The following is a 72089-nucleotide window of genomic DNA, read 5'->3' as shown; positions in this document are numbered from 1 at the left end:
AACTTATTCAAAGTTTCAAACTTAAAACTTCTAAACTAGTATTCTCAAAGTTCTTCCCGACAGGTCGTCCCTTGATACCTATAATTTTTACTAAGTTTCAGTTTGGTGTATGTTTTTTCAAATTTTGATTCGTAGAGTTGAATTTCCTTGATTTTATTAAATTGAAACCAAATATATGAATCAAATTGAAATTAAACCTGAATCATAGGGGCGAAATGGTAATTTAACGTGATTTTTTTTTAAAGTACCTGCATGTATTAAATTATATTATCATTGCAGTTAGCTAAAAAGTTGGTGGACAAACCAAATATAAAGTTAGAAGTTTTGCTTAATTAAGGTTTGAATTCATATCATTTAAAATTGTGACATATTTATCCAACATTACGGGTTTGTTAATTCTATCACTTCATAAATCCAAACTTTTGAAATCAATTGTTTATGCTAATTATTGAACAGCAACAAAAATTCAAAGTATAAATATTTAAAATGAACTTTGATGAAGGATGAATCCAGATAAAGGATACATCATCATCGAATTGATAGTTTGATATTGCGCATACCTATTGAGGAGATAGTTCGACAGTAGGCGTATAGAATATGTCGAACAATTATAACCTCAAATAATCTTTGTTGAACAATACTATAGTCCGCAAATGGTAACTACTCAACTGTATACGCTGTCTCTAGTCGCAATTCTTCTCCAAAATCTTGAAAGTAATTGTTGAATAGACATTATCTTCATACGTGATCCCAACTGTCACGTTTTTGAAATAAATACCAAAATATTGAAGAAAAGAAGTACGCTAATTTTTTTAATCGAGAACAATGACTCTCTAGAACTCATTATTGGCAAAATCTTCAGAACTCCAGTTTTGCAGCATCTTATTCTTCAAGTATTTTTAAAGACATTAATGCTTTGGTTAATTTTAGTTAAAACAAACTTAGATATGTAATCTTGTATTTTAATAATCAACCACGTCTACTTAGGCTAATGTTGTTTTGTACATTCGATTTTTGTTACTTTTTATTAATAATATGGATATTTGGTAACTCTTGAATAAAAATTGTAATAATCCAAGGATAAAATTAGCTATTAATAAGATGTCAACATTAATGACTATTTACCAAAAAACCATAAAAAAAAACTCATTAAAAAGTATTTAGATTATCAAAATAAAATATAGTGATATATATATTAATATATTTTTTTTTGATAACTTTACGATATAACAGAAATGTTGATTCGAGTTGAAATAATATTTTTTTGGAATCTGGATTGAAGTTTGGAAGTTAATATTAAGGGAAGTAATAATACTTTTGTAAAATCATTATATTATTTAACATATTAAAAAATATCCTATATTTGTGGGGGCAATTTTCTAATAATTGATTAAATTTTAAATTTTTGTTGATTGAGTGAGGCAAAAAGGAGACAGGCTCCAAGCCACCCTGTGCTTTGGGCCACCTTGGCATGTATTTCTAATGTTTAATATTATTATTCTAGAAATATTTTTTTAGTACATTATTCTAAAATCTTTTTGGAAAAGTAACTACCACTAATATAATAATAAAAAGTATGACCTATGTTATCATTTTTTTTTAAATAAATAAAAAAATTAGGGACTTGAGAATTCCACCTCCATCTTCATTCAATTAATTAATTGGGAGTACATGGACTGTAGTTGGAATTTTTTTTCCCAATTTGTTTATTGCTATTAGTTTGTGGTTAATTGTTTAACTTTGATAACATGATTTTAGATATGTGTGTTGGGTGGTACGAAACGACTTTCTACCTAGCAGAAATATAGAGATTCGAGAGAGTTCGAGGTATAGCATTTCGGACCTGCGGTTCGAGGAATCATGCCTCGAGACTCATTGTGATCTCGACAGCGACGAAGTTCGAGACAAAGTGTTTGTGAGTAAACCGCAGTCAATTACCTCTCTATTATGGCGGAATCTACACCTAGGTTCCACGAGTAGTATTTGATAATCATTTAGTGGGTTTCACCTGTCTGCCCTATAAATAGGGAAGCTAGCTTCATACACAGGAACACAGTCTTATTATTGATTGTTTGTTCGTCTAGAGATCACCTTAGTTTCTACTAACTTGAGCATGATAATTTATTTCTTTTGTATTGCACACGCCTTAGAATCATATTCCAAGTTTCCAACACCCCTTTGGGCATTCAATACAACAACAACGTGCATTAATACTAATGTGGCACGTATTGACTTTAAATATGAAAAACTTCATATGACAACTGTTATTGTTGATTTTTTTAAAGTTTAAGAACCAACCTAAAACATAAATATTTTGAAAGTACAAAAATCAAAAAAATAATTGTTTTTTTTATATTTTTATGATTGTGAGTGTATGTACCAACCTTCTACACACCTCGACTATAACTTTTTTCCATAAAAGTTTATAGACTAAAATAAACATTTTTAAAAGTATAAGAACTAAAATAAAATAAATTTAAAAGTACTTACCAAGATTAAGATGAGATTTAAATAAAAGAGATCGGACTGGGAATTAAATAAATTTCCTATGAAATTTAAAGAACCAATTCAAAAGTTCATATTCCAAATCAATATGTGTAGAGTTTCTGATTCTTTTCTTACAAGTTTAGGTTTGCCAACGAAGAATCTGAATTTGATTACTACACACATGACATTGAAAATCCAACTCAACAATAGGTTATAGAACGTAGATGATGCACTTACTTTTATTTATTTATTTATTTCAAGTATGACAAATGTGAGATGATGAAAATTCGAATCCACAACCTATTAATTGAAACATATGTTATAGAGATATATTCAGGTCGGTGTTGGATGCTCGATTTGTATTCTTTTTTATATTTTATTACATTAGAGTAGGGTGTTGTCCCTCACCCCCTTTCATTTTCCATCCATGCGGAATTTGTGAGAATTGGATTCTCTAGAAATTATTCTTCGTTTATTTATTTTGTTCAGGGACTTCCAATTAAATGGTTAAATTTTTGGGTAGGCTCCCCTTAAAAAGAGAATTATTAGATTTTCTGAACGTTTATTTATTTTGTTTAGGGGAACTTCAATTAAATGGTTAAATTTTTGGATAGCTCCCCTTAAAAAGAGAAAATTATTAAATCTTCTAAAAACATCTCATAATTAATTATTAAATTTTCTGAACGTTAATTTATTTTGTTTAGGGAACTTCCAATTAAATGGTTAAATTTTTGGATAGGCTCCCCTTAAAAAGAGAAAATTATTAAATTTTCTAAAAACATCTCATGATTCTTGAATCAACAAATTTTAAAATCTAGACATGTTTAATAAGCATTTTGATTTTATGTTTTTTTAAAATTAAGTCATGTTCCATTGTTTTGTTATATAGTTTTTTTTTTTAAAAAAATCAAAATATAAAATAAAAATAAATAGTTTTTTGTTTTAAAAATTTTCCTAAGATCCAAATATAGATATAGTTTTCAAGAGAAATGACAAACTAACCAATGAAATTGTATAAATACAAATAAATTTTTTAACAACTAAAAACTAAAAACGAAAATTCACAATTCAAATTATCAATACAAATAATGCTCCAACCGTAAACATTACAGTGATGTTTCATGAATTTCATATACAAATATTTAAATTAAGTTTTTAAATATATATAAATAAATAAAAATAAACAAGGTAGAGACAGGGACAAGGGTGGAGAGAGGAAGGGAACATATTCCCCGTTCTCGTTTAGATCACGAAGAAAAAACTTCCCTGGCCCCACTCACCAGAGTGTAACGGAGGACAAGTTCCACAAGACAAAGTAACATCCCTATCGAAAGGGTCGCTTCCTTGGGTCAACCAAAAAGATTGAAAGGAAAAAAACACCAATGAATCGAATCGATTCGATCAAGCCAGTTTGAACGATGTGTAATATAAAATTTAGTTTTTTTTTTGTTAAAAATTTGGTGTTTGTAGGGCATTGTTCGATTTAAACGTTAGATCGATCGGTCAATCCAACATCAATGTTGGCCTAAAACTATCTCGACCCGACCCAACAGCTGTATAGCCCTACTACATAGAGACATAACTGCAGAAACATTCAGGCATACTAATATTATATTATATCTAAAGTAATTTTCCAAATGGAAAATCAAAATTCAAAAAAGGCTACTCAAAAAGAGATTGGAGAGTCAAATACTCAAAACTTATTTATCAAAAGTAATATGCCATTCCAAAAGGATTAGATCAAGAGACCTTTCATCTTCACAGCTCTTTATATATAAAAAACGAAAAAGCTACAAATTTTCATTTCCTTTCATTAAAAAATGGTTTTCTACATCACATATTGTGTTTTGACCATCAAATTTCCAAACATATCAACAGAGAAAAGTTTCTTACTGCACAAGTTCTAAGTTGACTCCTTGATCAGTCATTGATGAAGTTCCTCCACGCCACATTGCTTTCTATTGGCTTTCTCGAGCTCAGTATGTGCTCGGTCGGGTCATCAGAAGCCATAGGTTTCCTCAGTTGCTCATAATGCTTCCTGCACTGCACATATAAGATTACGGTACCGACACATCATCGCTTCCTTTTTCTGAAATTGTTTGTTTTCCTTGGGAACATCGGCAGAGTTATGAACTTTCGTCAAAAGTCGATATTTTTTTTAATCTATGAACTCTTGTTCGTGTCAGGTGGTGGAGACCCTAACGCTCTTATATCAATGGAGGCCCCATAAACTTGAGAGGATTGAATTACTGCATCATATGTCTTAGAGGAAAGATTGAGACTATCATTCTTAGCCCTCAAGTATAACTCATAAGCAAGCCTCGGTTTTCCTTCCTTTGCAAGGGCCTCGATGAGCAACTCGTAACTCACCTCGTTTGGAGAGATGTTTCGAACTTTCATTCGGTGAAACCACTCGTAAGCTACACTGCTCAAACCATTACGGACACATCCCGTGATTATTGCATTGTAGGTGACGACCGTTGGCTCAATGCCAGATGATACCATATCATTGATAGTGACTTCAACCATGTTGAACTTTCCTTGGCCAGTGAAAACTGAAGCCATAGTTGTATAAGCATAGATGTTTGGCTTTACCCCGACTTTAATCATATGATCCCAGACACTACGTGCTTCATCATAGAGTTTTCCCTTTTCCAGAGCGCTAAGTAGTGCCCCGTAGGAAAGAATGGTGGGTTTTTCGCCTTGTTCGACCATTCTCCTAAAAATTTCTATAGCTGCAGAAGTTTCTGCAGCTTTGGAACAAGCAACAAGAACCGCGTTCCATTCCCGACTTCCGGGTTTAAGACCTTTCTCTTCCATTTTGTTGAGTAACCTCACACCCCATCTCCAAATCCCCCTTTTCTTTGCAGCTGTGAGAAGAACATTAAAGTGCGAGACAATTAGTTCATATGACATGTTATTTGGTTTTGGTCCTTTCTCCAACAAATCTTCATAAATCTCCAAAGCTGCCCACCATTTCTTAGCTTTCCCCATCAGCCAAATCACATGATTACAAACAGATAAACTTATACCACACTGTTTTTCTCTTATCCTGTAGTACAATTCTTTTGCTACATTATGGTGTTCCGCACACGTACAAGCCCAAATAAGTCGTTCCTCTTCGGCACGATCAAGTGACAGTCCGGCCTTATCCATTTCCACGAGAAGTTGCAACACCTTCGTGCTTGCACTGTAGCCCTTCACAAGCCAAATCCTCATTACTTGGTAGCAAACGCGTTTCGTGAAGTTTTCGAGCTTCATGAATTCGTCAGCCCAATCTACATTATCATCTTTTGCCATCTCACCGCTACGATATTTTTCTCTCAACTCGGTCATGAACTTCAAAGCTCCATTCCCATCTTTCATCCTTCGGTATGCTTGTAAGCCCGTAGAGTAGGACACGGGAGACGGAGTTAGGCCTTTCTTCGGCATCTCTTCAAGAATGCCAAGAGCTTTCATTGCTAGTCCTTGTTCCAAGTAAATTGACATAATTGTATTGTATGTAATGACATTTGAAGTGATTCCTTCCTGTGCCATATCAGCCAAGACATCTTCCATTTTCGAAAACACTGTAGATTGCTTAACTGCACCGAGAAGACTATTGTATATGAACAAATTCGGTGCAATACGACCATCGGTTTCAATCTTCTTTCTCTTCAGCCAATCAACAAGAGCCACTGCACACTCCAACCTTCTATCTCTCCCAAAACCCCTAATCATGGATGAGAACACTTGAAGAGGCAATTCACCCACATCCTTGAGAACCTCCTCAACATCATCTGCTGTTCGGGTGAGCTGCAAACGACCTGCTAGGGCACGAACATCGACCCAAACATCTCCCTCTCCCTCCATTCCGTCCTCATCTTTAAAATCCCCTCCTCCATGGCCATTTTCACCATTAACATTGTGATGATCATCCCAATCCAAACCGCCATAGCCCTCCCCCTCACTTCTCTCAGCCAAATCATCTTCAGAATTCGATTCAACCCTAACAATTTCATTACCAACCGTTGGTTGTTCAACAGCCCAAGCAGATAAAAACCAGGCGCCCAGAGAATTCCTCTTCGGCTTCATCAATCGAGCAACTATAAGCTTAGAACATCCATGGCGGAACTCACAACTACAGTCGAATTTCGAATTCTCGTAACAAAACCCACTTCTAAAAACTCTTAAATTGAAGGAAATCAAAGAGAAACCGCCATTTCCACAACAACAATCAGAAAACCCTACGCACTTTAGCCTTTTCCCTGACCGACGAACTACGCAAGAAGAACCTAATTCGACTTTGGAACTACTAGTCGGACACCAATTGCTTAGAGCATGCATTGTATACGGAAATTTACGAGAAAAATAAGATAAACCCAGAATTTGAACGCCGATGAATCTCAGAGTCTTATGTATGATTTTCCGTTTGCAATCCAAATTTGGAAAGAGAAATGAAGAACGAAATTACCTTATAGAGATGAATGTGCTCCACTCTGAACTGGAAAAGAGAGGGTCGAAGAGAGAAATTTAATGGGTTTTTGGATAATATGGATTTTGGAACAGAACGCTTGTGTCTTATCAGTTATCACAGCCACTCGATTGTAGTGAGCGCCAGTGTTACATTTCCAAATCTCACCACCATGGCTTGAATTAAACTTTTGTTAAATTATAAATGTCGACTATAAATGTGTGTTTCTTTTTCACGGATGGTCGAATCTCCGATCCTTTGGTAGAGAATATATGTTTATGCTCAAATTGGCACACGAAAATGAGTTTATTTAATCCTAAATCTCTTCTCTTAATACCATTACTTTATTAGACACGTTGATTTGAGTTAACCCGTAATAGTTTAGCCTGAAGCGGCAACGTGTAACACATGAGAGTAGATTAATTAAATAGATTAGATGTAGAAGATAGTTAGTCCGAATATATATATGTGGATAAGACAAATTAGAATTACAGTAGTAACAATTGCTTACCGCAAGTGTACGGTTTCAAAATATCAAGAATTGAAATAATTCTGTTTGTATTATCTTGAATTCATTATCATTTACAAAGTAATCCATGGGCTATTTATAGGGAAGTGTATTTGTACTAGGCCCATTAACAGAATTAGGAATTAGGCCTATATGTTACAAACAACAAAACTGAAACCCAATTTTAGTGATTGGTTTTAACTCCCCCCGCAAGCCAATGTCTGTCGGTGAGTAGACATTGAGCTTGATTTTCAGAATCTGAAATCGTGCCGATGATAAAGGCTTTGTGAGGGCATCTGCGATTTGCGCAAGAGAGGGGAGATGTTGTACACGAAGTTTGCCAGAAATCACAAGATCCCGAATGGAGTAGATATCAATCTCTACGTGCTTCGTTCATGAATGGAGAACCGGATTGGCACTGAGATGGACTGAGCTAAGATTATCACACCAGAGAATCGGTGGATTAGGGATCAGAATTCTCAACTCCGAGAACAATGTTTTCAACCAGATCAATTCTGAGGCAGCGAGGGCAAGAGAACGATATTCTGCTTCTGTGCTTGAACGTGAAATTATTGCTTGTTTCTTAGATCCCCATGATATAGGATTATTACCTAAGTAAATGCAAAATCCAGATGTTGATTTTCTGTCATCAGGGTCGGAAGCCCAATCTGCGTCTGAGTATCCTTAAAGAGTTAATGTAGTAAGTTTTGTGAGAAGTAACCCATGATCAAATGTCCCTTTAAGGTACCTTAGGATTCGTTTAACTAACTGCCAGTGAATCATGGTAGGTGCATGCATGAACTGACAGGTTTTGTTTACAGCATAAGAGATTTCGGGCCTTGTAAGTATAACATACTGTAGCGCCCCAACAATGCTTCTGTATAGATATGGGTCTGCTAAAGAATCACCTTGTCGGGCAGAAACAATGGAGCCACTGATCATAGGTGTAGCAATGGCATTAGCTTCATGCATCTTAGCTCTTTTTAATAGATCAGTGATATACTTGGCTTGAGACAGAAAAATGCTTGTAGCTGTAGGATAGGACACTTCGATGCCTAAGAAATAGCTGAGTGTACCGAGATCCTTTAAGGCAAACTTGTTGTGTAGTAGATTGATAAGTTGTTGAGTTTCAGTCGAAGAACTACCCGTAATCACTATATCATCCACATATATTAAAATATAGCAACAGTTACCACCTTGAAATCTGTAAAACAGAGAGGGATCAACCTTAGAGCCAACAAAATTAAGCGTTGTGAGAAAAGTACTTAGTCGTTCAAACCAAGCCCTAGGCGCTTGCTTTAATCCATATAAGGCTTTCCGTAGTTTGCACACCATATGTTCTGAACCACCAGCTACAAAACCCGTAGGTTGTTCCATTAAGACAGTCTCATGTAGTAGTCCATGAAGAAATGCATTATTAATGTCTATCTGACGAAGTTCCCAACCGTTTGCTAAAGCAAGAGTGAATAGAACCCGAATAGTTATTGGCTTGACAACCGGACTAAACGTTTCCAAATAGTTTATATCGGCCGTTTGATGGAACCCCTTAGCTACTAGTCTTGCTTTGTACCAAGAGACCGAGCCATCCGTATTTCTTTTGATCTTGAAGACCCATTTGCCGCCTATTACTTTTTGATTTGGTAAAGGTGTAGTAAGTTCCCAGGTTGCATTCTTCATAAGAGCATTGTATTCATCAATCATGGCCTTTCGCCAATGTTCATGTTTAAGAGCTTCTTTAGCTGTTGTCGGTTCTGTTTCTGTGTAGTCTAGAAGATAGACCTTAGGCTTAAAAATGCCATTCTTTGCCCGAGTAGTCATGGGGTGTATATTTTGGTCAGCCAAAGCACTTTGTGAAACCATATTAGAGTTGTCTATAGGTGCAGCTGTAGAAGCAGGTTGTGAATAAATGGGTGGACGAGTATTTTCTGGTGGTTGTGAGTTAGGGACATATTGATTTGATGACGGAGTAATGATAGGTGATGAAGAAGATGGATTTAAGTTGGGTAGATCAGGAGAGTGTAAGTCAGTAGGATCATTTGTATTGGAAGAATTATTAGGACTACAGAGAGGTGGAGGGATAGGTGTAGTCGGTGAGGGTTTTGATATAATAGGAATGGAAGATGAAATTGAGGTTATGGGTGAGATTTTGAGGTTGGTTTGGTTTTGAAACGGAAAGGAGGTTTCATGGAAAAGAACATGACGAGATATGTATAATCGTCCACTAAATGACAAGCATTTATAGCCTTTGTGGATGTTACTATAGCCTAGAAATATGCATGGAGTAGAGCGGGGTATTAGTTTATGATTATTATAGGGTCTAAGATTAGGATAACATAGGCATCCAAAAGTTTTGAGAGAAGAATAGTTTGGGGTGTGATGAAACAATTTTTCCATGGGACTTTTCCATTCAATATTTGGAGATGGAAGTTTATTGATGAGATAGACCGCAGTTGAGAATGCATCATTCCAAAAATTCCAAAGGCATAGAGGATTGAAAGAGTAAAGTTAGGCCGGTGTCAACAACATGTCTATGTTTACGTTCGGCTATCCCATTTTGTTGGGACGTATAGGGACATGAAAAACGATGATGTATACCTTGTGTTTTGAGATAATAAGTAAAAGGTTTGAATTCCCCTCCCCCATCAGATTGAAAAGTAATGATTTTAGTATTTAGAATGTTTTCTACAAGGGCTTTGAATTGAAGAAAGGCTTGAAAAGCTTGCGCTTTAGATTCTAAGAAGTAGATCCAAGTGAATCGTGAATAGGCATCAATAAATGTTATGTAATATTTATATCCATTGCGTGATGTTTTATAGGCGGGACCCCATAGATCAGAAACGGCTAGTTGAAGAGGGGCAGTGAAATTAGTAGTAGAAGTAGGAAAGGGAAGAGAATGATGCTTTCCAATAGCACATGCATGACAAAAAGTAAGATTTTTATTGATTGATAAAGGTGGAGTACATTGTTTAAGAGCTTGATGTATAACTGGGGGATAGGGATGACCTAATCTTCTATGCCATATATCAATTGGAGAGTTACAATTCTCAGAAAGGAAAGCACAAGAGTCTGAGTTAGATGAGAGTAGAGTAGGTTGTGAGATATGGTTAATAGATGATCTGATAGTTGAAGTGCCTGTGAGGGATGTAGATGATGCATTCAACTGGAATCGATATAGCCCATTATGAAGAGTCCCTTAGAGTAATGTTTTACCATTGGTTTGGTCCTTAACAAAACAGAAGGATGAATGAAATTCAAAGTATACATTGTTATCTCTAGCAAACTGACTTACACTTAGGAGATTTTTAGTGACAGTAGGAACATGTAAAAGGTTTCTAAGATGAAAGATATGATTGGAGGGGGATATAATAGATGAATAGCCGATGTGGGTGATAGACAAACCTGCTCCGTTGGCGGTATGTATATGCTGCCCATTGGTTACTTCGTTGCTTTGGCTGAGATTGTTCATATCATAGGTGATATGATTGGTTGCTCCCGAATCAGGATACCAATTAGTATCTTTGTTCAGATCAGGAGACATAACCATTGCTGCCATTTGGGGTTGCTGTGAATAAGAGTTTGATGTTGAGTGAGGTCTACTGGAATGGAATTGTCCAGGGCTCCCATTATTTGATAACCGAAAATAACATTTATCTGCAGTGTGGCCAAATTTATGGCAAATTTGACATTGTACTCTGTTACGTGGATACCAGTGACGACCCCCACCTATGTTATTTCTGTATCTTCCTCTCTGATTTTCTGTATGCTGATTTCTGCTGGTATCACTTTGATTCTGATATGAATTGTGATGTTGCTGATTATTTTGTGAGGTACTTTGATGATGTGCAAGATTCACTGATGGCAATGTTATATCTTTTGATGTTGAAATTGTCGTTTCTTTCTCAATTCGACTTTCATGTGAAAGAAGTAGCGTAGTAACTTCTTGAATAGACACAATTCCTGTCTTGGCAGTAATTACAGATATAGTAGATTCATATTCGGACCCTAGTCCTGAAAGAATATGTAGAATGTGATCCTCATTTGATATTGGTCGTCCTGTCGCCTTTAAAGAATCTGTTAAATTCTTGATTTGCCTCATATATTCTTTTATGCAAGAATTTCCTTTTCTTATGTTTTGTAACTTTGTCTTTAGTTCCATCACTTTAGCAAGATTTCGACTAGTAAACATTTGATGAAGACTCTGCCATATTTCTTTTGATGTTGTGCAGTGAAGCAAATCGGCAAGAATGTCTTCAGTCATGGCGCCAAGAATCCATGACATGATGAGTCGATGTTGTCTCTTCCAGAGAGTATAAGGAGTGTTTACTGACCTTGTTTCTTCCGTATTTCCTGTGTTTCTAATGAACTGTGGTGGGATTTCAGAATCCTCATCAATGAATGCTTTAAGCCCGTTTCCTTCTATTGCAGCCAATATTTGGAATTTCCACAACAAGAAGTTATCATCACTCAACTTCACCGTCGTAATCTTGCTGCCTGGGTTCACTACTTGAGTGCCTTGTGTTGCAGTAATTTCAGAATTTGCCTCCATGGAATCTGTCATTATCTATCTTCCACAATCTGATACCATTTCAAAATATCAAGAATTGGAATGAATTCTGTTTGTATTATCTTGAATTCATTATCATTTACAAAGTAAGCCATGGGCTATTTATAGGAAAGTGTATTTGTACTAGGCCCATTAACAGAATTAGGAATTAGGCCCATATGTTACAAACAACAAAATTGAAACCCAATTTTAGTGATTGGTTTTAACTTACGGGTCATCCACTTGATTGGGTTTCTGGCCACTCAAGTACAGATAAGGTCCAATTTTATCGAGAAACAACAAGGAATTTCTTTTCAACACAAAGAACAAATAAAATAGCAAAGCGATTAATATACTCTAACGAAAACTTTTATGGAGAACGGGTCATACGAAATTGATTTCACCAATCGAACTCACAAGCAGACAAATTAAACATGTCAAGATTGAATTAGCTGCAATTAATCTAAGGCAAGAAATCATGAATCATAACTGTCTCTCCTGAGCACAATTAATTCTCTCACTTATTAAGAAACCAATATCCCTATCTAGTTTTATTAACAAGCAAGACCTTAAAGTCTTATTCTTTTAACAACCTCTAAAGTAATTCTAAATTTCTCGATCTTAAAACTACCTAAGTTATGCATTCAAGTTCCAATCTAAACCACCTCTCCCGAGCATGAGATTTAGATTTAGCATCAACTAATCCGTGATCAAGAGATTAAAAACATTAAGCAAATAAATGCACAAATAGATTAAGAACAAATCAATCAAGGCAATTATTAATAAATCCAACTCATAAATCTAGTGGCTACATTAATCCCTGTAACAAAAAATTTAGCTACTCATGTTCGTAAAAGTACAGCCAAATCCCAATGAGAAGTTCAGCGAAAATAGAAACGCTGAAGGAAATGAGAGAAACAAAATCCGTTGTGTCGAATGATCATCATCGACGCAGTCTCCACGATCCCAAGCCTTGAAAAATAGTCTCCTCGCCATCATCCCTTGGTTTCCCGAACTGCTCCTCTCAATTCTCGAAATCTCCAACAAAAACAATACCAAGGTCCTCCAAAACGACGCCCAAACTCTTTATTTATGTAAGGGCATCGCTACAACGCCATGACACCATTAGTGAATGCCATGACACTGTCCTTAAATTGACGAACGTGCAAAGCTCGTAGGGCCATGACGCTACAAGACAGCGCTGCTGCGCTATCATCACAGGAAAAGACCCAACTTTCGTCTGCAGGCGCCATGGTGTTGTCTGATTCTCTGTCATGTAGGATTTTCCTGATTACTTATGTTTCAATTCTTTCTAATGGATCAATCCTCTAAAAATATAAGTTATATATGTAAATATACCATGAACAATCGAAAATTGCCAAATAATTCTCACCTAAATGTAATGAATGTTGATTATAAAGTACACTATCACCGTCCCTAATGTTGATGATTTCCTCAAAATTGTTGATATAAAAAAAATTACAAAAAAAATCACTCCAAGCATTCTATTTACCATTTTATAAAGACCAATGGTTCAATCTCCTGCCAGCAATGGTTAGAAAGAAAAAAAAAGAGCAGTCTAAAAATTTTAGTTTAAGATGTATTTTGCCTGCTCATCTTGTCAATTTTATTACTCACTCGTGTCATTGCGTAGGCAGTGAATGCTAATGCAATCTCTGTAGAATCTCGTATTTCGAGGAGGAATTGACGAAGCGTTGATTACTTCCCCAAACTGAAGATACCTATAAATCAAGATGGTAAAACCTATTCAAGGTATGTGTAAATCTCTACTACAAGTATATACTCTAAATTGGAGCTTGAGCGTTCGAGTGTTCACCTTCTATCTTGCAGGTTTTACTCTTCATGAAGAGATTCATTTGATCATTTGAACGAATATTCTATACTCAAACGTTTTCCATCTTTTTTTTTTTCTCCATTCGATCCTAGTTAAATTATATACTAAAAGTAAAAATATAGTTTAGAGAGTTTTTTGACCTACCATTTTAATTTGCTTCGAGTTTGTTAGGTTTAAGGTTGGAACTTTTGTATTCATGAAGCTTCATTTGAATTTTACTAAAAGTAATATATATTATATAAACCGGTTTATAAAACCTCAGTTTAGTTGGTGAATCTATTATTTGGTTGGAATAAAGGAGAAATTTGGATGAAAAAGATTAGGGTGCAATCGGAAGGACCACGATTTTGAAAGCAATTTCAGCACGATGCTACATCATATGTTCCCTAGTTGCTCCCCTTAACATACCTTCAAATTCAGACGCTAGAGCCGAATGGAATCGTAGAATATGCTCCGAATTTCTTATGAAAAAAGAGTAGAAAAACTTTTTCATTCCTCTGTTTGAAGTAAATCCCAGGGTATATATAGGATGCAAAAAGAATAAAACTTTTAAAAAATTAATTTATGAAATTAATGTATAACATTAAAACGTTATCAATAATAAAATGTAATTAATTTCATAAACTAATTTAAAAACGTAATTAATAATTTAATATTTGTAAAAGCTGTTTCTCTTTTATCATTCCTAACATTATTTGCAAAAGTTAGACAATAGTATAAAATGTAACTTCATTAAGATTGAGTAATATATGTGACATTGGTTCGTAGAGTTTATGAATTTAACAAATTCATGGTAAGAAATAAGGATTTCTTTTTTTAGGGAGGTGCCCAATTACCGTTGAACTATGTTCACTTTAGCGAAAATTCTCTTGTGGAATACTAACGTTCACAATCATTAATGTTAGTCTTACTTAAAATTGATGTAGGGTATGACAATATAATTATTTATGAAAAAGATTTCATAATATGAGCAAAAAATAAATCTTATTTTTTAGAACTAAGTACGGTTTATTTCAAGAGAATGAATCAAAATCAAAATTATCCTAAAAAGTAGGAATTGAATCAATTGGTGAAACTCATCTCAACTTGGAAATCACTCCCATAAGAGGAGCAATCTCATTCTTCTCTTAAAACGTTGTCAATCTCATTCTTTATTCCGTGAATTCTGCACACATTTTCAATAATTAGTTTACAATTTTTATCTTTTCTCTCTCCTATAAACGAAACCAATTGATTTTTGATAAATTATTTTATAATTTTACTATATTTTAGTTTATTTATACAACTAATAATTTTTCATCTAATAAAAAATTATACAACTTTTAATAGTGGATTTGATTTTATTATAAATATTACAAATTTTATTTAATTTTAATTTGTTATTATTAACTGATATCAATAAAATTGTTAAAAAATTATCATTATGATTATTTAATATTTTATTGATAGTTGATGTAATTTTATTTTAATTATTAATTATTGGTTAATATTAAATAAATTAGCTCTAATAAAAAATATATTTATCAATAAAATATTATAAATATATTATTATTTTAATACAATTAGCACACTTTTTACCTAATATATTTAACAATGAGCTAGAAATGGAAAATGAGTATTCTAATAATTAAACAAAATTTATATGTCAATACATTAATTAATAATATTTTAGAGACAATTAGAATCTAGCTCAATTAGTTTAGGTATCTATCTCTCCAATGATCGTGAGTTCGAATCTTATTAAAAAAAATAATATTTTAAATTGAACTAAAGTTTTGTCTATCTCTTTTGATGGTAACTTATTTTATTTATTAACGAGGATTGCATTCCACACTTTTTTGAATAAAAAAAAATATGAACACAAACGTAAAATTTATTCAGATATTATGCCACGTCATCATGCATGATACACACTCAGCAAAAAGAAAAAGACAATTCAAACTGTTTGGATCTCAATCACCTTCCTCTGTGGCTTCTTCACTTCCCCTTTGGGCACCGTCACCGTTAGCACTCCGTTATCCATCGCTACCGTTACCTCGCTGCCCTTCGCGTTCTCCGGCAGCCGGAACCTCCTGCAGAACTTCCCCCGGCACCGCTCCATGCGCCACCACTTATTTCCACTGCTCTCATCGTTCTCGTCTCCGATACTTGCTCTATCTCCTTCGCTTAGAGTTCGTTCCGGAATATTTTCGTTTAATATTCTTGTTCATATATGTTCCAACTATGTTATGAATTCAAGAATAATAAAACAATATTCTTATTTATCTTTTGAAGTAAAATTATAAAGGAAAACAAGAAACTTATTGTTTCAAAATTTTTATACAATTTTAAAAAGTAGAAATAACAAAGATAAATAATCGTCTTAGATTTCTTAATGAAATTAAAATCGTAAAACGAAAAATCACGCCAAACAAATTCTAAATGTTGGAACCTTGTTATCCCATGTGCTTTCTAATCCCTTATTGAATATTGTGCTATTTTTTTTTGTCTAATAATTAGATAGAAATAAGATAGATTAATTATTGTTATTTTTTAAGTAAAATAAAAATGGTGGTGAATTCAAACTCATGTAACAGATATTAGTAAATCATATTCTACTTATAGTTTAAATTTAATTTCCATGAACATTGTTTCTTTTGATTTCCTCTCCACTATTTACTTAGTTCACAAGCAAGGCCCAAATATTATTAAGAGTGTAAATTGTTTAAATTATAAGTTTTCTCTATCTTCTATAAATTTTTAGAACGATGTCTAATAGGTTTTTAATTGTTAAACACTTTTTAAATAGTTTATCGATAAATATAAGAGTGGATTAGACACCACCATTAAAAGATTAAAAGTTTTGACACCTATTATATATAATTATGAAATTCATGAAATTCATGATCAAATTTATAATTTAACAAAAATTAAATATACTATAATTTATTAGTTTAAACTTTTTGGGTTTGAGTGGAACTTAATCAATTAATATAAAGAACCATTTATTACGCTAGGTACAAAATCGGTAATCCACATAAAATATCGTAATCTATCATATTAAAATTTTGAGTTTGTAGTAATGAACCTGGAGCACGGGTCCGCCACGGTGGTCCGCGAGCGCCACCTTGACCTGGTCCTTGCTGAGACCCGGCAGATCGGCGATTAAAACGTGAGCCGCCGGAGTCTCTTTCCAGTCGGTGGGCGTGTTCAGAACAGGACACTGGTTTATGATAGAGAGGAAGGGGTCCAAGAGCTCGCCGGCGCCGGCGATATTGAGAATCGAAGACATTTTTTCCGGTGAAGGGGACAACAAGAATTGGGGTATTTCTTTTATAGGGGGAAATTAAAGGAGGTCGATTTCTTGAAATTTCTTCGATCTTCGTTTTCTTCATAATTATTTCAGCTTAAAAAAATAATTTTCCTAACTTTAGTTGATTGGTCCATGTATTTTATTTTTAAATTGATTATTTTAGTGTATATTTACAAAATTTAAACCAAAACAATCATAGCTCAACCCCATATTTCTCTAGAAAATAAAATTAAGATATTAAAATGAACACTTATTTTGAATGGAAACGAATTGTCTTGGTGGTCAATAAGTACCAAGATAAATAGCAAAGATCTTAGAGGGAATAAGGTTTAAATTTTGTGGTAATCTCCTAGGATTTAATACCCTACGAATTATCTTATCAACAAAATGTAAAGGTTTAAGTAAGATTTTATTTCGATAATAATCTATCTCTTAATTAAATCGAATTCTTTGATCAATCGATCTACATTCAATCATCTTCATATCTCCTAATTATAAATTCTCAATCATGAAGGTTAACCACGCCTTTATCATGATTTCTAGAGAACAGATAGTTAGAATTTATCAAGAGATTGAACAAGAGAGATACCCGAATCAGATTTATTTAGTAGATAGGTTAAGAATCAAAAGAAGAGAAAAAAAACCTTAGAGTGATGTTAGAACCATCTTCCCTTCCACCCCCAGATTCAGAGAGGAGTTTACTCCATGAGAGAGAAGAAAAAAAAGAAAGAGTCGTGTTGGCTCTGATACCATTAAAGGTCGAGCGCAAGTGCTCTTTATAGAAGAGAACCGATAATTATGCCAGGGCCTAATTATTGGTTTCTTACTATTGTCTTGACACTTGTCTCAACATTATTTGTTACAACCTAAAGAGATAAGGTATGACCGACAAGACAAGTCCTTTATTGGCATCTTATCTCTTTGGAATCTACTTTTAAAAAGTAAAGATAAGCATGGCCGACAGGAGGCATCTTATCTTTGAAAAAGTAAGAAAAGAAATAAAGTAAAGCGGAAAATAATTACAAACTGACAAAAAAGAAAAGTCAGAAAATAAAAGTTGATATGACTGTTTTTGGACTGGATGCTTGCTTCAGAAATTTGATGAAGTCACCCGGCTTCTTCTGATTTAGCGAGGATTGCGGATTCTGTATATCAATCGTAAAGGCTTCTCTGGTTTCCAATTTGGACGTTTCATCCAGGGTCTTACTCTCGGCTTCCCGCCTATACTGCCCAAAGAACACCAACTGTCTTCGACCAGGGTTGCCTTATGAGATATGGAATCCTCTCAACTTAGTCAATCCTATACGCTACCTGCGTTGCCTTGTGGTTGATTACTCCACATCAGAAGCATGCCATCTACTGCATCTCAATTTCTTCTGCAAGTCCTTCACAAAAACAGACTGGGATAGAGATGATAAGATCGGAATACAATGATCTTATCCGAAATTAAAACGAAATTTAAACAAAATAATTTACAATAATTTACAATAAGAAATTTAAATTTAAACACTTGAAATTTCTAGTCTCAGCTAGGCTGTGAATCTAGATATGGGTCGTTGATGTCGTATCCTTCGAAGGGATCAAAGTCTTCTTCGTTGTCTTCGACATCATTGTTGACAGAGGCGGATGAGTCAGCATCCGTCTGTAGGTCGTCTGGGTCAGAGATCTGAACTGCGACCGTATTGAGAACTGAGTTGAAGTCGGCTTGAGATCCGGCTCCAGCTAGCGAGCTCATGACAGCTAGAAGGAAGCTCTCGTCTTCTTGCCTTATCATGTCTTGGAGATGAACGTTGGTCTTTAGCCAGTTCTTCATCTTATCAGATTCTAGGTAGGAATAATCAAATTTTTCCCACCATTTGATGCGTAAAGCTTTGCTCAACGCTTTGAAGTTGCCACTGGGTCGTAGCTGGAAATTCCAGCAAAAGATCCATCGTATTTGAAAATACAAAGCAAATCTAAACGTCTTAGAGAGGGGAGACGAGTAGATACTTTGTTGAAATAGATGGTATGATCTTTGAACTTCAACTGGAAAAATTTTCTCGGAGAGTCCAAAGTATGTCCACCAACTTTGAAACTAATTCGAAAAGTGAGATTTGTAAGCTTGCTTACAGAATGTCACAAACCAAGAATGATTGTAACATTGCAACCAGAAGACAAAATGTCACAAACCAAGAATGGTTGTAACCTTGCAACCAGAAGACAACGTACCATGCTTTCATGTAGTCTCGGTAGTTGTATGTGTGAGGCTGAAAGGTTGCCGTCAGTTTCTTTCCTACAAACATACCCTGTTTCCAGGAGGAAGGGGTAAGAATGCGGAAGATCCTGAGTTTTGAGTAAATGGTCATGGAGGGATCATTTCTGTCTGGAATATGAGTAATTTTTGCAAATTTTGAATCTACCAGAATAAACTCATAATAAGTGCGAGTTTTTTGGAGATCCTCTGGTAGGAAGTTAAAGCCATGAGGAAATATTTGTCTACAGACTTCTTGGACCGAAGGTCCGTCGAACTCTGGTTCAATTGTTGAGTCCACCAGGGTAGTTTTGGTGAAATAACCAGTAATTGGAGGCCTTGGCTGGAAAACCTTTGGCCTAATGATTTGAGAGAACGAGGAAGGATTCCTCGGAACCGTCGGTCTTGAAGTGGCGGCTGCCGTAGCAGGGCGCCTGTTTCTCGTTGTATTGCCGAAGGGGCGTAACAACGTGCTTGAGGGAGTGGGAAGGCTAGGAGGGCTTGTTTGAATAGTCAAGGCTCTCTGTGCAGAACCTTGCTGGCGTCTGGATACCATTTCAAACTGGATATCCATAGCATAATTTTCTGCACTCATCGGAGATGGTACAGATGATTGAGTAATGGGCCTTTTGCCTTTTGAGATAGCAGCTCTCGAGGAGGATGCTACTGTTTGAGGAGAAATGGTTGATTCATTTCTCGGCGACGGAGGTCGCTGATTGTTTTGCGGTGGAGGCCGCTGAGTGTTTGGCCGTCTCCGGCCGGGAGGAGGTTTCATCTTGAGGAAGAGAGGTCAGAGCTGATTCTGGGGTTTTCAAGAGATGTTCTCTTGAGAGGTAATCAGCAAGGGAGTTCTCGCTTCCTTTTATAGGCTCGATTTTGAAATCAAAGCAGGACAGTATGGCTTGCCACCTTGCAAAGATTTGCTTTGAGACAAGATTCTTTACATCTTTTTCAAAGATGTATTTACTTGCTTTTGAATCTGTCCGTATGGTGAAATCTTTGTTGATAAGATCTCCTTGGAACTTCTGAATGCAAAGTACTATTGCTAATACTTCTTTCTTCACCGTGGAATAGTTTTTCTGGGCACTATTCCAAGTTCCTGAATGATAACGAATTATTGTGATTTTTCCGTTAACTTCTTGTTTGAGAACACCGCCGTAACTGATTTCTGAGGCGTCGGTGTCAATTATGAGGCTTGCCTGTTCATCCACTAGAGATAAGCATGGGATGCTTTTCGCCAGTGATTTAATGGGTTGGACTGCGCGTGTATGTTCTACAGTCCACGGCTTTGGATTCTTTTTCAATCTGTCATATAGTGGCTGACAGATTGTACTGAGATCTTTAATAAAGTCTCCAATGTAATTCACACAACCCAAAAACCGCTGTAGTTGTGTTTTGTCTTGAATGATATCTGGGAATTTATCAACAAATTCCAAAGACCGTTGGATTGGTTTAATAATTCCTTGATTAATATCATATCTGAGGAATCTAACCTTCGTCTGGAACAACTTAATCTTTGGTTGGGAAACCACAAGACCATTTGTTCTAATAAAATTGAGGAATAACTGGAGATGCTTGAAGTGCTGATCTACAGTATTCGAGAATACCAGAATGTCATCAATGTAGACTATTGTGAATTCTTGGTACTTGTTGAAGATATCGTTCATAATCTTCTGAAATTCGGAAGGAGCATTCTTCAATCCGAATGGCATGACGTTCCACTGATACTGTCCGAATGGAACATTAAAGGCCGTCTTGTAACGATCGCTTGGGTGAATCTGAATTTGCCAAAACCCAGATTTTAAATCAAACTTTGAGAACACTTTTGCAGAAGTGATCCTTTTCAGTAAATCCTGTCGATTAGGTATAGGATACCTAATCTATTTGAGGACTTTGTTGAGGGGCTTGTAATTTATTACGAGCCTGGGGATTCCTCGTTCCTTTTCGGCTTGATTGTTTACGTAGAACGCCGAACAAGACCAAGGGCTTTTGGAAGGACTGATTAATCCTTTTTTTAGAAGATCTGATATCTCGTTAGTAGATGTTTCGACCAGATCTTTGCTCATTTGAATAGGCCGAGCTTTGGTAGGGATTTCGGCCTCCTTGAATCCATCTACATATGGCAGATTCACCATATGCTTTTTCCTATCCCAGAATGCATTCGAGATATTTGAACAAACTTCTTTTTCAAGCTTTTTAAAGAAGTTTTGAACTCTTTGCTGAACAGATGGCGTGTTGATCTGAATAGTCACCTTGCAAGTCTTTATATCGTCTTGAAGGAATTCAATCTGTTTTTCCTTCTTTGCGATACTATTGATATAAAGACTGATGTCTTCTTCAATTGATGAAATATATCTTGGAATTATCGGCTGACTGAATTCAAAGATAATTTCTTTGTTGAACTTCTTAGACACTATTCCTTTATCAGTGACTAAAAAAGGATATAATTGAGTTAAGAAGGGGGTACCTAGTATGACTCCTTCATTGAGGTTTTTGACCAGGATGAAGGTGTTAATAAGGCATACGTCGTCCTTGCAGATGTGGACCTTTGATAATTTGTATTTGATGTTCAACGAATTTCCACTGGCTCCGCTAAGAACTTCTTTAGTTTTTTTGAAATATTTAGAAGGAACTAATCCTTCTTGGATGACGTTCTGATCGGCTCTAGAGTCGATAAGAGAGAATGTTTCCAACTGGAAGTCTCTGGTTTTGAAAATAATCTTGGACATCCATTTCTGATTTTGAACCTTGCTAATGTAATTGATTCCACTTGGTGAACCAATCTGTAGAGCTTGTTCAGATTTTGAGGAAACTTCTCCTTCCGTGGTTTCTGACTCTTGGAATTTTTTGAAGACGAATTCAAGAGTAGAGAGTCGTTGCTTATCATTAGCAACTTCTCTTTTGAGATTCTTCACTTCAGTGTGGAGATCTTCAATTTGGATCGGCTTCTTAGCTTCTCCTTTGACCCTTTTTAGAATATCGTGAAAAGAGTATTCTATCAGGTTGTATTCTGGTTTCTTTTGAAGAGCTTCTGCTTCAAGGCTTTCCCGAAGTTTAACAAGACACATTCTTTTGGAGCCTTCATCGGGTAGTTGATCAATTAGATCAAAGAGAGCCTCTTGATCTTTACTGATAACATTGATATGGCCATGGCATTTTCCAGCGCAATGGCCAGTGCAGGGGATAATTCCATCTTCTTCAGAGGAATCACTTTGAGAGAAAAAGGTCTCTTCGTAAGAATCTTCTTCGTTTATGAGATTGATCTCATCATTGTCAGTGGAAGATTCGGAACTCGAGGAGTTTTCTTCTTCACTTCTGATAGCATAGAGAAGAGATTGCCGTGTTTCTTCATCTATGGTCAGAGAATTGATTTTGTCTTTCAAAGGGCACTTGCTTGAGTAGTGTCCTTTGCGGTTGCACTTGTAACAAGCAACAGAGGATTTTTTAGGATGATTCTTTGAATAATCCTTCTTTACCTTGTTCCTGTTGTAATATTTTCTTTTACGCCTGGGTAATTCGGAATCTTTTGATCTACTCTTGTTGAAGAGTCGTTTGTTGGAAGATTTCTTCTTTTTCTTCTGTTCTTCCTCAGGTCTGTTGTCAAGACCGTATTGTTTGCAAAAAGTTCCCAATTCCTTTCGGTAGTCGGGATCTTTGATATCTTTGGCTGTATGTTTATTCTCTAGATAGAGATTAACGCATATCTGTTGAATCGTGGCATTAATGTCCCCGATTGTTAACTCCGCCCAATCGATACGATTAGTTGTAGAGTTCGTTGCCGCAGTTTGGTAGAACTTTTGAGCAATATAATATATAAGTCCTTCAACGAACTTTTGCTTCCAGATATTTGCTCCGCGTGTTGTAATAGTATAGAGACGTGCCAAGAAGGTGTCTTTATACCATTTGTAGTTACTCATCTTTCGACATCGAAGGCTTAACAGAGCTTAGGCATTGAGATCTGAGTAGACTTGAGTGCTACCAATAAAATTCTTGGTCATTGCATAGATTAATTGATTTACCATATCCGGCTCATCAATCTGCATTGCATTAGAACCTTCCTGCTTGACAACTGATTTAGTCGCCGTCAGGATTTTTGTCCTATCTTCGTCGGTCAGCTGGTTGTGCCACCAGCTTCTTAGGTTTCCAGAGAGATCCGAAATAAGGATTTGGGCTGTCTGTAAAACCGGCTTCTTGGTGCTGAAAGCAGTAGCTGCCATCATCATCTCTTGAAAAGTATTCATCATTTGAGCTTCAGAATATCCATCGATATTCCAAGTGATTATAGAAGATCCGTCATAAGTTCGTTGATCATGGCGGAGATCGTCCCATCCCATATCGGGAGGAGATGGTCTTGGATAATTATTCTTCACTTCCGTGTGCATGGTGACCGGAAGTATTGTTGAGGATGAGGCCTGGGTTGCAGTTGGTATAGTAGCAACTACATTTATACTCTTGGCCACCTCATTCTTTTGAGAAGAATCTCCCTTATTGAGGGACAAAGAAGAAAGTCTTCTGTTGATCTCAGCAAAAAGATCTGAGGGGTCTTCTTTGAGAGGTCCAATCTTAAAACTGTTTGGTTGAAAGATGGTCTACTGGAGGGATCCGTGGGATTTTTGATACGGTAGGAAGAACCGGATTCTCAATTCTTTCTACTGCTTTAGATACCTCGGAAAGGATCTTGTTTGAGTAGTTGAGTTGATGCTGGATGTTCTTAATCTCTCGAACACCAACTTTCTGGACCTTGTCTTCATCTATTGTTTTATAGGGTGAAGACACCATCTTTATGGCAGGTATCACCGGGTGAGAGAAGGTAGCTTCTTCTTCCGGAGGGAAGGTGGAAGCTATTTATTTGCCTCTTGCTGTGACCCAAAGAGTGCCATTTTTAATGACTGCTACCTGTCCTTGGGCTCGGAGCTGTTTGACTAGAGCTTCGTTTTTAGCTAGCTCTCGTTCTTGTATTTTTGCAGTGAAATCGCCAATAGTCATGATGGGTTTCCTTGTTTCTTTTGGTGCAGCAATCCACATATCGATGTATTTGCTGTATAGTTCTTCATAACGTTTCTCAGGTTTTGAGATCACGTTTATTTGATTGAAGGCGGATTCAGTTCTCCTTTCCATGTCGGATTGAGTTGGAGAGAGTGATCCTTCTTCATAATGAACGTCAGGGATCGGATGAGTGAAATCTACTGACGCTCGCATGGATTCATATCTTTTAAAAGATCTATTAATAGTGCTTACCGACCTTGCATCTGAAGATACGCTAGGATGGCTGCTCATGACTATTCTAATTCTGGGATATCTTGCCTCAGAATTGAATTGTACTTCGACATTTCCATCTGGAAATTCGGTGATTGATGCCTCTGTATTAGTCCTTCTATTAGGGGCTGATACTCCTTGAAGTCTCCAGATAGTGTTTCTAGAGATTTCATCTCATCGAAGCGTCTTCGGAATGGTCATCGAAGATTTTTCGAGATTGACTTCCATTAACATGGTGTAACCTTTTGGAGAGACACCAAGTGCTTTTGGAGAAAGGTTGGTATGCATCAGTTTGTAATAGATGCAATATGAAACAGCAAACGGGAGAGAACCGTCTTTGAGCTCCAATCCTTCAGAATGAATGTCTAGACATAGAACGTCCATGATATTCTTATCTTGAAGAGAGACAGTAAGACCCGCTTTGCAGTTGAAATAAACTGGTCCTTGTACCAGATTTGATTTGACGATCCCTAGTAGAGAGGGAGTGAAGTTGAGATGTCTCTTATCCCGAAGGGCGAGATAAATTGGGACATCTAAGCCTTCTCTAAAGAGAGGCTTTAAAGCCACTTGAACGCATCCAATATGGAGGTATTTGAATTTGTTCCTGACTCTGAAGAGGGTTTCTTCAGGTAGAAGGGTGATCTCTGTGAATTCATCCTTCATGGCTACGTTCTCCTCGGTGATGATGATAACATCCTGCTGGGAGAAATTGAAGGTATTTATCTTGTATACCTGTTTTGGATCTATCTTGGGGATAGACCAATTTTTGAGGCGATATTCAACCTTAGCTAGATGGGATTCGGCTGAATTATGCTCAGCTAAAATCTTTGAAAAATCATTTTCTGATTTTTGCTTGCTTGAAGAGGAGGAGGAAGAGGAAGCTGTGTCGACGATAGGCTGAGAATGAGGGAGATTTTCGAGAGGAGCTTATAGAGCATAAGAAAGGGGAAAATGAAATCTGGAGATATTTAGGAGATGAAAATAAAATCTTACTAAGCTTGTAATCTTTTATTTTGATAATAATCTATCTCTAATTAAATCGAATTCTTTGATCAATGGATCTACATTCAATGGTTTTAGAATGGTTTTAGAATGAATATATTATTTTTCCTATTTTATAGGAGAATCCTGCCTATTTTTTCTATTTGAAATATTTTTCTAACCAATTTTATACCAGGTAAAATATTCATTAAAGTAAAATCTAAAACAAAATTTAAACAAGAAAATCATTATTGAAAATTATACTTAAAAGATCAAATGGAACAAATACGATACGATGAAGGTGAACAGAGTGGAACAAATGCCAGCAACAAAATACGACGAAGGTGAACATAGCAACAAATACGACGAAGGTGAACACGATGAACACGAAGGTGAACATAGTAACAAATACGATGAAGATGAACACGATGAACATAGCAACAAATACGACGAAGGTAAACAACAAATACGACAAAGGTGAACAACAAATACGACGAAGGTGAACACAAGAACAAATACGACGAAGGTGAACACAGTAAGAAATACGATGAAGGTAAACACAGAACAAAAACGATAAGGTGAACACATGAACAAATACGAATGATTAAGGTGAACACAGGAACAAGAACAGTAACAGGTGAAAAAATACGGTGAATAAAAGAAAAAAAATAATGTGAAGAAATAAGCTGTATTTTGTGAACAATTAATAAAACACTATACCTCAAACCAAAATCAATTTGTAGAAATTGCCTTTCTCTCCTTGCAATCCCACCCTATCACCCACCACATTGCACAATTGTTCCCTCGCTCGATTCCGTTAATTTGTCACATCGCCTTGTCTCTATGATCGTCTCCCTTACTCTCTGGTCGTCTTTCACGATGCGATGTCTCGTTAAATTTGGTTAGTTATGTGTCTACCTATTAAGTTTATAACAAATATTAAGTTTATAACAATAGTTGTTGTAAAAAAAAGAAAACTAGAATCAAGGAGATAAAATGTAGGAGAATAATAGGAGTTGAAGATATTTTGTTTTTAAAAATAATTAAAAACTAAATATAAAGGGTAAAAGTGTCAAAATCAAACCTGCAAACTAGTTAGAAAAATATAAATGGATATTTTTAATTATGAAGAATCATTTGGCCATTTTTCAAAACTAGGTGACAAATAAAGACACCTGCTGTAGACACCGTATTTGGTCCGACTTCATTTTAATTTTAATTTTTACTATTTAATTTTTGTTTTATTAAGTTTTATTTTGATTATTTTGGTTTAAAATACTATAAGATTCCTTTATTATTGGTTATAAGCTAAAGTTAAAATTAAATTAAAAAAATAGATTTTATTTTAAAGAATTTGATTTATTATTAAAATAAAAGAAATAGAAAGATTTGATTTTAAATAAAGAATTTTGTTTTAAATAAAGGTTTTTTTTTAATTAAAAAATAGATTTTGTTTTGGTTAAAAAAAGATTTGGTTTTTCCTCCCGTTTTTCCTTCGTCATAACCTAACGCGTGTCATCCTTCCCTTCTTCTTTCTCTCTTCTTTTGACTCTTCTTCTTTTACAGTTATTTTTTTTTATGTATTTAAGGGACAGTGCATAGGGGAGTTATTTTTTTTTACAAGGGACAGTGCATAGAGGAGAGTGGGGGACTGATCACCGTATCTTCTTCTCTCCATCTCTCTTATCCCACCATCACCACTTTTCTCCTTCATACCCACGACTTCCAACGACGCAAGGGAACGGCATGAACGACAGCAGTAACAACCTTCTTCACAGCTTCTTCCAAGCCCGCTGGCACTCCGACCATCTCCTTCCCACTAGTGCGTTTTACTTAACTATCAAATACGTTGGAAAGATTTTTTTTTTAAATAAGGAAAAATTGGCTTTGAAAATCATGCTTTTGATTTGAAACAGATTCTTTTGTTTCTATCAAAAGATTTTTTTTAAATGTTTTCTTTTAAGAAAAAGTTTTTTTTTTTACTTTTTTTTAAAAGAAAATGCTTTTAGTAAGGAATTTTTTTTAAGATAAAAAAAATCTTCTAAATTAATTTAAATAAGTTTTTGAAAATAAAATAAAGATTTTGATATTTTAAAATTTGTTTTAAAATAAAAGGTTTTCTTTTTCTAATAAAGAAGAGCTTTTTAAATGAAATAAATATAAACTTAATTTTATTTTAATAAAATATTTTACTTTAAAATTTTGGTTAAAATACGTTAAAAAAATAGGAGTTTTATATAATAAATCTTGTTTAAAAAAAATTTGGATTCTTTTAAATTTGGATTCAAAGTTTAAATTTGGATTCTTTTTATTTAAAATGTAGTTTTTATTTAAAATGATTTTTTTTACAAGATTTATATTTTTTGTGTTACCTTTGTTTTATTTTTTAATTGAAAAAGAATCTTCTGCTGCAGGATTTTAAAAGAGGAGATAAAAACAGAGTATTTTAGAATAAAATCTCATTTAAAATTCTTTTAATGGTTTGGTGGTTATGGTTTTGAAAAAATCTTAATAAAAAAATCAGTTTTTTAGCAAATAAGTTTTGTTAAAGTAAATTTGACTTTGTTTTTAAATAAATTTTTTTCTTCTTTCTTTTAAATAATTTTGTTAATTTCGAAATAAATATCGTAGTTTTTTTTTAGTTTAAAAAAATAAATTAAAACTTTTGTTTGTGTAAAAGAATATGATATTTACATCTTAAGATGTTGGCATAATGGTAAGATATTTGTTTTTCAATGTACATGACCCAAGTTCGAGTCTTTGAATGCTTCATTTTATCGTTGTTTTTACTAAATAATTATTTTAAATAAAAGATTTCATTTAGCGTTTTTTTTCTTTTTTTTAAACAAAATTCAAAAATACAAAATATGTATTGTAAAAAAGAGCATAGCTTATATCTCAAAGTGGTGGCACATTGGTGTGACGTTTTAGTATCAACATTCATGTCGCAAGTTCAAGTCTTAATGTTTCATAAAATTAAAATTATTTTATTTATTTATTTATTTATTATTATTATTTTTTTTTGCTAAATAATTATTTCAAAAACTCCAATGACGGGAATTGGAACCTTCCAATATTCTCGAGTTGTCAAAATTTTTCTAATGGCTTTCGTGCCACTCATATCTATTAATTCATATCTTATAATAAAATGTGAATTAATATAATATGAAACATTTAAAATAAAAAAAGTATATTTTTTTGGACCAAATAACATAATAGGATAATTTTTGACAAAATGTGGTACCGTTTTCGAATGGGTGTTGTAGGGTGCTAACACCTTTCCTATGCTCAGTCGACTCCCGAACCAACAATCTGTTTTCGCAGACCTTGTCTTTATTTTTAGGTGACCAATCACACCTCGTAGATGATTGGTGGCGACTCCAAACCCTTATCTCGAAAGAGACCCTTCAGGGGATGACGTCGGCCGCTCCGCGTCGACGTTGCGACAGCTAGGGTTTATGAAATTGTAAAGACTAGATTGCTACGTTGTTGTGTAAGCAATCTAGCCTTTACAATTTCATATAAATTAGCTAAGGCTAGATTGCTACATTGGGTCGATCTTTTTATCACTTGCTACAACGGTCATGTACACTTGCACAAAGGGTTCTAAACCGTACCAACAGCAGTCCAACTCTCCTTCTTTCTCTAGGTTTTTATCTCCTCCAACTCTCCCTCTCATCTCCTCCGAATCTCCCTCACATCTCATCCTCTCTATCAACTCCCGTTTCTCCAAAAAAATCCTTGTGTGATCTTTCTCTACAACCATTTATAAACAATCGAAGGAAAATATTGAAGATCTGTAACGATATTCACGAATGATCTAGGAACAATCGAAGATTTGAAGTGATTAAAGATCTAAGACAACGATGAAGATTAATGATCAAAAGGAAAGCCATTCAAGATCTAAGACGACGACAAAGATTATTAACGATCGAAAGGAAAATTGTTCAAGATCTAAAGCGAATTATTGAAAGAAGAACAACTGGGCAATTTTTGGATTTTGTTTTGGGATCTAAAGAAAGACATATTAATCGAAAAAAAGAGGAACATTTACGTTTTTTTCGGTTTCGTTTTGGGATCTGAGAAAAAATTTTGTACCCCTTTTCCCCATTTTTGTCTCTGTCTTTAGACAATAAGCAACACAAAAAGGCAAATAAGGGAACCATCTTCACAAATGTGGAACAATCCTTCAACAAATCTGAGATTCTTTTGTTATTTTCAATTTTCTCCGCCAAATATGAGATTTTCACTTCTCCCTCTCATCTCTCTTAGATCTTACACAACCTGACAACCTAACCCGACCCAACCTTGAAGATATAAGGGTTGGGTTGGGTTGGGTTGCCCACTCACTTCGGTTCTGTCGGGTAAAAGAGCTTATCGACCAAAATTTTTTATTGGTCCTAAAAAACCTCATAACCCGACCCGACCTAACCCATGAACACCCCTATTTATTACCACCCGTAGGAGCTGGAATATTCCCAAGCTGGTGGATTTGGTTGGAGAAGAGGATGTTGAACAGATATCTAGCATTCCTATTAGTGGTTTCGGAGGCTTGGATAGGTGGATTTGACATTATCAGAGGCATGGAGTTTACACTGTCAAGAGTGACTATAAGCTTGCAATGAAAGACCGTAAGACCGTATCCTAGCTAATAGCCCTAGTGATGATTACAAGGAGAGGTGGTGGAAAGAGTTTTGGAAAATCGATCTCCCTCCAAAGATTAAAATCTTCCATTGGAAAGTAGTTCAAAATATTATTCCAGTGATGGTCAATTTGAGACACATGGGCATGGAAGTTTCTTCTATTTGTCCTATCTGTTGCACTAGGAGGAATCTGTCAATCATGCTATGGCGGGATGTAAAAGAAATACTAAAATATGGAAACTACTTTTCCCTGAAGCAGCCCTCGGGAATCATTTCAACGGCAGTTTTGTAGATCGCTAGTTGGCGATGATGGCTTCTCTTTCTCCAAAGGACTTAAATTTGGATGATATTATTTGTTGGGCATTATGGAACGATTGCAACTCCTACAGATTTAAAAATGGTCTCTCTGATATTAATGAGAAAGAATCTTGGATTGTTGCTTATTTGGAAGAATTTCTAAGAAAACAACAACAAGATAGGGAGAAGCTCAAAAGTCCCTCATCTCATGACCAAAATTGGACCCCTCCCCCAAGGGATTTTGTGAAGATCAATTCGAACGCTGCCTACGGTCAAATCGAAAGAAGATCAGGGGTAAGGATTTAAATTACGGATGAGAATAATATGATTTAGGCGGCACTCTTCTCTTCTCATACTTTCTTCAGTCCGATTTTGGCAATTTGAGAGGGTATTCGCCTGGCTTCACGGATGGGGTTCCCCAAAGTTGTGGCGGAGTCTGATTCCTTAGAAGCCGTCAATTTGATCACTAGCGAGGTCGTTCTCCACAACAACTTGGCTTCCTGGGTTGATGACTGGCGGCACCTCTTCAAGAAATTCAGTTTCTTCATGTTCTTTGTGAGGAAAATGAGCCTGTGCATGCCCTTGCTAAAGCCTCTTTGAATCTGAATCATTATTCTCTTCGATTGTCAGGTTTTTCCATCTGACTTCACATGTTGGTGGAAGCTGATGTTTCTCGTGATGTAGCCCTTAAGACATCTTGAGTGTTTTAAATGAATTTTCATTATTAAATAAATAAATAAATAAATATATATATATATATATATATATATAAATAAAAGCACTCCCATATTTTTCAAAAGACATACCAAACACGCCTTGTTTATGCAAGGATATGCACAACAGTGTATTTCAGATTGCAACTCGAACTCGCCTCCGGACCGACCTGAATACTTGGGCGGACCTGCACAAAAAGGTGAGCACTCCGACGATCAAGTCAGTATTGGTCGGATTCCCAGTTTAGTTCGAGGTCAGAAATCATCGTACCTGATCGTGGAGTGAAGTCCTCTACTTATGGGTGGTAGTCCCGGTAATCTCGCGACCGTCGGTTACACCCGGTAATCTCGGGACCGACGGTTATACCCGATAATCACGCCGCTGACAGTAGCTCACATCGGCCCCCACCGAACTTCCCGGTAGGTTGGACCTCGGCCAGGTTCACCTCGGCTCTCATACTTAGCATCTGTCAACGCCAGTGGTGGTAATCTCGGCCGTCCGAGCTGGACATGACTCATGAGTCATCTTGGAGCACCAATAGGGGTCCTCCACGTGTCCAGGGTATTCTCTTCCCCAAACACGCCTTAAATCCCTAATTAAATGTTTCGTTAAAAACATATAAATAATGAGTCTAATGTGTATCATAAATCTGCACAATAATAATCTTACCTTTTACAAATTGCTCGACCACTATGGTTCAAATTTTCAAACCCGACAAACCCTCATTTTTTTTCTTCCAAGCTCAAGCAAAATATGCTTTTATCAAAATTTCCCCCTCTAAAAAGTATGATGTATCTTGATGGGGAAGGGTGAAGCACAGTGACATTGATTTGATGAAGCTCTTTAGAAAGATATAGTTGTAGCCTTTGTAGCCCATTTCCCAAGCAATCTTACTCCTACTTTCCATCTATATGAAAACGACCATTCCTTAAAATATATGGTCTCTTTGCTTATAAATAAACACTACATTCAATTATTCTTTCCCTTTTTCAGTATTTTTCCTACTGAAAGAAACAATTAATCGAGATCGATTTGATTTTTCTTTTGGGATGCCACCCACAGATGAAAAGTTGAGAGAGAGAGGAAGTTAGGTTAAAATTTGAAAGGTTTTAACCATAAAAAATAAAATAAAATAAACAATATGAGGAAAAATATCAAATGTAGAAAGTTTGGAGAGATTAAATTAATGTTCGAGTTTTTAAGGAAATTTGAAATGTTTTAATTGTGAAAGAAAAATGTAAAAAAATTTGATAGGTAGTAAATTAAACTTGAGAAGAATTTATTGGGCGTTTTATTTAGAATTAATTACGGGTTTTCTAAACTTGTATTTAATGGAATATTTTTTTTACCAAGAGAATTATATATATTATTAATTTGTATTTTTAATATTATAAGAAAAATTTTATGGAAAAGATATTAATTTTATATTTTAAATTAATAAATAAATAACAATATTATAGTGTATATATTATAATAAAATATGAGGTTTCGTAGAATTGAAGGTCTTGCGCCATTGCCTCACTTGCTACCTTAAGCGATGAGTAGATGATATCTCACTTTTACAAGGAGTCGTTTGACGATTTGTGGTTGAAGTAAAGTTAATTTTAGGTTAAAATATTATTTTGATCCATGTAGTTTTAGTCTTGGTTTATTTTAGTTCCCGTGCTTTGAAAATGTTCTTTTTGGTCAATACAATTTTAACTTTGGTTCATTTTAGTTCATGTTTCTTCTTTGTACTCCTAAAAAGTAGTCATTTTAGTCCATCTTTTCAAAATTGTAATACAAGTTTACTCATAATGAAAACTATTTAGTATATAGTAACGTTTACATTTTAAGAAATATATTGATTCTATTGTCGTGTTGAAATTGTGATAGAAAAAAAAATTAAGAAAAAATTAAGGGACCAGAATGGTCACTTTTTAATAGTAGAGAGACCAAAATGAACATTTTCAGAATACAAGAACTAAAATATTCGAAGTTAAAAGTATAATATAGAAACCAAAAAGAAATATTTTAAAAATATAGGGACTAAATTAGTATTTTAAGTTAATTTTATTAAGCTCCTCAAGGAAAAATAGCAACTTCTTGTGAAAATAGACGAAGGAAAAAAAAAACAATAATTACCCAAATATATTTTCAATTAATTCTATTAATCAAAGAAACACAAACACAGTTTCAATTTTCTTGAAAAACTCCTAAGCTTAATCCTATCAATATAGTTCAAATAATTAATCATAACTATTTCATTCTTATATATATGTGCAAATCAAAATGGTCAAATCCATTGTTTTTCTTTTCCTCGATTTGAATCAAATCAATCCATTCTATCTTTATTGACTTTCAAAACCAACTAAACCAAATCAAAATAAATTTAATTAGGATATTTATGTCATTTTCATAGATATCTCCGTATATTAATAAATTCGACATTGAGATGACCAAAAATGACGAAATATAGAAAATATCAACAAAATATAACTAATATGGACATAATATCAATACTGATAGTTTGTAACTTATTTAAAAGAAGGCAAAATATTTATTTGATAATTTAAATATATGTTATGAATTTTTTCGATTGACATAGACATTTTATCAACATTTACATCGACACTCTCATGAAATTGAGACCTCGATATTTTCATCTACATCGATATCTAAAAGCTTCTCCAATAAGACATAAAACTGAGATGAATAAAAAAAAAGAGGGATAAAAGTGTAATTTCATATATATATTTTGTTGAACAAGCACTTATAAAAAGAGAGGTAAAAAAAAACTTTATTTCTACATATTCATATCCATTCAAGAAGTGGGTTTTGGTTCAAAACTCCTCCTTGGCTTCTCTCTTAAAAAAAAAAAAAAAAAAAACATCATTTTTCCTCTTCTCTCTTCATCCTTCTCTCAATTCCAAATCTTCAAGACAGCTCTGGTAATAAATATATATCTTCTTCCTTTTTTTTCTTCACTATTTATAATTAATTAATTTTATTTCTCTATCCATTTTTTGGGTCTAATTTTCTTGAGAGAATTTAAGTTTTTGATTGGCTGACAGAAGATAGAGAGCACAACTCATCATGCCCAAGAGAGAGCTTGTGTTTGAGCAGCTTTTGTGCTCTTTTTTCTTCTGTCAACCACATAAAATTTATTCTCTTTTTCCTTTTTTGTTTAAAAAAAGTTATTTTAAGTATAATTTTATTTCAATTTTAATCTGTATTAATCACCATAAGCTTTAGAAAATCTTTGCCAGATGAAATAAGATGTCTCTCTAAGCTCATGATCATGGTGTTACAACTTTAATTTTATAGACTTTAAATAAGATGTAGATGTTTATTTTCTCGAAGAATATTTAGGTGTTTATCGGTCGGTTAGAGCCCGTTTTTTGCTGACCACTGATAAAAATTTGATGGTTTTGAGAAACAGAAAACATCTATTTTATGCATTTCTCTCTCCTTCTCATCAAAACTTTAGTGATGATGGATAAATATACCTAAATGTTTTTTTTAATGTTTCTCCCTCTCTTTTTTTTTAAGAAAGATATGGTTTTAAAGATAGATTTTTCTCTCTCTTGTATTATTATTATTTTTTTGAGATAAATTCTCTCTCTTTTATTAATTAATCTATATAAATGTTAAGTTTTTAGATTAGAATTGTTAAATATTGTCATTTTTTATGTCATAAATTATTATTAATCTCATACATGGATACTGATAACAAAATAAATATTGTCCTTTCCTTTTGAATTGTGGACTGAAAATTTAGTTGTAAAAGTTGAATTGGAAACTTATTAAAATTTGACAAGCTTTAAGAACTTTAGAGAATAAGAATATATTTTAATCAATTTGTCTATTTTTAAAAATATAAAACTATTTTAGTTAAATTATAAATTTAGTCTCTAAATTGAGATGGTTATATTTAGTTTAGCCTTTGAACTTTTAAAAGTTTCAATTACAGACTATATAATTCTAATAAGTCGATGTTATTAACACGAATATTTAAATATTGACGTGACATGCTATTTAGATTAGTAACTACTCATATGACATGATGGGTACAAGAAAGTACGTCAATTAGATAAAATGAGGTTGAGGGAGTTTTTTTTCTTTTTTTTAGTACAATATGTAAGGATGGGAGATAGACATATGTCAATTACCGCTAAGCTATGCTCGTTTTGGCTTTTTTATTTTTTAATGGCATGTAGGCAAAATAAATCTTAAATCTAATTCTTTTTCTGTCAAAGGCGTTACTTACATTCTCAAAGGTTGGAGGTATGTGTCTCTCAATTCCGATGTTGAACTTAAAAACCGTACTTTTAAAACATGCTACGAAGTTTAATGATAAAATTTACACAATGATTAAAATTTAAGCTTGTTTGATAACTATTTCATTATAGGTTGATCTACTCTTGAAAACTTGATGAATTTTCAAACAAATTTTTTTAAGATGGTAAAAGATGAAAATTTGTGGGCCAGCATGGAAGACAAAAACATGAGACATCGTACCATGCTAGGAAATCATGTCTAGGCGTGTCTTATTTTGTTTGAGCTACATACGTCTTTATTTTTTAAGTGGGCCACGTTTTCAATCCCTTTATTTATTTTAATAGGTAAGATAAAGTTATTAAAGTACGGGTTTGATAATGTCAACATGTGCATAATTTAACTGGTTACTGTTGTGCGAAAATACACCAATAACCATGCTTTTTTTATCAAATAATATTAATCATAATCCAAATAAACCAACCAAGCAATTAATATTAACACTAAATCAAGTAAGAAAGGTAAGAGAAGACGACACAAAAATTTATAGTGGTTCGACCAACGTGGTCTACATCCACTGTGCAAGTTGAGAACAAACTTATATTAGCTTCAATATCCAAAAACAACACAAACAGAGGAGGAAAAATAACAAAACAAAAAATCTCATGCAGAGCCGCCAATGAAGAAGGTGAAACAATGCACAAAAAAATACCAGGAAGAAACTTCTGTATTTTTCCACCCTCCGTTTTTGTGTTGCAGGGAAGAAGATGAAACTCCAAAATTTATTTTTCTACTGCTAAACCTTCAATCCCACGGCAGTAAAAGGTTTTGAAGAAAAAAACCTACATGGGCTCGCACCAACATAAAAGACAAAAGGGGTTAGTACATAGATGATCTATTTAGAAATCATAATTACGTAAAATGATTAAAAAGTATAGAATGTACACTTTTGTCAAGAAACAACCCTAATTAGATGATACCCATCACACAAATTACTAGTATGTCCTTTTAAGAATCTATCTCAATATTAAATAATTATTAAAATCTAGAATTAGTAAATTGGAAGGTCAAATCCTTTAAAATGTGCTAATGATACTTTCCAATATAAAAAAATCCCAAAACCCAAAAAAACCATCCATTTTCGAAACCCACCATTTTCTTCTTCCTCCGACCGTTCGTATTTCTTTTCTTCCTTCGACCGTCCGTTTTTCTTCCTCTGGACCTCCGTTCTTCTTCTCCGATCGTCCGTCGCTGTCTGCCCTCCTCTCCGACCGACTCCGTTTTTCTCCGTCGCAAGAGCATTAGTCTGCATTTATCCCCTTCGAAAGGAGATTTCCGTCGATTCTTCTTCTCTGATCGTTTCTGCCTGCCTTCGTCTCCGACCGATGTCTGATTGCCTTCATCTCTGGCCGCCTCTATTTTTCTCAGTCGCCAGAGCAGTTCATCTCCCGATTGAAAGGTTTGCATTCCAACGGTTGTTTTCAATTTCTGATTTTGTGTGAAATATTGTATATATGATGATATATATTATAGTGATTTAATTAGGATATATCTTATAACTCAACTTGTATATATGCGGACATGCGGATATATACTATAGTGATTTTGAATGTATATATGCAGATATATAAGTGAATATATCTTATAACTCGACATGTATGTATGCGGATATGCACATATATAATATAGTGATTTTGAATGTATATATGCGGATATATAAGTGGGTATATACGTGATATATATTTTTTGAATATGCGGATATATGTTTATTGAGACTTCAAAAGATGTTTATGTGATTTTGAATTGTCTTTGAAGATTAAGCACTGGGAGTGAATTAAGGGAAAATCAACCTTTTATTGAATGTGTAAATTAAGGTTTTGAATGAGTGAATTAAAGGATTTGTGTTGAAAATTAGTATGGGCCCACAATAATTAAAGGATTATGATAATAATTTATGGAATTAAATCTTTTATATTTTAAAAAAACAAATAACTATAATAAAGGTAAATGCAATAAATAAGGGTAAAATTGGAATTAAAATAAAATCCTAGGTGCAGAAATCTAAAAGTTTAAAATTAGAAAATTTTAGACATTTGTGTAAATAAGTTTCTAAAACAGCCATCCGAAGACATTATCTCAAAACAAAAATCACCTCAATAGAGATTTTGGGCCTTAACAAGTAAAAACTCAAGCCCAATATTCTTTGAAAAAAACATACTTGAGTCACAAAATAACAAATCACCCTCTTGAATCAAGTAGATCTTTAGATGAAGAAACAAAACACCATCTTGAACACAACTCTACACTTTAACATCATTATAAACAAGAAACATCAGCCAGTCGGTCACAAAAAAATTTAAATTTTACACTCGACAAGAACTTTGTAAATATATTCAACAATATTATTTTCAGATGCAATCTTCTTAAGCTTCACTGTCTCTTACTCACTTCATCTCTCAAAAAATGAAACTTTATGTCAACATGTTTGGTTCGATCATAGTATAATGATTTTTTCGAAAGTGCCAGAGCACTTTGACTATCACAATGTATAATAGGTTCTACTATATCTCCCAGCATGTCTGATATCAACCCCTTTCAACCAAATTGCTTCCTTAACTGATTTAGATAATGTTATATACTCTGACTCGGTAGTAGATAACACCACTATAGACTAAAGTGAAGATTTCCAATTTATTGTATTGCCAAACTGTTGCGCCTCTACTTAATAGCTCGAGGGTAAGTGCAAGTGCATACTGTCACAAGTAATAATATGAAAGTATTCCAAGTTCATCTCCACAAGGACTAATTTCCTTTTAAAAATGAATTTGTATACTGCTTGAATGAGCAATGGGGTTTGGGATAAAAATTTAGTGAATATGTTGGGAAATACGATTTAAAAACACAAGGACTAAAAAACCAACCCTCCTACTAAACTGGTTCAACTCCTATTCCATATCGCTTTTGGTTGTTTAGAAGCTTAGGCTAGCGTTTACATATGTCTATGCAACTCTAGAATCCTAAATAAATCAAGTTCCAACTTACGTTTAACGGGTAAGAGAGTCTATGTCTAGGATCTTGTTTTAGTTCTTATTTCTAAGTAATTTCTCGTTTTACCTTGATGAGATCCGTTTGACTCTAACCTTTTCAGAATTAAATTCAAACTAGTGTGATTTAAACAAGTTGCCAACAAGAAAATCAACTGGAATAATTATGTCAATCAAGATAAACAAAGAAAGCGTAATACGTCGTGCTCACTAATAGATGTAATTTAAAATAGATGTAATTTAAAATAGATGAACTAAACCATTCGTAGGAGGGTTGAAGAAATAATTTAGCTACTCATGGAAGTGAAAGAAATGAAAACACAAGTGAAGACAACAAAAGAAGGCATTTTAATTGAAGTTGGAAAGAAATTACAAAATGGAACAAATTGAATTGTAGTAAAATAACAAGAGTAATTGAAGAACAAAAACTTAAAAACTAAAGTTGATAATAAAGTAGAAAGGAAGAAAAAAAGCATGGAAATTGAGATGCCTTGAAGTGATGCTTGAAAGCTCTTTTATAGGTCATGTAGGTAACAAGATGTTGAGAAATGCATGGGAGATTGGAACCAAACGAGGTTGTAGAGATTTTAAGAACTAATAACAAATCTTGGACCAATTACTTGGTCAAAAGTTGTTATTCCCGTTTAGACAATCTAGGCATCAAATGTGGCTGAAGCATTGTGATCATTCCTTTAGTATGCTAGAAATTCTGGTCCTGCGATGTTCCTGACGCATTGTGATCATCAATCTTCACTTTTCCTTACAAAATAAGCATATTTACACAATTTAGCCTTCATTTACCTATAACTGAATTCCAAAGTCCCTAATCACAAAATATGCACATTTTCCCTAAATTATATGCATGAACATACATATTTCATCTCAAATAACCATCAACTAAGCATGCAAACCTACATTTTTTAGCCTTTAATTAAGGCTTAACACAAACACCTTAAACACAAAACTAGTTGTAGATTTTCTTTTATCTAAGTCGAACGCCAAGTCAGCATCAACAAAACCTTCTAAATACTGAAAATCAAAATTGCCAGCTGTGTAAATTAAACCATAATCCTTAGTATCTTTTACATATCTGATAACACATTTTACAGCTTCCCAATGTGGTTTACTTGGACAACTCATAAAACGGCTAACAACACTCATTGCAAAGGCTAAATCTGTACGAGTACATGTCATTTCATACATTAAACAACCTATTGTATTAGAATAATGTATTTTGGCCATACCTGCAAGTTTTGGGTCTGTCTTCGGAGACTGAAGATTTGACAATTTGAAATGAGAAGCTAAAGGGACAATCATTGATTTTGCTATGTCAAGTTGAAACCTCTTAACTACACTATCTAGGGAATCCCGTCGGTAATTGTGAGTTTGCTCGCAGGATTGTCTCTGCAAATTTCCATATCTAGAATCTTTCTAGCTGGATCTAAATTCTTCATATCCAATTCTCTGCATAGTTCAACTTTTAACTCAACAATCTCAGAATATACATGAGAAGATACAAACGTATCATCTACATACAGTAATATAAACACAGACACATTCTTGGACACATATTTAACATAAACACAGCTGTCATAATCACTTCTACTAAACCCACATTTAACTATAAATGTGTCAAACCTACACAATTGCCTTGGAGATTGCTTAAGCCCATAAAGAGACTTTTTCAATCTACAAACCAAATGTTTTTTTTTCCTTTTCAATGAAACCTAGGGGTTGAGACATATAAATTTATTCCTCTAACTCTCCATACAAAAAGGTCGTTGTCACATCCATTTGCTCAAATTCAAGATTAAAATGAGCAACTAAAGACAACAAAATACGAATTGAGGAATGTCTTACAAGAGCATAATAAACCTCATTATAGTCAATTCCATATTCTTGAGTAAAACCTCATGCAACTAACCTAGCTTTGTATCTAGGTTTGTTTTCACCACTAATACTAGACTTTACTTTAAACAACCATTTGCAATCAACAAGCTTGTGACCTGGTGGCTTTTCTGCAAGTACCCAAGTCTCATTTTTAATTAATGAGGTAATTTCTTCATTCATAGCAATTAACCACTTATCACTTTCTTTAGACTGCATTGCTTCATCAAAGTTCGAAAGTTCATGACTTAACAAGATTTCATCACAGTTTAAGGCATAAGTTGAATGATTTTCATGTTCAACTACATAACTTGCTTCATCATATTTTGCTGGTGGTCAAATAATCCTTTTTTGTCTATCTCTAGCCAACTGGTAATCTGACACTTGAGATTCTAACTGGATAATTTTAGCATTAACAATTTCAGATTGTTCCTCAAGTAATTCACTAGTCAACTGATCATCAACCCTGGTAGCTTTATTAATAGAAATAGTTTGCTCACTTGATGGTCCAACAGTATGCGAGTTCTCTAATTCAATCTCGAATGAGTTTGAAGACACACTGTCTAGTTATTTGTGTAACTTACACTACCTGACAACTCCTAAGGCATGTCAAATTCATCAAATTTCACATACTCTGCTGATAATACATTGCTCTGGACCGGGTTCAAAAAGCCATAACCTATAACCCTTTACCTCAGATGGATAACCAAGGAAGATACACTTTCTTGCACGTGGCTCTAGCTTGTGTTGTTTAACATGTGCATATGCAGCACATCCGAATACCTTCAAATGACTAAGATTTGAGGCTTACCTGACCAAACTTCTTGAGGAGTTTTCATATTCAAGGCAACTGAAGGACTCCTATTTATGAGATACACTACTGTCAAAACTGCTTCACCCCAAAACATTTTAAGAAGCTTTGCATTTGCTAACATACATCTCACCATCTCAAGCAAAGTCCGATTGAACTGTTTTGCAATACCGTTCTATTGTGGTGTGTAAGAAGCTGTATGATGTCGCTAAATTCCAGCTTCTTTACACAAAGTTACAAAACTGTCGTTTATACACTTCAGACAATTATTTGTTCTCAAAACCTTAATTCTTTTTCCAGTTTGGTTTTCTACCGTAATTTTCCAATGTCTAAAGGTTTCAAACATCACTCTTCTTCTTCAAAGTAAACACCCACAACTTCCTTAAAAAATGATCAACAATACTCATAAAGTATTTTGCTCTTCCAAGGGTTGGAACCCTCGCTTGTCCCCACAAGTTCGAATGGACATAGTCTAAAATCCCTTTGGATAACTCTTTGCTTTTAGAAAATTTTAGTCTAGTAGATTTTCCAAGAGTACAATGCTCACAAAAAAGTCATTCTGAAGGCTAGAACTTACCAAACAAACCTTATTTTTGTAATTTATTTAAACCTCTTTTTGAGAGACATGAGCTAATCTATTGTGCAAAATGATAGTTTCTTTATCACATTATCCTAAAACAACATTTGCAAAATGAGCGACAGTTGAGGTTCTATTTAAACATACAAGCCATTTCTAAGAGTATCTTCCATTTTAAGAAGTGAACCTTTATAGATTTTAAGTGCACCTCCCTCTGAATTGTAACTAAAACCTCATTTATCAAGCTGTCCAAGATAGATCAAATTTCTCTTCAAATCGAACAGACAAATTTTTCTCAATTTCATCCTAGAGTTTTAACTTGACTGATCCTATACCTTTTACAAGACAATGTTGATTATTGCCCATCAAAACCTTGCTACCTTCAAGTTTCTCAAAATCTTGAAAGTAATGTCTGTTTAGGGAAGAGAATACCCTGGACATGTGGAGGACCCCTATTGGTGTTCCAAGATGACTCATGAGTCATGTCCAGCTCGGACCGCCGAGATCACCGCCACTAGCGTCGACAGATACTAAGTATGAGGGCCGAGGAGAACCTGGCCGAGGTCCGACCTACCAGGGAGCTCGGTAGGGGCCGATGTGAGCTACTGTCAGCGGCGTGATTATCGGGTGTAACCGTCGGTCCCAAGATTACCGGGTGTAACCGTCGCGAGATTAGCGGGACTAGAGATAGAGGAAGAGGACCTCACTCCACGATCAGGTACGATGATTTTTGACCTCGAACTAAACTGGGAATCCGACCTATACTGACTTGATCGTCAGAGTGCTCACTTTTTTGTGCAGGTCCGCCCAAGTATTCAGATCGGTCCGGAGGTCGAGTTCGAGCTGCAATCTGAAATACACTGTTGTGCATATCCTTGCATAAACATTTGGCGCCGTCTGTGGGGAAGACAATCTAAGTCATCCCAATTCTTTTAAACTAACACGCGAGCGAACATGGTTCAACCAGCGAACTCGACCAATACGGCAGATCGAAGGACTCTAGCTGCCAGCGATGCCCACCAGAGGGAGGTCGGAGCAGCAGTGGTAGAGGGGCAAGGTCACGACGGCCTAGCAACAGAACCCCTCCGCAGGTCGGCACGAATCACCGCGACTGTCCTACCACCTGCGCACCCAAGGACATCCAAGGCCACCCGTGGCCGAGGTGGGACCTCTAAGAAGGGCGCCCGGGGTCCAGCCCCGGCTCCAACAAGTGAGAACTTTGACGCACTCCAGAGAGAAATGGAGGCAATGCGCACACAAATGCGGTCCATGGATGAAATGTATAACGAAATGATCTTAGCTGCAGGCGCAGGGTCTCGATCTGAGAACTGAGTGATGCGCGTTGACATACGCGAGCCAAGGGGTTCCCACCTCGGCCCAGTCGAGGAAGAACATCCCGAAGACATCGAGAGCGAGGGACACACTCGCCGGGGGGGAGACCTCCGTGAGCATCTCAACAGAAAGAGAGGCTCATCTCTCCGAAAAGGACAGTCACCATCCCGCTCACACAGGAGCTCCAACCAGCAGGCTGAATCCTCTCACAACCCAGCAACTTCTGCAGGAGTGATAACAAGGGAGGAGTTCGACCAGCTGAGGGACCAGCTCGACGCTCAGGTGGAGGCCTTAAAGGCCAAATGTGAGCAGAAAGAAGGTTCACTGAACGATGGCAACTTGGGAGAATCGCCTTTCACCTCGGACGTTTTGGAAGCACCGATCCCTCCGAAGTTCAAAGCTCCTACCGTGAAGCCTTATGATGGGTCAAAGGACCCCAAGGATTATGTTGAGGTCTTTGAAGGCCTCATGGATTTCCAGGCGGCATCAGACGCAATCAAATGTCGCGCCTTTCAGATCGCACTTACTGACAGCGCGCGATTGTGGTATCGGAGACTGCCAACCAGGTCAATCTCAACTTACTCTCAGCTGAGAAGGGAGTTCCTCACCCAGTTCTCTTCTCGGCATTATGACAAAAAGATAGCAAACCATCTCGCCACCATCAGACAGAAGGAGGGTGAGACGCTGCGAGAATATGTCGCCAGATTCCAGGAGGAGCAGTTGAAGGTCGCACACTGCTCCGATGACTCGGCCATGTGCTATTTTCTCACCGGTCTATCCGACGAGGCCCACACGGTGAAACTTGGAGAGGAGGCCCCGGCCACCTTCGCCGAGGTGCTTCAGAAGGCGAAGAAAGTCATCGATGGACAGGAGCTCCTCCGAACCAAAACCGGCCGACCAGAACGAAAGATCGGCCGGGGTAGAAGTGGAAAAGATATAGAAAAGGCAGATCCAAGGTCCAAGGACAAGGGATCCTTTTCCAGCGGCCGAGCTGAGTATCGAAGGGCGGAGAACGGACCTACCAGCAGCCGACCTTACGAACGCTTCACTCCGACCAAGATTCCAATTTCCGAGATCCTAACGAACATCGAGGAATCTGGAATGGAAAAACTACTCAAGCGTCCTGAGAAGCTTCGGGGAGCCCCGGAGAGGCGCAGCAAGGACAAGTATTGCCGTTTCCATCGGGAGCACGGCCATAACACGTCGGACTACTGGGAGTTGAAGCGCCAAATTGAGGATCTAATTCAAGATGGCTACTTCAAGAAATTTTTGGGAAAGCCGAGGACTGGCTCGGCAGAGAAAAAGGAAGAGCGGAAGTGTTCGAGGACGCCGCCCCGGCGCACTGACCGACCTGCGGTCATCAATACCATTTTCGGAGGGCCAAGCGGAGGTCATTCCGGACATAAAAGAAAGGAGCTAGCTCGTGCAGCCAGGCGCGAGGTGTGCATCATCAGGGAGTAGGGGCCGACCTGCCCAATCACCTTCGACAATACAGACTTAGAGGAGGTGCACCTGCCCCACAATGATGCACTTGTGATCGCTCCCTTGATTGATCATGTGGTGGTTAGGAGGGTGCTGGTAGACGGAGGCGCATCTGCTAACATCCTATCCTTACCGACCTACCTCGCCCTGGGATGGACGAGGTCGCAATTGAAGAAAAGCCCGACACCGCTGGTTGGGTTCTCTGGAGAATCGGTCATCCAAGAGGGTTGCATCGACTTGCCGGTCACACTTGGGCATGACCAAACTCAGGTCACCCAAATGGCAGAGTTCGTGGTAATTGACGGTAGATCGGCCTATAACGTCATCTTTGGGAGACCCATCATCCACCTATTTCGGGCCATTCCCTCGACACTTCATCAAATTTTGAAGTATTTCACCCCCAATGGCGTGGGCACAGTCCGAGGAGAACAGACCGCTTCGAGGGAGTGTTATGCCTCCGCACTCAAAGGCTCATCAGTCTGCGCCCTCGAAACTCTCGCCGGTAGGGATGGGACGCTCGAGTTCGAGGCCGACCTGCCGAGGAGGGAGTCTGCCGCACCCACTGAGGAGCTCGAGCTTGTTCCTCTGCTTAGTCCCGAGAAGCAAGTAAGCATAGGAACCAAGCTGGGGGCCACCGACAGAGAGGAGCTAATCCACTTCCTCAGATCCAACTCGGATGTTTTTGCGTGGTCCCATGAGGACATGCCTGGCATTGACCCGAAAATCATGACGCATCGCCTCAGCATAGATCCGTCATTCCGACCTGTAAAGCAAAAAAGAAGACCTATAAACAAAGAGCGGAGTGATGTAATTTTTGAGGAAGTTAGCAAACTTTTGAAAGCTAAATACATAAGAGAAATTTCGTATCCCAAGTGGCTCTCCAATGTTGTATTAGTTAAAAAATCTAACGGAAAGTGGAGAATGTGCGTAGATTTTACGAACTTAAATAAGGCATGCCCGAAGGATTGCTTCCTGCTGCCGAGGATTGATCAGCTCGTGGACACCACAGCCGGGCACGAACTGCTCACCTTTATGGATGCCTACTCTGGGTACAACCAAATCAAGATGCATGTCCCCGATCAAGATCATACCGCATTCATAACAGACCAAGGTCTGTACTGTTACAAGGTCATGCCCTTCGGTTTAAAGAACTCAGGAGCAACCTACCAAAGAATGGTGAACAAAATGTTCGGCAAGCAGATCGGCCGGAATATGGAGGTATATGTGGACGACATGCTCGTCAAGAGCAAGCAGTCGAAGTCGCATCTCTCCGATCTGACCGAAGCATTCGAGGTTCTGAGGACATATCAAATGAGGCTCAACCCAGCTAAATGTGCCTTTGAAGTCTCTTCGGGCAAATTCCTTGGCTTCATGGTGAACAACCGGGGAATCGAGGCCAACCCCGAAAAGATTAAAGCCGTGATTGAGACGGAGGCACCTAGGACGCTAAAGCAGCTTCAGTGCCTCAATGGCAGGATTGCGGCCCTGAACCGGTTTGTTTCAAGGTCGACAGACAAGTGCCTTCCTTTCTTCAAAGTCCTACGAAAGAAAGGGCCGTTTGAATGGACAGCGGAGTGCGAGCAAGCATTTCAGCAATTGAAAAGCTACCTCTGTTCGGTACCTTTGCTCGCCAAGCCCATGCCGGGGGACAAGCTCCAATTGTACTTAGCAGTGTCTGACAGTGCCGTCAGCTCGGCCCTAATCAGGCAAGAGGGAGTGCGGCAAAACCCGGTCTACTACACAAGCAAGGCTATGACCGAAGCCGAGACTAGGTACCCTCAGATGGAGAAGCGGCGGCAGATTTCATAGCCGAGCTCAAACCACCTTCCGAGTTGAGCGAGTCCGACCTACCGTGGACAATCTATGTCGATGGATCCTCCAATGAGAAGGGGTGCGGGGCCGGGGTCCTCTTGCTCGGACCAGGAGGCGAGCGATTTGAGTATGCCCTGCGGTTCGGTTTCGGACTTCTAACAACGAGGCTGAGTATGAAGCATTTATTGCCGGCCTGCGAATCGCTAGAGCATTGGGGGCCTCTTGTGTTAAGGTCTTCAGCGACTCCCAGCTGGTTGTAAGCCAGATCAAGGAGGAGTATCAAGCCAAAGACTCCCGAATGGAGAAGTATTTGGGCAAGGTCAGATCGCACCTCGCCCAGTTTCGAACTTACGAAGTAAGCCGGGTTCCCCGAGCAGAAAATTCTAATGCTGACGCCTTGGCCAAGTTAGCGTCGGCGTACGAGACCGACCTGGCCAGGTCGGTCCCCGTCGAGATCTTAGGTAATCCCTCTATCTCAGAGCCAGATCTGATGGAGATCGACACTCCAGAGTCCTCATGGATGAACCCGATTGCAGACTTCATTAGGGGCAACTCACCGCAAGACCCCAAGGAGCGCAGAAAGTTGGCAAGGCGAGCAGCTCGGTTCGTGGTCCGAGGTGGAGCATTGTACCGACGCGGCTTTTCCCTACCTCTATTGAGATGCCTAACCCCTGAAGAGGGCCTGTACGTCCTTAGAGAAATCCACGAAGGGGTGTGCGGCAATCACTCGGGCGCCCGATCGCTGTCAGCCAAAGTGATCCGACAAGAATACTATTGGTCGACCCTCAGCCAGGACGCCAAGAAGTTCGTTAGAACTTGCGACAATTGCCAACGCTACGGAACCATAATCCACCAACCTCCCGAGCTGCTCACCCCCATCTCGGCCCCGTGGCCATTCGCGCAGTGGGGGGTAGATATCATTGGTCCTTTCCCATAGGGCAGGAGCCAGACCAAGTTCGCTGTGGTAGCTGTGGATTACTTCACAAAGTGGGCCGAGGCCGAGGCGCTCTCACACATAACGGAATCCAGAGTCACGTCCTTCGTATGGACAAATATCATATGTCGCTTTGGTATACCGCAGGCCATTGTGACAGACAACGGGAAGCAGTTTGACAATGCCAAGTTCAAAGACTTTTGCAGCAAGCTTGGCATAAGTCACCTTAGCTCGTCCCCCGCACATCCGCAAGCAAATGGGCAGGTGGAGGCAGTGAACAAGATCATCAAGCGAGGCATCAAACTTAGACTGGACTCCAAGAAAGGCAGGTGGGCCGAGGAGCTACCAGAAGTTCTGTGGTCGTACCGGACCACCCAAAGAGAATCGACGGGTGAGACCCCGTTCTCCCTGGCCTTCGGCTCCGAAGCTGTAGTCCCGGTTGAGATCGGCATGCCATCTGACAGAGTAGAGCATTACGAGCCTACGGCAAATGAGGAAGAGCTGCTCCTCAACCTCGACTTGTTGGAAGAAAGAAGAGCAATGGCCCAGCTACGCCTGGCGGAATATCAGGGTAGAATGGCCAGACATTACAACGCCCGCGTTCGACCTCGGACTTTTCAGGTCGAACATCTAGTCTTGAGGAGGGTCCAAACCCATGTGGGTGCCCTTGATCCGACCTGGGAGGGCCCGTTTGAGGTCAAGGGCATAGTCCGACCTGGGATGTACATATTGGCCGATCTGAAAGGAGACGTCCTCCCGCACCCGTGGAACGCGGAGCACCTGAAGCGTTATTATCCCTGAAATGCCAAAAGGATTTTCCATGGATCTGTAAAAACTGTTTCAAAAGAATTATGATTGGAGTAAATGTGATGATTTAATTTCATGATTCCGAGTTCGACCAGAAATTAAATGGGGGCCACGGACTCCCACGCGATCACATTCCAGCAGTCGGTTAAAATCCAATCCTCCAAAACCTAAGGGTACGAGGTGCGATGCCAAAACCACTGACGAATTTAAAATTCAAACCTTCAAGGTAAATAGGCGATGTGAAAAGTTCAAAATGATCAAGCCTCCGAACTTGAGGGTACGAAGTGCGATATGAAGAATAGCTACGGACTTAGGATTTTAGCCTTTTAACGTTTTTAAGTTAAGGGTGCGACGTTAAAAAATCCAGAGTTGGTGCAATGCATTGAACACTAAGAGATTATAACTCAAACTTGCAATTATTTTAGTTGAAGGCGCGACCTCAAAGGTAAGAGGTGCGAGGTGACATTGGCTGCAGTTCAAAGAAAAAGCAAAGAAAGGAAAGATGTTACCAACACCAAAGTAAAAACGAACAAAGCTTCTTCATTAATGGAGAGCAGAGCCAAGGCTTATAGACCTTGCAGCTCTGCCCTGACACATACAAACAAAAAAGAAGAGACGAGAGACAGGGAAAGGCCTCATGAAGGATGATCGCCTAAGAGCCTGCCTAAGGAGCGCCCTCCTGAGTGGTGCCGACCTGGTCCTCTTCGAGATCGGAGCAGTCAGAGTCCAGATCTCTGACGTACTTGTCCACCAACGCTTGGGGACCAGGGGTGCCGCCAGGCCCAGATGCCCACTGCTCGGCATACCTCTTCTTCAGACCACTGAGATCGATCTGAAGGTCAGGCATGTCGGAAGCAATGCCCTTCATGAGGAACTTGAAGCCCACGTCAGAGAAGTCCTTGGCAAATCCATCGAAGTCAGGATGCTGCCTAAACGATTCCTCCAATAGGACTCCATTGCTGAGACGCTCCTTCGCCGTCTCCAGCTCGGCTGTCGCACACTTCAGCTTCTTATCCTTCGTTTCAAGTGCCTGGAGCATGTCGTCTTTCTCCTTCAGGAGTTGGAACTTCTCCTTCTCCAAGCCCCTGGTGATAGCATGGGCAGCTCGGAGTTGGGCCTTGCGTCTGTCTTCTTCCTTCTTCAGCAGCTCAGCCTTGGTCTCCACCTCGGCCTTCAAAATTTCCACCTCAGAGTGAGTCTTCAGCACCTCATCCTTCATGGTGGAGGAAGCAGCCTCCAAGGCAGCAGAGAACTCATCTTTCTCCCTCGCTGCCAGAACTTCCCTCCCATCCAGCTCGGCCTTCACGGCCAGAGCCGATTGAATGGAAGCAACGAACGCCTGAGAAAAAGTACCAAAAAGAAGTTAGACCGAGCTACCTGTTAGGTAAATCGAGCAAAAACACCAATCTTACCTCAGCGGCGTAGCCGATGGTCCTCTACAGAACGGACCCTGGGTCGCTCACAAATTTGGACGCCCTCCTTAGGCAGCGGTCCAAACTTGCGGCCGAGATGCGGGACACCTGGTCCCTCACCCCAGAACTTGACGGCTCAACTCTGAACCGTGCCATCACATCGGACGTCCCGCCCATTCTGGCCTCAGGATCGTCCACCCGATCTGCGAAGCCCGCAGGCAAGACCCCACGAGCTCCGACCTCCAAGGGACTTCCTCCGCTTCTTCTTCTTCTTCCTTCGCTTCAGAGGGACTTCCTCCCTCACCTCCTCGCCCAAGGGCAAGGCGTCCACCGCCTCGGTCTGATCTCTGGGGCGCTTCTCCCTCGAAGGACCCCCAGAAGACTCCAGCTCGATCACTGGGGCTGGATCTTCCGAGGCTGACCTTACCACAGTAGGAGTGGCAGGTTTCGAACTCTGGGCGGCCTCAAGAGCACGGGTTCGGCCCTTGGACTTGCGCTTCACGTTGCTTGCAAATCCGCAAACCATGGCTGCAAAATAAAAACAGGGGTCAACACAAGGTTAGAGGAAAAAGGGGGGAAGCAAGCTCGGCATACCAAGTTCAGAGTTTGGGCTTGAGGATTCAATGGGACGAACTGCAGGGTTGTAATCTAGCAGCCCGGACTCAAGCAGCAGCTTGTCGGTCACCAAGGTTCCGACCTTCCTACCCCTCGGAAAGCGCTCCTTGTAATATTTCAACGTGTCGAAGGAGGCTTGCGTAAGCTCGGGATTGGTCGGATTGAAACTGCACAAAGACAAAATTTGAGTTAGACCTGAATGACAGAAAAGAAAATTACAAAAAAGTAAGAACTACTCCGTACCTAGGTTCCCAAACCTAGTGGGGACGTCAAAGAAGGAACGACCTGACTCGTCCTTTGCAAGCCATTCCCCAGAAGCGTAGAACAACTTCCTCACCCATCCCTTGATGGAGGTCGGCCCCTTAACGATACCGCCTGCGCCTTTCCTTGCGCACATATAGAACCGACCAGGCTTCTTAGCTATCCTTTTCGCTTCGAAGCACGCGAGGAGCTGGTCTACGTCTAACAGCTCGGCCTCTTCACTATCCCGAGCTCGTAGCCAAAAAAGGATGGCCAAAGCGAAAATGACACCCCACCCATTGGGGGCCACTTGAGCCGGAGCTAGCCCAGTTCGGAAAAGAAACTCTTGGACGAAAGGGTGAAGGGGAAGTCTGAGGCCGTACTCAAACATTTTGAAGTAGAGAGTGACCCATCCCTCCTACTCTCTCCCCCTCCTCCGGAATCCTGAGGAGGATGTTCTCAGGGATAGCGAACCCCTTACGAAGGGATCCGAGGTAGTGCTCGGGTATCCTAGAAGGGTATTCCAAACCCTGACCCGAGGTGGAGGCATCACTATCCTCCCCGTCATCGGAGAACCTAAAGTTATCTATCTCCTCGAGCTCGGACTCTAACCTACGAGCTAAATCTTCATCGGATCCTAGGTTGCTGCTAAAAGAGGACGACATGGCAACTACGTTCGAAAGAGAAAGTGAGGGAAGAGATCGACCTACCAAGGGTTCGAGCTACCTTCAGATCGAACTCCAATAATTCAGGGAACGTAAGGTATGACCTGAAGGATTGGGGGTATTTATAGCTCGTCGGGAAAATTTCCCCACCGTACACGTGTAATCAACGAGCGGCTAGGATCCTCCCTAAGATCCGAAACGTCGGAATATTTGAATATTCCGACGATAAATCTACCGCAACGGTTATATTTTCTCACGAATAGGAAGCCGCCACGCGTCCAAATCAAGTCGAATGAACTTCTCTGCCAGGTCAAGATCGGACCAGACAGAGAGGGGGCCAATGTTTGGGGAAGAGAATACCCTAGACACGTGGCGGACCCCTATTGGTGTTCCAAGATGACTCATGAGTCATGCCTAGCTCGGACCGCCGAGATCACCGCCACTAGCGTCGACAAATGCTAAGTATGAGGGCCGAGGAGAACCTGGCCGAGGTCCGACCTACCAGGGAGCTCGGTAGGGACCAATGTGAGCTACTGTCAGCGGCGTGATTATCGGGTGTAACCGTCGGTCCCGAGATTACCAGGTGTAACCGTCGCGAGATTAGCGGGACTACCCCCCATAAGTAGAGGACCTCACTCCACGATCAGGTACGATGATTTTTGACCTCGAACTAAACTGGGAATCCGACCTATACTGACTTGATCGTCGGAGTGCTCACCTTTTTGTGCAGGTCCGCCCAAGTATTCAGATCGGTCCGGAGGCCGAGTTCGAGCTGCAATATGAAATACACTGTTGTGCATATCCTTGCATAAACAATGTCTATGAGGTGTCACATGATAGGAACATCCGGAATCAAGTATTCACTCATCATTAACTGCATTCTCAGACACAACTAACACTTCTGCTGACTCATAAGCTTCAAGCACATTTGCAACAATTTGCTCACCATTTTTCTCCTCCCTCTTGTTCTTGTTTTTTAGTTTGAAGCAATCTTGGATCAAATGATGTTCCTTATGACAATAATAGCATTTTCTATTCTACTTACCTTTAGATTTAGATCTATGCTTGGTGTTCTTTACATGAGATTTTCTTTTAGCTTCTGATCTACCTTTGACCATTAGCACTTCAACATCATTTTTATCATGTTTGATTTCAAAATCTTTAGATCTCAAAGCATCTAAAACAATGGCTAACTGTCAACAAATCTCTACCATATTTTATTGCAGACTTTACTTCTTTATAGCTTTCAGGTAATGAATTTAGGAGAATAATAGCTTGATTTTCATCATCTGATTTTTCTCCTGTATTTGCTAAGTCCACCCATATCTTGTTGAAATCATCTAGGTTTTCTTCCAAGGATTTTGATGGTTGCATGCTAAATCCAAAAAACATTTCCTTTAATTAAATTTTATTGGGCAAAGATTTACTTAAATAAAGTGATTCCAACTTGTTCCATAATCCCTTTGCTTTTTCAATGTCATTAACCTGTCGAAGTATGTTAGCAGAAAGGTGAAGAATCATTGTGCTATAGGTTTTATCCTCCATCTCAACTTGTTTTTCTTTGGTCATCTCTACTGGCCATGTTTCTGGTTTATCTAAATTTTTTGCTTGAACTAAAAGAGTTTTAAGCTTTTTTCTCCAAAGGCTAAAATCCCTCTTTCCATCAAACTTATCTAGTTCGAATTTTGCCGACATAATTTTAGGATTTTCCATTTTAGGCTAACCAGACATAAAAAATTCATAACATAATAGCCCAAAATAATTACTATTTAGCCAAATCAGACAATTCAAAATAATCGAACCCAATAGAAAAATCTAAAACAAGCCAAAAATAGTTATTAGTCAACCAAACAAAAATTTTAGAACAGAAACCTTCAGTACAACCTAAAAATATCATATCAACCTGACAAATCAAACAATTTCATAATAGCCCAGATGCTTGAATGGAAGCTTACAAAATCAAGAACGGAATAGACTGCAACCGATATAATTTACCTTCGGCTCTAATACCATTTGTTATGCGAAAATACACCAATAACTACTGCTTGAGAAGACGACACAAATAAATTCACCAAGCAATATTAACACTAAATCAAGTAAGTAAGAAAAGAGAAGACGACATAAAAATTTATAGTGGTTCGATCAATGTGGTCTACATCCACTGTGCAAGGTGAGAGAAAACTTATATTAGCTTCAATATCGAAGAACGATACATAGCGGAAGAGGGAGATTAACAAACCCAAAAATCTCAAGTAGAGCAGCCAACGAAGAAGGTGAAACAATGGACAAAAAAAATACAAGGAAGAAACTTCTGTATTCTTCCACCTTCGGTTGTTGTGTTGCACGGAAGAAGATGAAACTCCAAATTTTATTTTCCTGCTGCTAAACCTTCAATCCCACGACAGTAATAGGTTTTGAAGAAAAAACCTACATGGGCTCGCACCAACCTACAAAACAAAAAAGGTTAAAAATAGATATAACCATTTAAAATAAGTCATTTTAAAAAATGACCAAACAATTTTCAGTTTTGAAAAATGGGCAAAATCTCTGCTAATTTTTGTTGTATGAAATTACCCTTCCATGATTTTTAAATGAGAGAATCGTATCTATATTTTAATCATTCAAATATTTTGAGAATCCTATTTGTAGTTTTGAATTTAAATATTTTTACAAGAGAATTTTACTAAAAAACCTAAAAGGAAAAAATATTAATTAAATTAAAATCTAAAACAAAATTTAAACAAAAAAAAAATTATTTTAGAAATAGAAATCCCAAAATTTAAACAAGAAAATAATTTTAGAAACGGAAATACGACTACCAAAGGTGGAGACAAATAAAGGAACAAACGTGATGTATAAATACAAAAAAAAAATACAGTAACAAGCATGATGAACAAATACGGTTAACAAATGAACAAATACGGTCAATGAACAAATATGGTATACAGATGAACAAAACAAATGAACAAATATGATGAACATAGGAACAAATACGGTAAATAGATGAACAAATAGAATGAATAGATGAAAAAATACATGAACATTAAAATGAACATATACTGTGAAAAATAAGGTGAAAACATAATGTTTATTTTTGTGACACAATTAATACAAAAATTTACCTTTGAATTCATACTGTTGGCCTCTTTCTTCTTCACCGTTGGCCACTCCCCATCCCATTTACAGCTTTGTCACCTGCCTTGTTGTTCCACTCCTTGTATCCCTTGCTCAATTCCATCAATTCCCTGCTCCCTTGTCTTGTTGTCTCTCTCGTGATACTTATGTGCTATCCACTTTAAGTTATGTTATGTTATGTTCAAATATATATTTAAAAACTGAGACAGATGGTTTCTAAAATCTAGAAGAGAAAATTTAGAAAAAGAAAAATAATATAACAAGAAATAACTTTGAGAATTTAAGATGGTATGATTTTGATTTTGAAAATAATAATTAAATAGAAAGAATAAAATGGTCAAAATCAAACCTGTAAAACAGTTGAAAAAATTAGAATGGACATTTTTTATTAACAAAAACCATGTAGCCATTTTTTAAAACCAAGTGACAAAATAAGGAGTTATTATAAATTCTAAAACAAAAATTGCCTCCATGGAGATTTCGGGCCTTAACAAATAAAAGGCCAAGCCCAATCTTCTTTGTAAAAATACTGTTGTGATACTTGAGTCACAAAATAACAGTTACTATATATGTTTTCAATTAAAAAATCAAAAGAGGACGTTTTTGTTTTTTGTTTCTGGTTATCGAATTAAAAAAAATAGAATTACTTTTGGTAATTATTTCTTGTTATTTATTTATATATTGAAAAAAAAAGAAATGAAACATATTTGATAATAATTTTTTATTTATTGTTCTATAGAATTTTAGATTAAAAGTAAAAGTTCTATTTAAAATTTAAATTTTCAAATGAACTCTTTAAAACTTTTACGTTATATTTATTTTGCATTTAAAAAATAATAAAGGATGATATAATGTTTTTATATATGTTCCGTAAAAACGCGAAACAAAAACAAAAAGCATGATTTTGTTGTTTTGGAAGTTTTTTAAAAACGAGAAATGAGAAACAAAAACAGTTACCAAATGCTTATATTTTTTGAAAAAATAAAAAACGAAAAACAAGAAATAAGAAACATGAATATTACCAAACCATGAAACCATTTTATTATATACTAACTGTCCTAATTTTAATGTTTAGCCCCAAAATTTTAGACATTGTTGTGATAATCCTAGTTTTAGTCTAAGCAATAGAATATTTGTCCCATGGTAAAATATTTTACAAAAATGACAAAAATATAAGAATCTATGTGTCTATTGTCTACGATACACTTTATCTACGATATATTAATAACATACGGTGTGTGAAAAATTCTATATTTTTAAATGCTTTTTCGGTGTAACAAATTTGCATATATCACGAGTTTTGCCACACCTATTATTAAAAATTTTTAAAGAGTTTTTTATTTGTTAATTGTGATCTTTTGTGTATATTTTCTATTATTAGCATTATTAATTAAATAGTTATAGATATGATTATTAGATAAATGTTCGCTAATTTCAACCTGACATAATATAAGAATCGAAAGTGAGAATAAGAGTAGGTACTGCTATAGTCCTAGAAGTTTTTGAGCTTGAACAAAACGAACTGGCATAGTTCATGTCGTCAGTACCACTAATTAAACCACAATGGATATGAATATTAGACAAATGTGTGTTCTTTATAACATATTTATTTTATGATATGCAGGACTAAAAATAAAAGCAAAAGAAGAAAAGAAGAAAAACATACAAAAAGAAAAAAAACATAAACATAAATGTATAAGATCTAAACAATATTGAAATATAAGAAAAGTTAAATACAACAAAAACAAAATAGAAAATCAACATTAGTTTACATGAATGGTGATAAAAAAAACAATGGAATGAGAGTCGGTTTATATTTATTAGAATTAAAAAGAAAAAAGAAAAAAACTATGGCATTGGTTAAGGATGTACAAAACAAAGGAGATGGTGATAAGTATTTTTTTCACACTAAATAGGACAAAATCGGAATTAGTTACGTTTAAACATAAAATCCTCTCAAATCCTATCTGTTTGGAACGGAAAATATTTTAACAAAAATAGAGGTTCCAAACAAGTTCTTTTGTCACTTGGTTTTAAAAAAGAAGGACTTATTGGAACCAAAAAGATTGGAGTTTGGAGGGATTTGGATTTTGAAATCATTTCGCTTGTTTGGATAGGTAAAGGAAAAAGAATTTGAAATCATAAATGAATAATAAATAGAGGGTCCATGATCTATCAAAGAGGGAGCAAAAAACAGGCTTTGCTCCCCTTTACAATATGAAGAAAGAAATTGGAGTCGAAGTTTTAGCTAAGAGTAGTTCGACCTATACAAAAGATGAATCATCTTGGCTTTCCAAAGTTAATTATTTTGCATTACAAAATTAATATAAGATTAAATTACTATTTAAATTTAATCTTTGTAATTTTGTCTGAAAAAATCTTAGTAATTTCTAAATATATAAATTTAGAACCCTTTCAATACCTATTTTTGTCTTATTTGTTTTTAATAAACTGTTAATCCTCATCCCTGTCCCATTATTTTTATTCTAAGTAATCAAGGAATTCCCATTTGGGAGGGGGATTCCGTGTAAAAATTACCGATTAAGTAATTAATTTTAATTTAAAATATTAAAATTTGTAATAAATATATATAAATTGTTTCTAAGTTGCATGAAAAATTGGTATTTTATATTATTTAATAATATAAATAATCAATTCTTAAAAATATTTTAATATATTTTTAGTACAATATGTGAAGTTGGGGATTCAAATTCATGACTTTTTTGTCGAACATATGTACCTTAATAAAAAATATTAAATATTTTTATTTATAATTTAGTAAAAAAGATAGTAAAAAATGAATATTAATTATTTAATGAAAACGAATCGGGAATGAGGTTGGGGTGAGGTGAGAAATGCAAGACCTGTTTGATAACCATCTCGTTTCATGTTTCTTGTTTCTAATTTTTTTAGAACTAGACACATGAATTAATTTGGTAACAAATTATGTTTCTTAATTTTTGCAAAAAAGAAATAGTGATAACTATTTTTTGTTTTTTGTTATTATTTTTAATTTTTTTTAGTAAATACTTTGTAGTGCCAAGACTCGAATCCACGACCTCTTGACCAATCATATATATCTTAATTCAATTTGGTTTAATTTTATTTTTAATTATAATATTTTTGAGAACATAATTAAAATAAAATTTAGTATATATAATATATATTTGAAGAATATGATCCATTAGAAAAAGATATAATTTACAAAATAAATTAAAGTATAAAATATTAGTTTTAAATAAAGAAAAAAATTTCAAATTATTTTTAATTTAATAAACAGAAAATGTATTTTTTGTTTAAAAAAATATAATAGCCTAAATAAATAATAAATGTTCAAATTACTTTTAATTTAGTAAATAGAAAAATATTTTTTAAAAGAAAATAAAATAAAAATTAATGTTCCCCACAAGAATTGAACTTAACATAGAAAAAGGAATGCATGTGACAGTTTGTGCCACTGGACCACATGTACGTTCTCTTAACTTTGAGACAATATATAGTATTTATTCTAAAAACGCTCTTGAACAAGAAAAAATACGAAAAGCAAAAACGAAACAACTTTTTAGAGTTTCCAAAGTTTGACTTCTGTTGGGCCTCTTATTAATAGCTCCAACGTGAGTGTAAGTGTATACTATCACAAGTAATAATATTTAAGTATTCCAAGTTCATCTACATAGGGATTAATTTTCTTCTAAAATGATTTTGTAAATTGCTTGAATGAGCAATCGGGTTTGGGATAAAGTTGGTGAATTTGTTGGGAACACGAATTAAAAACACAAGGATTAAAAAGCCAACCCCGACCCCTGCTACTATTTAGTTTTACAAAGATGAATTACACCTACCAAATGTGCTCGTAATTACGCTTAATTTATACAAACTAGTTCAACTCCTATTCCATACCACTTTGATTTGTTTAGAAGCTTAGGCTAGTGTTTACATGTCTATGAAATTGTAGAATCTTAAATAAATCAAATTTCAACTTACGTTTAATAGGTAAGAGAGCATATGTCTAGGATCTTGTTTTAGTTCTTATTTCTAAGTAACTTCTCATTTTACCTTGATGAGATTCATTTGACTCTAACATTGTCAAAATTAAAATCAAACTAACGTGATTTAACAAGTGGCCAACAAGAAAATCAACGATAAGTAAAGAGAGCGTAATACGACACTTGATTAACCTAGTTATTGGAGGAGATTTGTGGGACAACACTTGTTTGACCTTGTGTTCTGACATCCCAATCAAACGTAGGGGGTGATGGAATTACCCCAAGTTTGGAACACATGGTACTAAGACGAGAAACAACAAAGGATTTTGTGAGGCAGCTAGCAAGTTGATCTTGAGAAGGAACATAACAAACATTGATCTATTTGTCAAAAATTTTGTCACGAATAAAGTGAACATCGAACTCAATGTGTTTAGAGCGAACATGGAAAACAACATTTTTCGCAAGTTATATGACACTCTGGTGGTCACACCAAATGACCAGTATATATTGTTCTAGTTATATTAAATAACTTTGGAATATACAATATATATATACATTTGATATACAATATATAATTAATATAATAATAACCTAAATAGTACATGGATAAGGTTGGGTACCTTATTCTAGTAACATTATGGATAAGACCCGCTTTGTAATAGTAATAGCTACAAACGACTTTATCGAGGTTGTTCATATAGAGACATGCGAGTGTGGGTATTCTATACAACGAGTTTGTATAATACCGGACCGCGAGAGCAAGAGCAAGCTTTGTCCTCACTCACATGCTTCATAGTAAAGCAACTAGAAGGTCATCCAGCCGAAGATTGCTCCAGGTCAAGCACGCTTAACTTTGGACGATTGAGTTATGAAAAAGGAAGGTGCACCTTGTTGGTATAGGTAGTAACTATTATTTCTTTTAAGCTTTCTTAACCATACTTTCTACAGTCTCAGGATCCCTCTCATTCGAATGTGGTATCGGTTCATTCTAGTCGGATGTTACATGCCCACCAGCTTCCACTTTGGTTCGTCCCCGAACCACATCTTACTGGGAGAGGTTCCACTCTGATACCATTTTGTAACGCCTCAAGCCCAGGATTCAAAATCCGGATTTGACACCTCTTTGCCCCGGCATCCCCTGCGACCCTACCGCGTCACCGTCTAGTTCTGAGCTACTTATAAGAGCGTAGACTATCATTACAGACCAACACGAGTCCTTCCAGCATGCTTTGTTCTCACTCATATGCTTCCTAGTAAAGCAACTAGGAGGTTACCCAGCCAAAGATTGCTTCAGGTCAAGCACGCTTAACTTTGGAGTTCTTAAGATTGCTCCGTCTAGTTCTGAGTTACATCATGTAACGCCCGATTAGAATGAACTGATACAGAAAGTATGGTTAAGAAAGCTTAAAAAAAATAATAGTTACTACCTATACTAATAAGGTGCACCTTCCTTTTCGGTAACTCGATCATAAGAACTTTAAAGTTAAGCGTGCTTGACGTGAAGCAATCTTCATACCACAAATGTTGATTAACTCTTAGGTCCCCTTACTAGCTCACAACGGGTAAAACGAGGATCGAGATTTTGAAAGAATTTGAAATGTTCAAATTATATATCAGGGAATGTATATAACGTATATTATGATACATTATATATAATTTATTTTTGAAAAAAGATTCAATAATGAAACTATATGTTAGGAGATGAATATTTGAATAGGATTCAAATAATTAATATGAATTGGATTCATATTAAAACTATAGGTTATACAAGAGAGATGCATTTGAATATGATTCAAATATATATATAAATTTTGTGTCTAACTTGAACGTATGAGGTATGTCTTGAGTTGCTTTCAAGATTAGAGAGACTTTAACAACAAAAAATGAGAGAGAACTAAACAAAATGGAGCTAAAATAGTTGGTGAAGAATGATGTAATAAAATATCTTTTTATATTAGTACAGGTAAAAGAGTTACAATCTTTTCGAATTCCAAAACTATTGATATTCTTGTTGGGTGTGTTGCCCTAAACTCGTAGTTTGTATTTTGTAAAAACAAATGTCTATTTAATAAAGTTTTATTCAATAAATTTGTTGTTGAATCATAGTTTTGCATTATCCAAAATCCAATAAACTAAACATCCAAGGTTATTTGTGATGTAATCGGGACAGTATATATACTGGGTATATAGTTGATATACGGGGTATATATTTGATATACCCCTGATATATGAATGGATAATGTCCCGTGAATAACCTAAAGGATCTATAGTATATGGATAAGGCTGGGTACCTTATCCTGGCAACACTGTGGATACGGCCCGCTCTGTAAAGGTTACAGACGACTCGATCCAGGTCGTTTGTGTAGAGACATGCGAGTGAGGGTATCCTATACAATGAGTTTGTATAAGACCAGACCGCGAAATAAGCAATCTTTAGTTGTAACACCGTTAACTAATAGATTGCCATTTCTCAGGATGACCAGACAACTCATTCTCAATCCTGAGTGAGTTATGGACTTTTGCCCATGAGGGCTCGTTCTTTGATCTATATGGGTGAAAGTGGCTTGAGTCGCCGACTCAACATTCCTACCATTTTGGGGACGAGACCGAGTGGGGAGCTGGGAACATAACTTCATAAGATGGAATTCACTCCTCCCCGACTTTAGGGGAGTAGATGAGTGTTCCCTTAAATGCTGACTCCGGGACTTGAACAAGGGGCCCCACCCTCTCATTGGCCGAGAGGGACTTCCGGTTATTGGTTGGACCATAACCGGGTTGTTCATTAGAGGAGCAGTGGTGTTTAAAGAGTAAGATGTAACTTAGGGGTAAAACGGTAATTTGATCCAACTTGAGTTACGAACACTCGTGAAGGATTGACTCGTCATTAATGGTCGTATATCCATGGACACCAAAACATTCTGCAGTGAGAAGAGTGCAACTGCGGGTCTTTAGTGGAATGACCCGTAGTTAACGAATCTAGATTAACTCGGTCAATGAGTTTGACCGATTAATCTTGCATCGTTGGAGCTTCGGATCTGTAGGTCCATTAGGTCCCCTTGCTAGCTCATAACGGGTAAAACGAGGATCAAGTTTTTGGAAGAATTTGAATTGTTCAAATTACTTAAGAGATTATATGTATATTGATACATTATAATATATAGTTAATTATAAATTAAAACTATATATTATGAGAGAAATTATTGAATGAGATTCAAATAAAATTAATATGAATAAGATTCATATTAAAACTATAGGTTAAAAATAATGTGCATAAGATGTACATTAGAACTATAGGTTATACGAGAGAAATGTTCTAATTTTATAAATAATTAAGGATTAATTATTTATGTATATATATATTTATTAATTATTAATTGGATTAATAATTAATTATATTAATTAATTTGATTAATTATATATATATATGTATATATATTAATTATTATTATATATTATATATATATATATATATTAATATTAATAATATTATTATTAATATTAACTCCCCTGCAAAATTGCAGGGGAGTGGGAGGAGTTGTGACGTGGGGAGTTACCCCACGTCCCCCTTCTTCTTCCTCTCCAAGTGTTGGAGAAGCAGAAGAGGAAGTGAGATACAGAACAGAAAAACTCCCACAATACTCTCTCAAAATTCTCTCAAACTCTCCCTCTCTTCTATCAAGGTGCTACCACAAGCACGATCCCGAGACCCAAGAGGATAGCGAGGAAGATCCGGTGGTGGTGTTCGAGGGGAATTCACTGAAGAAACGATCTTCAAAGGTTTGAATTTCCTCTGTATTTTCCCTCTGTAAAATTCGATTTTGTATCCCGAAAATCAACAACGAAAGTCCGCTTCGCTCCGGGATTAACATCCCTTCAATTCTATTATATTAAATATTAGTATTAGTAGTGAAAATCATTAAATTATTCACAAATTCAATAAGAACTTTTTTCATATTCCAACCTTTTAGATTTCTTGTAATTGTTATGGTTGATAATTAGTTAATTAAATAATTTTGTAGTACAATTAATTACTATTTTTAATGAGGAATATAGAGAAGTTTATGGAATAAAAATGAATACTAAATTAATCTATTAATACAAAAAACCTAAATAAAAGTTGTATTAAAAAAAGACAAAAATAAAAAAAACCAAAGAAAGAAATACCTAAATAAAGAAGAAACGTGGTTGAGGAGTTTTTAATTAAAAAAATAAATAAATAACTTAAAAGGGACAATAAATTGAAGAGAATCATAGGAGCGGGAGAGAGAAACATAAATTGAAGAGAATGATAATTTATGTATTACTAAAAGAGGTAAAGGTTAATATTGTCAAAAAAATATTTGTTCCACATCCGTACTTTTATATATACACTAGTATCTTAACTCGTGCTTTGCACGTTGTAACTTAATTTATTTAATCTAAGTGAATATTATTTATGTCTGAGACTATTTTTTTGAAGCATTTTTGTCTCTCGATCAAACTAATAATTATTTATTAAAATACAATATTATATAATTGTTAGACAACACTACTTTACAATTCAAAGAAAAAAAACTTATTCTCTTCAGAATGGAAAGGAGAAAGGAAAAACAAAATTAGGAGGTTATGCAAAAGTTCCGTGGGTAGAAAAATAGATAAGAGATTTTTTTTTTTTTTTTTGGTCTTCTTTTGTTTAGAAAGAGTTGGAGAGTTCCTGATATGGTCGTATAAGATGAGGAAGTTACAGAACTATTAAAATTATAAATTTTTAATTTTTCATTCTTAATAATTATAATTAAAGATAAAGGTCATAAATTTTGAAATTGTTTTTTAAATATAATTTTGCTATAAAGAATTTTAAAAAAGGACTAAATTTCCTATATATATTATAATTAACGATAAAGAATTAATTTTAGTAATAAATTGACAAAAATTTTATATTCATAATTATCACATTTTATCATTTCACTTTTATGAAATAATTAGTTTTAATATATTTTTTAAAAAATTACATTATTTTAATAGTTCAATAATGTTATAATCTATTTTTATAAAAAAATAATATAATCTATAATTAAAGATAAAATCATAAATTTTAGAATTAATTTTAGAAATAATTTGCCAAAAAATTTATAGTTAGACTTTTAATATTCATTTAATTTTAAATTATTGGTTTCATAGTGTATTTGAACTTTGATTTAAATTTTGTTTAATTATTAATAAAAGTGAAAATATAATGAAAATCATAAATCGTATAAGTCAATGTTTTGGATGAATAAGAACATTGAGATGTTTATTTTATGATAACAATTTTACGATGAATCCAATTATTACTTTCAATATAGTTTTTATATTTTTACTTTTGTAGACATTGTTTAACTATTAAACTATTATAATGTTTCAAAATCTATTATTAATTATAATTAGAGATAAAGTTGTAAATTTTTAAAATTTGTGATTGTATTAAAAGTGGAAAATCATAAATTTTAAAAGTCAATGTTCTCTAATAAATAATATAGATAGATTTATTGCTAATGAAAAATTTATCAATGCATCTAATTATTAATTTCAATATATTTTCACTTTTTTATTTCTTTAAATTTTGGTTCAATTATCAATTATAATTAGAGATAAAATTCTAGATTTTAAAATTAATTTTTAAGAATAAGTTATAAAATTTATATTCAAAATTTTCACATTATTTTCAATATTCATGTTAATTTCATGAATGTACTTAAATTATTGAAGTGTACTTTTATTTTAAAATTTATTTAATTACTCTAAGTGAGAAATTATAAATTATAAATTTTAGAAGTAAATATTTTGGAGGATGAACATAGAGAATTTTATTTGATTAAGAAAAAACTAATTTCATTTTTATTAAAAAAAATTGGATTATTAATATTCTCTAATAAAATCTTCATTAAACAAAATTTTTAATATATAAATATGATGAATGATACTCGCTAATAAATTATATGTATATATTTACCTTTTACCAATGTTTAGGATTGTTAAACAACACTCTACTCTAAAAAATATGCATGTCATCTACTGCACTAATTAAGAAATCGTCATAGAGAAACGAAATCGTGATACGACACGTAAAAATAATAACAAGCAAAAAAAAAAAATAGAAGAGGAAGGAAAAAATAAACATCAAATTATGTTGAAAATAGATGGAAGAAAGATCTTTTATAGCGGTAAAAGAGATAGGAGGTAGTACAACTTTTGATATTCTACACGCTTCCAATATTCAATAATTAAACCCTGTTACATTGGAAAAACTTTTCATATTCTAACATTTTAAATACAAAAATCAAATGAAATCTCGTAAAATTTCAAAAGATAAATAAATTAAATAGGTTTGATCAATCTTAATAGCATCACATTGAACACAATTGTTAAAAAAAGAAATCAAAGCAAAAATAATTAATTGAGAAAAATACATTTTTGAAACTTGAGGTCTGAGCAGGGTGTCTATTTAGTCTCTGAAATTTTATAATGGACATTTTTAGTCTTTGAAATTTAGAAAATGGTTCAAAATAATCCCTTAAAGCTAATTTACTGTTAGTTGACTAACGAAAAAAATGACGTGGCAAGATGAGGCGACAAATTTTAAATGAGTTATCAATTTTTATTAATTTTATATTTGCTTTTAGATTACGCGGCTTTTTAAATTTTTTTAACGTTGGTTTCTCTCTCCTCCCTCCTTTCCCCTTCCTCTCTCTTCCTCTTCACCTTCTCCAACTAGGTTTTTAAATACCTATTAACATCCAATCATTACCATTTCTTCAGATCACTTCGCGTTAATTTCTCTGTAAAATGATACGTAATTTCCCATCTTCAAGTTCAAGAATTAGCAAAACGCCATCGAAATGTCAATTTCATTTGGCTAGAACCGAAGTCGTAGACGGTATTTCTCTCCACGAATGACTTAGATCTCTTCACTTTCCCCATAAATTAACACCCCTTTCGCTCAAATTTCTTTCTTCCGATTCACGATATACCCTCCCCCCACCCCCACCCCACTGGGTTTTTGTGGGAAAGTATGTCGGACGCCTTGATCAATGGATTATCCCGAGCTGGAGGAGGGACGATCATTGCTCAGCTCATCACATATACCCTCTTCAAACTGTAAATCTTTGACTAAATTTCGAGTTTATGGTACTGTAATTTGTTTTCTTACTGATTTGAAGAAGGTGAAATGAAAGTGTTGAAGACTGGATTCACGATTCAGAGTGTTAGGTAGCAAAGGAATTGGAAGGGTTTTGGGTTTTTGAGGTTTAAGAGCGAAATCTCCATCGAAGGATGGTTTGTGGCGGAATTTCAAAAGTTTCGGCGAAGACTTTTTCTCCCGTCTGTCTTCATCCATTTATATTTACAGACTCTGTCTCTCTCTTTGAGGATACAAGGACAATCAGATGTTCATTTTTTTAACCTAGTCGGAGGAGAGGAAGAGGAAGAGGAAGGGAGGGAGGAGAGAGGAAAAGAACGTAAAAAAAAAATTTAAAAAGCCACGTAATCTAAAATCAAATATAAAATTAATAAAAATTGACCACTCATTTAAAATTTGTCACCTCATCTTGCCACATCATTTGGTCGTTACCATTTTCTAAATTTCAATGACTAAAAATGACTATTTTAAAATCTCAATGACCAAATAGACACCAAGTTCAAACCTCATGAACTAAAAGTGTATTTTTCCGTTATTAATTTTAGTTGCCGGCAACCAACACCCAATAAAGACATATATGGTATTTAATAAAATATGAAGGATAATTTCGTCCAAAAAAAATTTCTTCCACATCCGTACTTTTTAATATATTATAGATTATAGATATAGATATATATAATTTTTTTCATGACAAAATCAAATTATATTTTGTTTAGATTCCTAAACAGATTTAATTTAGATTTAATTAGTAATTAGTTAATATGATATGGTTTTCATTCAAACATTTTAATTCTAAAAATTAATCTTTTTAAATTAGATTTAAGTCTAGGGTCTTTTTCTTTTAATAAAATGTATTGGGTGGGATCTCTTGAAGAGACCAACCCACCATGGTAAGAATTGTTTACAACTATCTCTTCTGAAGACAACTTTACACGACACAAGGTCATCTTTTGGAAGAGAAATCTTACAATATTTTTAAACATAGTTTGAAAATAATTATTCTTAAATAATTAGTTATTATCTTTACAGTATAAAAAAAGTCCAAAATTATAGATGAAGAAATTTTAGAGAAAATAAGTTTGAAAGAGAAAATTTTGGAAGAATATTTAATTTTTAGAACGATAAATGTGAGAAAGATAGGTTAGAAATGAAAGAAAAAGATTCCGCCCAAATATTTTTTTTTTACTTTTGAAATTTATTAAGAATCTCAAAATCATTTTTGAAAATAAATATAAAAGAACTAAAATGTGTTATCAAACCAGTATGTTTATATAATTTCTCAAAAAAAAAAAGTATATGTTTATATAACCACTCTTAATTTTTTGGACGTTTTTGAAATTTACTAAGAATTTTAAATTTATTTAGAATTTGAAAACTCTTTTTACAAAAACGAAAAACAGAAAAATGGAATACTTATCAAACAAATATATTTAGAAAAAAAAAGAAAAAAGAAAAAAGAAAACAGTGAACAGTGAACGGAAGATTATCAATAGTCCTAATATTCAATTTTAATATTTAGTCTTCGACTTAATACCATCGCACCATTCTAACAAAAAATTAGTCATATAATTAACATGGACCAATAAATCAATTTATTTATTTTGTAAAAGAATGAGTTTTTAATATAAAAAAATGAATATAACTGAACCAAAAACACAAAAAATGATAATACAAGGACTATAATTATAATTTATTTTTTTCATTAATTAGTTACATTTGTCATTTTTTTATTTTGAATTATATAAAAAAGAAAAAATTGATCTCGCGCTTCAGTAAGCTAGATTTAGAAAGCAAAGAGACCGGCAACGGCGACACCACCAACGGCGGCGGCAGCGAATTTCAGATCAGAAGCGCCGCTATCTGCGGCACCGCCGGGTGCGTCAGCCGGAGAATCAGAGGCGGGGCCATCGGCGGCGGCATCAGGGCCATCGGCGGCAGCGTCAGGGCCATCGGCTGCAGGGCTTTCGGCGGAGCCAGGGGAGGGGGGAGAGGAGACGTCGGCCTCCGGCGAGGCAGCGTCAGGCGAATCGGCGGTGGGGGCATCGGCGGGAGAATCGGCCGGAGAGTCGCTCGCAGGCGACGGAGAAGTGGCAGGGGAGGAGTCCGGGGAGCCGGCCGGCGCGTCGGTGGAGTTGGACTTGGGAGACGCCGCCGGAGAAGACGACGGAGAGTCAGACTCCGACTCCGCCTTGGGAGACGCCGCCGGCGAAGACGACGGAGAAGACGACGAATTGGAGGCCTTCGGCGCCGGGGCATCCGAGGGCGAGCTAGCCGGAGCCTCGGCAAAAACGCCGGCGACGGCGGCGGCGAAGATCAGAGCAAAAACAACAAGAAATTGACGAGCCATTGTCAAATCCGAATTAAAAAGAAAATCAGAAAGGGGGAAATTAAAAAAGGGTGGGGCAGTAATTTTCTCTGAGGAGGAGAGAGAAAACCCTGCAATGGAAGAGAGAGAGAGAGAGAGAGAGCGAATGAAGGATGAAGAAGAAGGAGGAGAGGGAGATTATTTATACGGCAGAGGAGAGAGAAAATTAATTGAAAAATTACAGTTTACAGTTAGGGATTGACGGAGTTTTCGTGGTGAAAAATACGAGTGAATTTGACGCGCGTCATTTGGGATCTGTCTTAAAATAAAATAATAATATGTTTTATAATTATAATTTAAAAAAAGATTTAACTAAATTAGTCTATTTTATCTATTAAAAGACAAACACAAAATAGATCGTGTTAAAATTAGAGTGTCTTTTTCTTTTCCTTTTTTCCCTTTTTTCGGGGATTAAAAAGTAATTTTGGCCTATCTATACGATTTTGTTGTAGTTTGTAAGGATTGAACCTCTGTCATTTTAAATTTATAATAATTTAGTTTCTGAATTTTAATATGTAATAATTTAGTTTATTTAACTCTTATGGTAAAAAATATTATTAAGATTTAATGGTTTTTTTATTAATGTAGATCTGTTAAATGATGATAGAACCAAATATATTTATAAACTATACAAAAACTAAATGGCTACGTAATAAAAATAAAAAATGACACTTAATTTTGATGAGACTTTTTATGATAGGAATTAAATTGTTAAAAATTTCAAATTACATAGACTAAATTACTATATATTAAAGTTAGGGACTACATTATATTATTACTAATTTGAAAGTATAAACACTAAATTATTACCACTAAAGTTTAGAAACTAAATTCGTGTATTAAAAAAAATGGCTAAGTATATGAAATGGTCCATAATCTTTATGGTTTTTTTTCGATTTGGTGTTACTTTTTTCAAAATTCTCAACTTTATCTTGGACGTATTAAAAATTATTAATTAGAGGTGAGGTTCATGAATTTTTTGAAATTTTAGCTTGGTGTCTAGTAAGGTACCACGTGGCATTAGTTTAATGTTTACTTAATCTAAAATTTGAGTTTGAGCATATTTAGGGCGTTTAGAACGTTTTGACATTTCAACTAGTTGTTAAAGTTAATGGCATTGTTAAAAAAAAATTGATGGGGTTTTTCCTTCAAGTGAATTAATGTTTTATTATTATTTTTTAACTTTGATTTGTGACTAGTTTTAATTAGTGTATTTTTGTGCTTGGGTGTAATTTTGTGATTTGATTTTTAGTGTTTTATTTGTTGAGTTTCGTTTAAATTTATTGGTTGGTTCACGAATAATTTTCTAATTTAATTTTGAAGAAACATGTATATTGATTCAATATGTAATGAAATTTAAGATTCATGAAATTAAAAATTTAAGGTTAAAATTGATTCAATAAATTAAGTAAATATATAGGCGTAAAAAATATTGATATTGTTTATGTACATGAAAGTATTACTTATTAGTTTGTGTGCTTGGAGGAAGAATAATTTTAATTACTAAACCCAAAAGCTTAATTAATAGGTTGTGTAAATTTAATTCATATATTGAATATCTAACACTCCCACCACTTGGGAAAACAGGGGTTCGAAACAACAATGCATGCTCAGATACCATGTTATAGATCTCACATTAAAAAGACAAAGAACCTAACAAATATTTAACAAAGCTTAAAAAAGTTAAATTTTGATGGGTTGATTCAATCTGGCTTGTCAAAATAATAGATTAAATGTGAATCACTTTTTTTTTTTTTTTTTGAGATTTTGTGGTATAGATATATATATGTTTGAGTTACTTTTTGAAAATTTATTTCTTCAATAAGTTGATCTAATTATTATAAGTTTGTTCTACTAAGTTAAAAAAAAAAGGAAGAAAATACTGATCTAATTATTATAAGTTTGTTCTACTAAGTTAAGTTGGACAAAACTAATAAAATAGATTCATTTGTTGAGTAAAAGAAAATGCAAATTTTGAATCTCTAAAATTTTCAAATGAGGTGTCTCTCAATTTTAATACCATATGTTATAGTCCTTTGAACGGTCTTTCCTAAAAATTTGTTTTAGTCATTATCAATAATTTTCTATCAACAATTTAATAAGAACTCAAATACGTATCGAAACTAGATCTTATAAGACTCCAAACACTGGTCAATAAATAAATAAATATGTGAGCGCGTGTGTACGTATGTGTGGTGTTTGTTAAATAATTTATAAACAAAATGGATAACAATAAGTGATTAAACTTAAAATTAAAATAGGAATTATGTGCCTATATCAAGTGTTTGTTAAATAATATATTAAAAAAATGGATAACAATAACTAATTAAGCAAAAATTAAAATCAAAATAGAAATGTTTTGAAAATTTAGGAATTAGAAATAAATTTGAAAATTGACCAGATGGAGAATAGAATTTTAACCAAGGGTTTATGTTTTGGCCATTTAAAAGAGAAGTGTGATAGAAAGAAAGAAAAAAAAAAGATATGCTTCTTGTATCAACAAATATTGTCTCAAATTCCTGTTTCTTGATTTTAATAATATGGCATGATGATGGAAAATTGTTCACATGTTGCTAAAGTGGTGGTGATCGGTTTGTGGTTTGTTTTTAAAAAAATTGCACATATGGAATAATTTAAACAAAATATTAAAATAATCGCCACTAAAAAAATAATTGTAGATATAAAAAATTTGAGCATATCCCTATGATCAACTATTACAATTAATCAATAAATAGGTTAATTGATAATTAATGCACCCTAGGGTACTGGTGCAGTGGCAAAATCCACTAGGTTCAAACCCTCCTACCTTCAAAAGTCAAAAAAAAAAAAACGATTAATTAAAATTATGTTATTATAGTTAGTTAATTGCAGAGGAATTAAAAAATCGTAAAAAATATTTAAATTAACAAATAAACATTTTTCTATTTCTAAATAAGTTTAAAATAATTAATATTAAATTATGTATATATTAGTAACATTTCGTTGATATTTTTTACAATTTGTCTATTTTTTTGTACTGTGATGGAAATGTCGATTTACCCCTCATGTTGATGTTGAACCCATGAAAACTTGGATATGTCGATGAAAATATCAACGTATCGATGGATATTTAAAACCATGAATTGTACCGAAGAAAATCAGAATTTAAAGTTATGTTATTTAGTAGTGAATTGTACTCAAGAAAATCATGGTTTATCAAAATTTAAGTATAGTATTTATTTCTATTATTAAGTTAACAAATAATTTATATGTTCCTAAAAAATGTTATAAAGGCTTCAAATGAGTCTGAATAGTATGTCTTGATGATTAGGCTAAAACAATAGAACATAAATGCATCTTTAATTCATAATATTTAAAATATTTATTGGGTTGGAAGGAATAAGTTCGATAGAAACTCAATGATATTCTTGACGCCATTAAGAATTTGAAACCGAACTTCTTTAACTCTTGGCCTTCCAAGCTTGGATCAATACATCATAAAAGATATACTCTATTGATGCAAAATTCTACCGAGCTGTCGAGATCGACCACATGGCAAATGGCTGAGCTGAAGAGGTGCGAGTTCATGCAAGGTACGACATGCAAAAAGAAAGTAAACACTCCGACGCTCAAGTCAGTATAGATGTGAGTCATAGCTTGGTTTGGTAGGAATGATTTAAAATTATCGATTCCCACAAACGGCGTCAAATGTTATGTTGTTTTTCAATCGAGCTCACCCATCGATGACGAGCTGACATGGATGAAAAGTCGAGGTGCTCACAAGTGAACCTGCCCAAGGAACAAACATTCTGACGCCCAAGTCAACGTGAGCTCAAAAGTCTTAGGTCGTTTTCAGAGAGAATTGCATACCTGAGTAAGAGAGATGAAGATCCTTTTATAGGCGGAGTGAAAGGACACATCCGTTATGTCCGTTACGACAAGGCGGTTAGATGTCGGGCCATAGGTCGGTAATGATCGAGGTCAGCTATGGATGAGCTCAAGCTCGGCCATAGGTGAGCTAAGGAGACGGCCATAAGTGAGAGCTTAGGAGCTCGGCAATAGATGAGCTTAGGAGCTCGGCCATAGGTGAGCTTATGAGCTCGGCTATAGGTGAGCTAAAGAACTCGACAATAAGTGAACTTAGGAGCTCGGCCATAAGTGAGCTTAGGAGCTCAACCATAGCTTGGCTATGTCTCGCCATGTGGTATGTCATATTTTTGCCTTGAACATACTCATAAGTTAAAACATTTTAAGGGTTCAAAACCTCTCTAATCTTTTCCCCAATAAATATATATTTTTTTAATTATTTTTAATAACAAATTCAAACTCACAAT

The 72089-nt window shown here is 35.5% G+C and overlaps 3 protein-coding genes and 1 long non-coding RNA gene across 4 annotated transcripts; all 4 read right to left on the bottom strand.

The window, feature by feature from the left end:
* Positions 1 to 4262: 4262 nt before the first annotated feature.
* Positions 4263 to 7080, bottom strand: LOC111021510 (Pentatricopeptide repeat (PPR-like) superfamily protein). The gene has a single exon (XM_022298500.2). The coding sequence runs from the start codon at positions 6811 to 6813 to the stop codon at positions 4651 to 4653; it is 2163 nt and encodes a 720-aa protein (XP_022154192.1). The 5' UTR covers positions 6814 to 7080; the 3' UTR covers positions 4263 to 4650.
* An 8587-nt stretch (positions 7081 to 15667) lies between these two features.
* LOC111021482 (18.1 kDa class I heat shock protein-like) lies at positions 15668 to 18632 on the bottom strand. Its single transcript, XM_088128132.1, has 3 exons — positions 16914 to 18632; positions 16252 to 16334; positions 15668 to 16047 (listed from the first exon to the last, which is right to left on the bottom strand). Exons 1-3 carry the CDS (start codon positions 17115 to 17117, stop codon positions 15783 to 15785), a joined length of 552 nt encoding a protein of 183 aa, XP_087984258.1. The 5' UTR covers positions 17118 to 18632; the 3' UTR covers positions 15668 to 15782.
* An 11161-nt stretch (positions 18633 to 29793) lies between these two features.
* LOC148209500 (uncharacterized) lies at positions 29794 to 32073 on the bottom strand. The gene is made up of 3 exons (XR_015792965.1): positions 31929 to 32073; positions 31352 to 31851; positions 29794 to 31241 (listed from the first exon to the last, which is right to left on the bottom strand). It is a non-coding gene; the product is annotated as an uncharacterized LOC148209500 (long non-coding RNA).
* Positions 32074 to 67074: 35001 nt separating this feature from the next.
* Positions 67075 to 67887, bottom strand: LOC148209499 (uncharacterized). Its single transcript, XM_088127998.1, has one exon. The coding sequence runs from the start codon at positions 67756 to 67758 to the stop codon at positions 67195 to 67197; it is 564 nt and encodes a 187-aa protein (XP_087984124.1). The 5' UTR covers positions 67759 to 67887; the 3' UTR covers positions 67075 to 67194.
* Between the last annotated feature and the right edge of the window lie 4202 nt (positions 67888 to 72089).

Source organism: Momordica charantia (assembly GCF_013281855.1).
Source record: "Momordica charantia cultivar OHB3-1 chromosome 8 unlocalized genomic scaffold, Mcharantia_2.0 BLBB01000008.1, whole genome shotgun sequence".
Taxonomy (NCBI): Eukaryota; Viridiplantae; Streptophyta; class Magnoliopsida; order Cucurbitales; family Cucurbitaceae; genus Momordica; species Momordica charantia.
Note: the sequence above shows the minus strand (reverse complement) of the source record. Positions and strands in the feature narration are given on the sequence as shown.

Bases quoted from the DNA above. Each gene is read 5' to 3' on its own strand.
- LOC111021482 (XM_088128132.1), bottom strand. From the start codon at position 17,117: ATGTCTTCGATTCTCAATATCGCCGGCGCCGGCGAGCTCTTGGACCCC. The intron at 16,335-16,913 runs GTTCATTACTAC...TCTAATTATTAG, and splicing joins GTGGCGGACCCGTGCTCCAG to ACAAAAAAAAATAGCACAAT. The intron at 16,048-16,251 runs GTGATTTTTCGT...TATATGAACAAG, and splicing joins ACATTTAGAATTTGTTTGGC to AATATTAAACGAAAATATTC.
- LOC148209499 (XM_088127998.1), bottom strand. From the start codon at position 67,758: ATGGCTCGTCAATTTCTTGTTGTTTTTGCTCTGATCTTCGCCGCCGCC.
- LOC111021510 (XM_022298500.2), bottom strand. From the start codon at position 6,813: ATGCATGCTCTAAGCAATTGGTGTCCGACTAGTAGTTCCAAAGTCGAA.